The sequence below is a fragment of the Pelobates fuscus genome, chromosome 10 (genome assembly GCF_036172605.1).
Source record: "Pelobates fuscus isolate aPelFus1 chromosome 10, aPelFus1.pri, whole genome shotgun sequence".
Classification (NCBI taxonomy): Eukaryota; Metazoa; Chordata; class Amphibia; order Anura; family Pelobatidae; genus Pelobates; species Pelobates fuscus.
Window position 1 is genome coordinate 141,776,976 of NC_086326.1, and position 72,089 is coordinate 141,849,064.

Genomic DNA, 72,089 nt, shown 5'->3' on the forward strand with positions numbered 1-72,089 from the left:
TAAGTCATCCCCCCATTATTATTTAGCAATGCCATCCACCACCAATGGGTGGGATCAAAAGGGACCCTGTGTCCCCATTATTATTTCTCATTGCCCCCTCCATGACCAGGCCTGGGGGCAGGAGGTGAACAATAGGTGCCTCCCGTTTAGTTTAATAGTTCCAATTCGCAGAGCAGAGGGGAACACTATTTCCCCCCAGCTAATTATTTAAATAGATGCCTCACTATTGGTTCCATTGGGATACCTCAACATAGCTGTTCAGTCGCTAGTCTTTTCTTATGACAGTGAGCAGCCACTGGCTCATTGTTTAGTAAATATGCTCTGAGTGGCACAGCGGTAGGGGCAGAAGGGAAGATTTAACCTCCCTTATACTAATATGGTGTCATAAAGACCCCCATAGGGTGAGGGGTGCATAAGGGGGGGTCAGTAAGTGGCGGAGAACACAGCTTATTTTGTCTAACCAGCAAATCAGCCTTTGCTTCATTCCTTGTAATTTCTATTTCTTCATTTGTCTTTCGAACGAATGGAGGAATAGCTGAAATTCGGACAAAAATGTTTGTCCAAAAATGAATGCCCAAGTCTAATAATTACTTGCCCTTAACACCATAGTACAGATAGTTCACCACAATGACTGAAGCATGGTTTGTAGCTATCTCCTGCTTTTTACTTCATGCTGCCTTTTCCCACTCCTCAGTATTTCTTCTAGATTGCAAGCTCATGTGCGATCAGTTTTATATCTAGCTTACCATTTGGTATAAAACTGCTCTCCTTTCTTTTTGTTTCTGTTTGTCTATATAATATACTGTCTTCTCTCTCTTCATACAGTGCTGTACTAAGTATCGACATTTTGTAAAATAAAGATAACAATAATAACATATCCCAATTAATATTTTTATTACAAAATAAATTGCCTACTAGAAAAAAAACACCAGAAAGGAAGGAACATCTAAGTTAAAAGATATAATTTTATTATGCTGTGTTTGCCCATGGACTGCAGATTCAGAATATAGAATTGTGAATACAGCTCAGTAATATTTAGTATTGTCATTACCTGGTAATCTGACGTGCCTTCAGATAAGCACAGTAATGTCCAAATGTGATTTTGTTTGGTGTTAAGATCCAGATATAAGAAATTTCAGTTTGATTTAAAATTAGTTATATGAAATCCCTGATTTTTAAAGCGAAGAGCACGTGCATAAATAAAGACTTTTCTTGAGTTCTTTTCTGTTGTGTAGAATTCCCCTCAAGTATTTATTCTCTTATTATTACAACTTTATTATTTCCATTTTCTTTAACAAAAAAATATTTACATTAAAAAGAAATAGACTTTAGTTTGAAGGATGATGATTCCTTTGATGAGAAAAAAGATTTGAGCTTTGAGAGAAACATTTTCCACAAGTAGCACATGAAAATGGTTTTTCTCCTGTGTGAGTTCTTAGATGGAGAGTAAGACTTGACTTGCTAGTAAAACGTTTCCCACATACAGAGCATGAGAATGGTCTCTCTCCTGTATGAATCCGCTGATGTTTAACAAGGCTTGATTTGGCAGTGAAACCTTTCCCACATTCTGAACATGAGAATTTTTTTTCTCCTGTGTGAGTTCTCTGATGCGCAACAAGATTTGACTTACGGCTAAAATATTTCCCACATGCAGAACACTGGAACGGCTTCTCCCCTTGGTGGATTTTCTGATGTGAAAGAAGATGTGACTTAAGGGTAAAATATCTTCCACAGTCATAACATGGGAATGGTTTTTCTCCTGTGTGAGTCCTCTGATGGTCAACAAGTTGTGGTTTGGTATAAAAACACTTCCCACATTCAGAACATGAGAATGGCTTCTCTCCTGTGTGAATCATATGATGTTTCAGAAGTTTTTCTTTAGCAGAAAAACATTTCCCACATTCTGAACAAGGATATGGTTTCTCTCCTGTGTGACATATCTCATGTCTAATAAGTATTGATTTAGCAGTAAAGCATTTTCCACACTCAAGACAAGGGAATGGTTTATCTCCTGTGTGACTCCTATAATGTACGATGAGGCTGTGCTTAGAAGAGAAGAATTTCCCACATTCTGAACAACTAAACTTATTCCCTGTGTGAATTGTCTGATGTTTAACAAGGTCCGAGTTACTATTGAAACAACTCTGACACTCAGTGCAGTTATACATCAAATGTTCGGAGTGTTTTTCACGTTGAGATATACATGTTCTAGTATCATTTGTGCCCCATTCAAAACTACTGATTATTGGTAGGTTCTTATCTATCGCTGGCTCAAAGCTATTCCTTTTCTTGTGTTTCCTAAAATTGGATGTGTATCCTGTCTGTGAATGTTCTGTGGGTATATAAATGTCAGTGTCTGTGAGATTTTCTTCTTCGCATGAATCTGATTCCTCTTTAATATAAGTAGATGGGTATTTTGTGAGTGTGTGTTCTGTTGGTGTATTAATGTCAGTGCCTGAGAGATCTCCTTCTCCACAGGAGACTGGTTCCTCCTTTATATACACAGATGTATTTTCTATAGGTGAACATTCGATGGGTGTATAAAATTCGGAGTCTGTGAGATTTCCTTCTTCACAAGTGCCTGATTCCTCCTTAACATGAGTAGATGGATAGTCTGTCTGTGTATGTTCTGTGGGTGTATCAATGTCCGTGTCTGAGAGATTTCCACCTTCCTGTGTGGCCAGTTGTCCCTTTGTCTGCTTTCTCTGCTTCTTTCTTGACTCATTTATTCTCAAGAATTGTGCTCCTTTATCAGTTTTGTTGTCTCTTTTATCTTCTTTTACATAACCTTAGTAAGAAATAGGGATATTATATACTTAAGTTAAACAGGCAATTAATTAATTTATAAGAAATAAACAAGAAAATAAAAGTTGATTGTTTAATTGTCCTAGAAAGAGGCAAATGTTGCACTACAATATACAGAAGTTAAATTATCCCAAATTACCAATGAATCGATTTTACAGCTGGTGGCAAAACACAAACGTTCCAAAGGATACTGTAGGAGCTACATGTACGTAAATGCAAACTGTATAAAATCTTCTAAGACAGCACTGGGATAGATCAGCCTTCGAGCTTCCTCTGATCTGCATTCCAATGACTGCAATTAACAGTTATCCCCCAGTTTCCTAATTGGCCCTTGGTGCTTTGCCGTCACCCTGCATCTTCAAGCGAGCCATTCGTTATGGGTTTCTATTAGCACAATACATGCCCATGACATCTGAATGAGAACCCACAGCATAGCTGGACTTTCAAACACTTCTAACTTGCAATAGTAGAAAGATGATATCTTGCTTAAAAGGACACTTCACTGCCTTCACCGTGCTAATGCAAAGTGTGCATGGAATTAAACTAAGTGTGATTCAAGGAAGCACCTCTAGTGGCTGCCTTTGCAGTTTCTCTGAAACTACAATGTTTACAGGGAGACTAATACCCGGTACCAGACCACTTCAATTAGATGAAATGGTCTGGGTGTCTAGAGTGTCTCTTAAAATTCTTATTAGTGTGCACTTAGTAAAGAGCTCCCATATGTAACACTGTGTTGATTGGGGTTTTTTTTATTCAAAGGCATGGCAGCGATTAAACTGCCTCTTACCCAGTGGTCTGAGTGGCAGATAATTCTTCTTCATCACATCCTTGTAGAGATCCTGGTGTTCTTCTAGATACTCCCACTCCTCCATGGAGAAATAGACAGTGACATCCTCACACCTTATAGGAACCTGACACACACAATGATACAGTCACCATCCAGACACATCCCTTGGTTTTACTGTATAATGTCCCATTCCCAGCATCCTCACCTCTCCGGTTAGCAGTTGGATGATCTGACTGGTCAGTTCCAGGATCTTCTTGTCATTGTTTCTCGCATTAATCAGAGAATGAGGTGGAGGCACAGTGCTGGGGCTTTGAGCCCTGGAAAGGCTTTCTGATACATGAGAACTCCTGCTACATGTGATACGTTCTCCAGACTCCTTCATAACAAAATAACCCTACATATTGAAACATTAAAATAAGAAATAAGCATCCATTGACAACCAAATCCCATTATATTGTATATCTGTATATTTAGCAGAATAATGTGTCCACTTCTATCCACCATTGATCTAGTTCTAATGTAATATGTACATTAAAACTTCCTTGATTTTGAGAAGGAATGTGAATACAGCCATGTCCTAAATACTTAGGAAAGCACTGTAGGAGACCATGTCATGTAGACCCAATAATAAAAAATCTGAACAGCTTGGCTTTAGTAAAACTGAGCTTTAGAAGGCAGAAGTAAATTCATAAGACTTGCTTACAAGCATACTAATCCTGCAACCTGAATTAACATATACCCAAACATACCCACTTTTACATGTGTTTCTCATATAACTCAATTGATTATCGCTATATTTAATTCCATCTCCGCGTCTCATAATTTTGAGTGTTTTGTTACTATCCAGGCCTAATAATTGCTATTAATTGGCCTAATAATTGCTCGCCACTCAGCATTTCATTTTTAATTCTATGTGTTTTCACAGCATGTCCTTGTTTCAGAATGAGGTGGATATGTATGTAGTGTCTGTATATGTGTGCAGGGGTATATTTGTGTAGAGTATTTCTATGCTTGAATGAAGGGATGTATTTGAATAGCATAACTATTTTTGACTACGAGTGTGTATTTGCGTGGAAGGTCAGTTTGTGAATGAAGGGATGTATTTTTACATGATTCTCCTCCACATATCACAAGCCCATCCACTCTTCTAAGTCAGCAGACCATTTTCTCCTATCTCATCCACATTGCCAGCAGTAGTCCATTTTCTCCTATCTCATCCACATTGCCAACAGTAGTCCATTTTCTCCTATCTCATCCACATTGCCAACAGTAGTCCATTTTCTCCTATCTCATCCACATTGCCAACAGTAGTCCATTTTCTCCTATCTCATCCACATTGCCAACAGTAGTCCATTTTCTCCTATCTCATCCACATTGCCAACAGTAGTCCATTTTCTCCTATCTCATCCACATTGCCAGCAGTAGTCCATTAAAGGATCAATTTTTCTCAGTAGAACTTGGTGATGTCATTGTTACATTCCCAGAACCACTCACCTCTCCAGTCAGCAGGTAGATGATCTCCACGGTGAGATCCAAAATCTTCTCAGTTATCGGACTCTTGTGGATCATTATTAAGGAGTCTGCCAAATGCTCCAAAACAAGCTCTGGTCCTCCTGGAAGGATTATCCTTGGACTGGCCTCAGCGGGTAAAGTGACATAATGTATTATTAACTCACAGTAAAATAAAACTAATGTAGAGGAAAATGTTTTAACACTGGTCTTCCTATATTTTTAACTACTGATATGTATTAATTAATAGTAAATTAAAATTCTGTTTGCTCATATATTCACAAGATTATTTAAAAAAGGAAAGTACAAAGGACACAAATGTATATACGGAAGTTATTCACTACAAATCAAAATAGGGAAAACCCATATCCTAGTGGAAAACAAGCAAGTCAGAATAGCTTGATTTGCAGGTGAAGGAGCAAAATGAAATAGAAAAAGATTTGCAATAAGGGAAGAATTAATGGCGAGATAAAATTAGTATTTACATCAAAACCTAAATCAAGTCAGGCATATTCAGTGTACGGAACAACTTTTCATTGACACTCACTCATTACTATTAGCTCTTTAACATTAATCGGATCTTCACCCCAACATGGCTTCTTATTATTTAATTGGTTACCATCCCCATCTTAAATATCGTGGTATATAGCTACCAAAATCTGTAAAATGACTGTACCAGATTAATTTACTGTCTAAGCTCCATACCATTTACGATGGCCTTATGAGATGGGCCATCTTAACTCTGGTTACCCAAACTGATAAAGAAACACCATAATAAACACTTTAGATGCTTTCTTCGGGTAAGAGTAGACCTGCCAAATTAAGTGTAGGATTCAGCAAACTTCACTTTCTATTTACCCTGTTTCTGTGTCACCCACAATGTCATACAGGCAAATTAGCCTCTTGCTTAAGTCACTGGCATGAGAAGGGGCTAAAGAATATTTCTCAACTAAAACTAATCATACTCATACTGATTGAAGGCTAAATTCTCTATATGTGACATACTAGTTCTTTTTGCAAATTACTAAATTCAGATATTTGTACAAACACTTATCAAGTTGTTTCAGGAGGCGGATTGTGTAAATCCAGAAGACATCCTCAGATGCTCCACTTCTCATTTCCTTCACTTCATCTTACGAATAAACTCCAAAAGACTTATAGCCTCAGAACTCTCCTCCTTGGAAATCTCCCAACAGACTAAATCTTTACATTACCACTATTCTACAACCACACAAACTATGTGTGAACGATTGCACCGTGCCTCCTACCAGGAAACGTCCTTTAAAGGATACTCTAAGAAGCAAAAACAAGTCTTTCTTCATAAAGCAGTTATGGTGTATAGATCATGTCCCTGCAGTTGCACTGCTAAATTCACTGTGATTTAGGAGTCAAATTGTTACTCCAACCACCAAGACCACGTAATTGATTTTAAGTGGATATGATAGTATGTGTATGTGCAGCATTTCTGCTTGCAACACTGCACATAGTAAATTAGATAGTAAATTTTGTGCCAGGGGCTAGATACACCCCTGGCACACGTTACTTTGGCAGACTTCCAAATGTCAGGTCTGTGCAGATTCGTCAGCGTGCTCAGTGCACTATTGCAGGCCTAGTGCCTACAAAGGAAGCGAGCTCTCACCTCACTGCCTCTGTAAGCTCCCTCCACAACTGACACTTTGTTTTTCTTTTAAACCTCCCTCCTGTCTCTGGTTCAGTATGCTGCGTGTACTCTGAACAAAGCAGTCCAATCGAAGGCTTCTCTATGGGTAGCCTGTGAATTGGCCATGCCAAGGCAGGAATCATGTGAGACAGAGGCGTGGAAATTAGTTCCGGGATATCAGGTCGGTTTTAACTTTTTCAGGTATTACTGGGGGAAGAAGTAAAAACAATCAATGTCTTAGCAAGGGTTACAGTAACCCTTTAAATCACTTTGGTTTCTGTTCACACAGTCCTATCCACACCAACCTCCCAACATGGAAATATTGCTTCATTTTCAATCAGCTGTGACAACACAGTGTGTTTACTTTAGATGTTTTTAAGCCCTGCTCTGTTAATCGGACTTTAATCAGACACAGGAGACTCCTGCGGGCTATTAACAGAGTAGGAGATAAGAACTTCTAGATTAAACAGACTGTGCAATAGAGGAAGTCTAAACATTAGATCTCCCTTTTCAGGAAATGTGTAGAGATACTGTGTAGGTCCCACGTAGGGGAGGGGAAGTGTGACTAAGGCTGCAACAAAGTGATTTAACTCCTAAAGGGCAGAGCAGTGGAATGTTTTATATTCTAAGTATATTATACACTGTATTATAACCATTGCTGCCCTGAGTAAGAGTTTTATTTATTATTTTATTATATTTATATGAGCAGAATAGAGATTATATAGATATATAGACAGAGAATGCACAGAGATAGGAGATATATATATATATATATGTGAACAGGCAGTGTTGGCTTCATATTAGCTGCTGGCAGGAGGATTATTATTAATATTATTACTTATATTTAATGAAATAATAGAATAATACCGGCACTGACCTGCAGCACGGTCTCTCTCCATTTACTATAACAAAGCTCAGAGTAACCGGAAATGCCAGCGGTTCACACTGCTCCCGGAGTGTGCGTTTCAAGCCTCGTCTTCACCTCCCAGTAAGCGGCTATAAGCACTAGAGCGAGAGACACTGTGCCCGATAAAGAGTCTCCAACACCGAGTACAAATACAGGGCGGCGGCCATGTTTCCGGAGGATCAGATGGCTGCTATTATGGAGACACCGCTAGGAAGCTGCATTGTGTCTCTTGTGTGTATGTATCGGTTAGAATGAATGCAGCTTGCTATTGGCCCCCCACTCAGTATTTAGCCCAGCCTTCCCTTCTCATTGATGGAAAGCATGGGCTATCTGCAATGTGTATCACACAGTCATTGGGGGCTTTAACTTTTATTAAAACAAATACATTTAAAAAGTCATATTGAGATGATTATTAACCCATTGTGCAGGCAAAGCCATCCAAGTATCTTCATTAAAGGAATAGCCATTTCAAAATGTAAATAAATTAGCACACGCGCACTCTCTCTCGTGTTTAATGTTTTTTGATGGCTATAAATCTCTCCTATAATTTGGTGCCATTTAAACCTCCTTGAAGCCATGTTTGTGGACTTCCATCTAGTCCACTGCTTCCCATAGAGGGGCATTGATGGCATGGGATGCACAGAGCGGTTGCCATGCGCCACCAGTCTGATGATTGTAATGGCGATGCACTGAATCCAGTCTGTCTCTATGAAATTGATTAGACATGTTCAGTGACATCATAATGGCTATTATGTCCTATAGACTGTGAGCCCGTTTGAGCAGGGTCCTCTTCAACATATAATTCCTGTAAGTTTTCTTGTAATTTTCCTATTTATAATTAAATCCCCCCCACTAATAATATTGTAAAGCGCTACGGAATCTGTTGGCGCTATATAAATGGCAATAATAATAATAATTATGACTTTGAATATGACGAGCGTCATCTGACAGCCACCAGAAATGTGTTCTCTGGCAAATGTGTGGAACTCTGTGTCAGATCAGTTTAACTGCGGCCGAGCTAAAACTTTACATGATGATTACTTGGGTTGGGTATCTCTGATCTAAGCACTTTTTGCACATTTTACTTTTAGAGCTTAGCACTGCCCGGCAATTTATAGCATCTCGCTATTGTGTTTGAGGAAACCGATGATTTGGGGTCGTTGCACAGCGCCTTGTTGTCTGAAAGTTAATCAAATCATCTCTAGTTAATCGAGTTATTCCCCACACACAGAAGTGCTGGATTTAAATAGGTTTAAAAGGGCTGCATTCCATTAGTTAATCTGTGAGTCTAGGTCCATTAAAAGGACCACTATAGGCACCCAGACCTCTTCAGCTTAATGAAGTGGTCTGGGTGCCAGGTCCATCTAGGGTTAACCCTGCGTGCTGTAAACAAAGCAGTTTCAGAGAAACTGCTATGTTTACATATGGGTTAATCAGGCCTCAGGAGCTTCCGCGCTTCTCACTGTGATTTTCACTGTGAGAAGACGCCAGCGTCCATAGGAAAGCATTGATAATGCTTTCCTGTGGACTGGCTGAATGCGCGCGCAGCTCGTGCCGCGCATGCACATTCAGCCGATGATGTCGGAAGGAGGAGCAGAGTCCCCAGCGCCGGTTTCCCGGCGCTGGAAAAAAGTAAGTGTTTAAGCCCTTCCTCCCCCTAGAGCCCGGCGGGATGGGGGTCCTGAGGGTGAGGGGGACCCAAGGACCCTATAGAGCCAGGAAAACTAGTGTTTTCCTGGCACTATAGTGATCCTTTAACTGTATTCCCAGCTAACAGAAGAGAATCCCAGGTACCGATTCATACTTAGGTTACCTTGGTGAGATGCAAAAAAAACAGGGAATATGAAATTGGGAAGAAGCTATGAGAAACCTCCATTGAATAGAAACAGAAGTATGAAATTAGGGCAAAATGGTTTTATTTTAACTTGCACTGTTCTTGTTATGCTGCATAGAATACGCTTGTGCTATTCACATTTAATGTCAAACCATTAAAGACATGTTTTAACAATAACTGGGACTCTTCTCGGCACCCAGAGGCTGCCCTCTCAGCCACCTTAATAATGTGGAAAAAAAACACTTTGCATTATTAGTGCCAATTCCCAGGTGGCTGCTACTGATCAAGTGTGCTACGGATGGGTTAGCGAGTTACTTCCTAAATAGTTTGACATTAAACCGAGGGACAGTCTGCTAAGCTTTGATGTGAAATAAATGGTTGTGATGAAAAACCTTAACTTATTTCATAGGTTGAATTCAAAATCAAATAAAAATCTCCTTAAGAATTGAAATCAGGAATCTTTATTTAAAACTAGTTTACACAAGACATAAATCTACAGTCCAAGAAAAAAATGCACAACATAGGAAAAAAAACACAATATTCATACATTTAAATTGCATAACAGATATAGTGTTTGTTTTGACAGTCATAGAAGAGGAATACCAGTAGCCGGTCAAGGTACAAGAACCTGCGTGGACTGGAACGTTAATAACTATATAACCAATGTGTGATCTTTAGGGGTTCTGCACTACTGTAGAGATACAGTGTGGGCTCAAGGGTTAACCACAGAAAATGAAAGATTTTCTCTGTATTAAACACTATTTTGCTCCAGGATGCTAGCAATATGGACTACTGCAACAAACCCAGATGGTCTGCTCAATCTGGTTGGGTCATTAAACATGCCAATAGATTCATCTTGTTCTGTAATATATTTATGGTTTCCAGGATGCAATAAGTGAACAAAGTCAAATTAATAAATAAATAAGTGAATGTGGCATAGTTGGAAGAACACGTTCTACATGTTTCGTACCATCCAGGTACTTAGTCATGAGTGACCATAAGTTTCAGTTTTTTGCTCCAATTCCTAATGTCCAAATTACAGAAGTCAAGGGTTGCAAAAACCTTCCCTCAATTTGCAATTAAATATATTGGAGAGCGACTATAAGCTGAACAATCTCATTGTAATAGTTATGGCGTTATGAGTCTATACCCAGATTTTTATTGCTAACTATTTTGGAACAGTTTGACAATATAAAACGCCCTCCCAGGCAGCCACAGCTCACCCCATCTGCCACCATACTGATCGTGATTAAATTGCACTGTGACATTATTAAATTAAAATATATCCAGTCTCTTTTTTTATATAGAAGGGTGCATATCTTTTTTTAGGTTGCTTTTTTCTTGCTCCCTATAGATATTATTCTTGCACATTTTAAATCACTTAAGACCAGTTAAACTATGTTTTAGTGGATGTTTAAATAGTGGATACTTCAGTAGACTAAAGTGATAATTAGTTAAGGATGTAAAAACTGTAATGTGTATATTTCAGATTTGTCCCTTTATTCTCTTGGAAAAAAAAAAACAATCTTCTTCTTAAAGGGATACTATAGGTACCAAAAACAGCTTTAGTTTAATGAAGTCATTTAGGTGTATAGATGAAGCCCCTGCAGTCTCACTGCTTAATTTTCTGCAATTTAGGAGTTAAATCACTTTTGTTTCTGGTTATGCAGTCCTAGCCACACCTCCCCTGTCTGTGACTGACACAGCCTGCATGAAAACAATGGTTTCGGTCAGATCTTAACCCCTTAAGGACTGAGCCAAATGTACAAGTTGTGAACGAAACAAAATGTAAACAAAACCTGGCATTTGCGCTATATGTCTGTCCAACCGTAATTCACCTATTTCATATTAAATGCAACCCCCCTTATTATATATCATTTTATTCAGGGGAAACAGGGCTTTCATTTCATATCAAATAATTAGCTATGAAACATAATTTAATATGAACAAAATGGGAGAAAATAAGATTTGTTTTATTTTTTTAGTTCTACATGACATTTTAACTGTCAATGTCCTAATACTGTTTGCTTTTACTGCAATAAAATACACATATTTGTATTCAGCAAAGTCTCACGTGTAAAACAGTATCCCCTATGTACAGGTTTTATGGTGTTTTGGGAAGTTACAGTGTCAAATATAGCGTGTTACATTTGAAATTGAAATTCGCCAGATTGGTTACGTTGCCTTTGAGACTGTATAGTAGCCCAGGAAATAAATTTACACCCATAATGGCATACCATTTGCAATAGTAGACGACCCAAGGTATTGCAAATGGGGTATGTCCAGACTTTTTAGTAGCCATTTGGTCACAAACACTGGCCAAAGTTAGCGTTAGTATTTGTGTGTGAAAAATGCAAAAAACGCCAATTTTGGCCAGTGTTTGTGACTAAGTGGCTAGTAAAAAAGACTGGACATACCCCATTTGCAATACCTTGGGTTGTCTACTATTGCAAATAGTATGCCATCATAGGGGTAATTTTCATTCTTGGGCTACCATAGGCAGGGCCGGCCTTAGGCATTTGGGCGCCCTGTGCAAAAAATCTTCACAGCGCCCCCCCTTCCCGTCCCCCCCTCCCCCACTCCTTACCCCTTCCCACACACCCTGTCACACACACACGCAGACAGTCACACACACACACGCGCAGACAGTCACACACACACACGCGCAGACAGTCACACACACACACGCGCAGACAGTCACACACACACACGCGCAGACAGTCACACACACACGCGCAGACAGTCTCACACACACACACACACACAGCCAGACAGCCACACACACACTCACTAACAGACACAGACACACACTAACAGACACAGACACACACTAACATACACACTAACAGACACACACTAACATACACACACTAACATACACACACACACTAACATACACACACACACTAACATACACACACACACTAACATACACACACACACACACACTAACAGACACACACTAACATACACTAACAGACACACACTAACATACACTAACAGACACACACACTCACCCACATTAACACATTTTTTAACATTTATTTAGACCCCCCCCCAGCCTCCTTACCTTTGGGAATGCTGGGGGGGGGGGGTTCTTCCTCCCTGGTGGTCCAGTGGCTGCTGGGCGGTCGGGCGGCGCTGGCGGCTGGCGAGGGAGCACTTCCTCTGAGCTGTATGCTCAGCTCCCTCGCGCGCCGCAGAGTGAGGCTGGGAGCCGGAATATGACGTCATATTCCGGCTCCCAGCCTCACTCTGCGGCGCGCGAGGGAGCTGAGCATACAGCTCAGAGGAAGTGCTCCCTCGCCAGCCGCCCGCCAGCGCCGCCCGACCGCCCAGCAGCCAGGCATGTCTGTTAGCCGCAAGGCTAACAAGACATTTGCCTTGGGCATTTGGGGGCGGCTTTTTTTGCCGCCCCCTGGAAAATGCCGCCCAAGGCAAATGTCTTGTTAGCATTGCGGCTAACAGACATGCCGTGTGAGCTATGTGGCCGCAGGGCGCCCCCTGCACCATGGCGCCCTGTGCGGCCGCACAGCTCGCACACCCCTAAGGCCGGCCCTGACCATAGGGTCTCAAAGGCAACGTAACCAATCTGGCGAATTTTAATGTGAAAAAAATGAAACACAAGTCTGATATTTGACTCTGTAATTTTTGAAAACACCATAAAACCTGTACATGAGGGGTACTGTTGTACTCGGGAGACTTCGCTGAACACAAATATTAGTGTTTCAAAACAGTAAAAAGTATTGCAGCAATAATATCGTCCGTGTAAGTGCTGTTTGTGCGTGAAAAATGCAAAGAACTTCACTTTTACTGGCGATATCATCGTTGTAATACATTTTACTGTTTTGAAACACTAATATTTGTGTTCAGCGAAGTCTCCCGAGTAAAACAGTACCCCCCATGTACAGGTTTTATGGTGTCTTGGAAAGTTATAGGGTTAAATATAGTGCTAGCAAATTAAATTCCTTATACTTTAAATGGAAACTCCAGGCACCAATACAACATCAATGAATTGTATAGGTTTTGGCATCATTAATATGCGGTCTCTTCGCATGCACAAATCTTTATCATTTTTGCACAAAAGAAATAAATAAAGGTTTTGCAGAATTCTGTTCCATAAATCCGCCTCCTTAGCCACGCCCCTTTCACACTAGAAAAATGTTTCCTTATTTATGTATGCACACTGACTGCCAATGAAAGCACAGAGTGATCGGATATACAAAGTAAACTGCATTAAAAGTAGCGGATACCCAGGGAAATATGCAGTACGGATTTCACTACCCATGTGTCTGTAGTCTCTCTGACTGTTTGTAGCCAGATGTGAATTATAAGCGGCTTACTCAGTGCTGTTAAGGGCTGAGCTGGTTACAGGCAAGAGGGGGGCATGGCCAAGGAGAAGGGCTTCTGGTACGGCGTTCAAAAAACAATTCTTAAAAAATATATAAAGATTTGAACATGCAAATAAATTCAGTATATTCATGAGGTGAAAACTGATCAACTACATTAACATTGTATTGGTGCTCAGAATGCCCCTTTAAGTAACTATTTGCAACCCATACCTAGAGATGTATCAATCTAATCAATTAGAAGTCAATGAAAACACAGAGTAAAACATTGGGATACATAATGTAATAAACAATTTTACGTGGAGAACATATTTGTTAAACTAAAGGGACACTATAGTCACCAAAACAACTTTAGATTAATGAAGCGGTTTTGGTGTAGAGATCATGCCCCTGTAGCCTCACTGCTCAATTACCGTATATACTCGAGTATAAGCCGACCCGAATATAAGCCGAGGCCCCTAATTTTACCCCAAAAAACTGGGAAAACTTATTGACTCGAGTATAAGACTAGGGTGGGAAATGCAGCAGCTACTGGTAAATTTCTAAATAAAATTAGATCCTAAAAAAATTATATTAATTGAATATTTATTTACAGTGTGTGTGTATGAGTGCAGCGTGTGTGTATGAGTGCAGCGTGTGTATGTGTATGAATGCAGTGTGTGTGTGTGTGTATGTGTGCAGTGTGTGTGTGTGTGTGTGTGTTTGTGTGTGTTGCAGAGCCTTGGTGGGGGGTGGGCAATTTTATTATAATTATTTTAATATATTTATTTTTTATTATTTTATTTTATTTAATTATTATAATTTTTTTTATTATTTTAATATTTTTTTTATTGTTATTTTTTATTATTTTATTTGTAATATTATTATTTTTGTACTTATTAATATTTTATTATTTAGATTTTTTTTTTTCGTCCCCCCTCCCTGCTTGATACATGGCAGGGAGGGGGGCTCTCCTTCCCTGGTGGTCCAGTGGCATTGGCAGTTCAGTGGGGGGGGCTGTGGGGGCTGCAGAGAGTTTACTTACCTTTCCTGCAGCTCCTGTCAGCTCTCTTCTCCTCCGCGCCGTCCATTCAGCTCTTCTGTCAGCTCACACTGTAAGTCTCGCGAGAGTCGCGGCTCTCGCGAGACTTACACTGGGAGCTGACCGAGGTGCTGAACGAACGGCGCGGAGGAGAAGAGAGCTGACAGGAGCTGCAGGAGAGGTAAGTAAACTCTCTGCAGCACCCACAGCCCCAGTCTGTATTATGGCAATGCAAATTGCCATAATACAGACACTGACTCGAGTATAAGCCGAGTTGGGGTTTTTCAGCACAAAAAATGTGCTGAAAAACTCGGCTTATACTCGAGTATATACGGTACCTGCCATTAAGAAGTTAATTCACTTTGTTTACACGGCCCTAGTCACATCTCCCTGCATGCTTTCCAAACACTTCCTGTGAAGAGTCATCTAATGTTTATACTTCCTTTATTGCAAATTTTGTTTAATTTACAGTTTCTTATCTCTTGCTCATTTGGTAGCTTGCTAGACCCTGCAAGAGCCTCCTGTATGCAATTAAAGTTTAATTTGCAGAGCAGGAGATAAAAACTTTTAATGTACCGTATATACTCTAGTATAAGCCGACCCGAATATAAGCCGAGGCCCCTAATCTTACCCCAAAAAACTGGGAAAACTTATTGACTCGAGTGGGAAATGCAGCAGCTACTGGTAAATTTCTAAATAAAATTAGATCCTAAAAAAATTATATTAATTGAATATTTATTCAGTGTCTGTATATAATGAATGCAGTGTGTGTGTGTATGAATGCAGTGTGTGTGTATGAATGCAGTGTGTGTGTGTAGCGTGTGTGTGTGTTGCAGAGCCTTGGTGGGGGTGGGCAATTTTATTATTACATTTTTTAAAATTATTTTAATAATTTTTTTTATTATTATTTTATTTAAATTATTATTTTTTATTTTATTTAATTTTTTTTGTCCCCCCTTCCTGCTTGTTACATGGCAGGGAGGGGGGCTCTCACTCCCTGGTGGTCCAGTGGATTGGCACTGTGTAGGAGGGGGGCTGGCAGGAAGCACTTACCTCCCCTGCAGCTCCTGTCAGCTCCCTCCTCCTCCGCGCCGGTCCGGTCAGCTCCCTCTGCAAGTCCCACTGTAAGTCTCGCGGCCGCACTATGACCCCACGGCTCTCGCGAGACTTACACTGGGAGCTGACAGAGGTGCTGACCGGACTGGCGCGGAGGAGGAGGGAGCTGACAGGAGCTGCAGGAGAAGTAAGTAAACGCTCTGCAGCCCCCACAGCCCCTTGTCTGTATTATGGCAATGTAAATTGCCATAATACAGACAATTGACTCAAGTATAAGCCGAGTTGGGGTTTTTCAGCACAAAAAAAATGTGCTGAAAAACTCGGCTTATACTCGAGTATATACGGTAAGTAAGTTACATCTGATTGAAAATTAAACCATTTTATTTTAATGCAGGCTGTGTCAGTCACAGCCAGGGGAGGTGTGGCTAGGGCTGCATAGACAGAAACAATAGTAATTTAACTCCTAACTGGCAGAGAATTGAGCAGTGAAACTGCAAAGGCATGATATATACAGAAAAGGTAATTTGGTGACTATAGTGTCCCTCTAAGCCAAGAGACGTAGTGGCCAGGCATCCAAACTTTACTCTATTTCAAGATCTAAAACTGTTGGTTTTAAACCAGCTAATTAAAACAAATATTATGAAAGATGGGCATTCATTCACAAATAGTTGAATAATCCAAGTTTGGCAGAGAAGGAAAACTGTTTACGGTTAACATCTGTCATCCACCTGGGAGCAGGCAGACATTTATCAGAAAAGATATTTCAAAACATGGAGTAAAGCAACTGGTTTATCTTTACAAATACACAGATAATGAACATGACTCTATTCTATAATGGCTTCATGTCTTTGTGAATCCTCTGATGTCTGACAAGATATGCATTTGAACTAAACCGTTTCCCGCATTCAGAGCATGGAAATGGTTTATAACCAGTGTGAATCATGTAATGTTTAACAAGACTTGACTTAACAGTAAAATATTTCCCACATTTTGTACACGAGAATGGCTTCTCTCCTGTGTGAACCCTACGATGAGTAAATAAGCTTGATTGATCGGTAAAACACTTGCCACATTCAGAACATGCAAATGGTTTCTCTCCTGTGTGAATTCTTTGATGTATAACAAGAACAGATTTATGGGTAAACCTTTTCTCACATTCAGAACACGCAAATGGTTTTTCTCCGGTGTGAATCCTTTGATGGATAGCGAGATATGAGCTACTGCTAAAGCGCTTTCCACATTCAGAACATGAAAACGGTTTCTGTCCTGTGTGAATGGTTTGATGTGCAACAAGCCTTTGTTTATCTGGAAAACATTTTCCACATTCAGCACATGAGACCTTTGTCTCCCCTGTATGAATCATCTGATGCCTAACAAGATTTGCCTTTTTGCTAAAACACTTCCCACATTCAGAACATGTGAAGGGTTTTTCTCCACTGTGTATCCTGAGGTGAGCTGAAAAATATGAGCGATTGGTAAAGCACCTTCCACACTGTGGACAAGAGAAGATCGTCACCGCTTTGGAAATCTTTCGATGGGTGGCATGGTTGTACCTGCTGGTATACTTCTTTTTACAATCAGAACACGAGACTATATCTTTTCCCAAATGAGTCCTGTAATGTCTAAAAAGGTTGGATTTACGAGAGAAATGTTTCTGACATACAGAACAAGTCATCTTGTTTTCACTGTTAAAGGCCTGTTGTTCAACATCATCTGAATAAATAGCAAAATACTTGTGACAGTTAAGACAGTTGTGCATCCTCTCGATCGTGTGTTTTTGTTGGTGAGACATATAAGCATATTTGTTATCAAACTTTTTACCACACTCACTGCACTTAAACACTTTCTTGACTTCACTCTCTGTACTGGTTATTCCTAAACTGTGTTCCCCATAAATACGTGGATCTATTCTTTTTGCATGTTCAGTGGTTGTAGATAAATCAGTGCCTGTAACATGTATTTCTTCCCAAGCGTCTGATTCCAGCTTAACATGAGTTGGTGTATATTCCGTCTGCCTGTAAATGTCAACATCTTTGAAATGGTCTTCCCACGAGACAGATTCCATCTTTATATAAGCAGACGCAAATTGCGTCTGTGTATGATTTGTTGGTGCATAAATGTCAGTGACACAGGCTTCTTCCCATAAGGGCGATTCCTCCTTAATATGAGTAGGTATATAGTCTGTCTGCGTGTGTTCTGCGGGTGTATAGATCTCAGTACCCGTGATATTCTGTTCCCATAAGGCTGAATCCTCCTTAATACAAGTAGATGTATATCCTGTCTGTGTAAGTTCTTGTGGTGTTTGAGCGTCTGTGTCTGTGAGATTTCCTTCGCATGACACCAGTTCTTCCTTAACATGAATAGATGTATATTCTGTCTGTAAATGATTTGTGGGTGTGTGAATGTCACTGCCACTGAATTTCTCTTCTTCATGTGAGATTGGTTCCTTTTTAATGGAAGTAGATGCGCCTTCTGTTTGTGTAGGTTCTGTGGCTGTATAACAGTCGGTGTCTGCGAGATTTTCCTCTTCACATAAAGCAGATTCCTCCTTAGGATGAGTAAAGCTATATTCTGTCTGTGTATGTTCTGTAGGTGTTGAAATGTTGATTACTGTGATATTTTCCTCTTCACACGACGTTGATTTTTGTCCCACTTTTCTCACTGATCGGCGCTGTCTCTTCCATGGCTTATTCATTCTCAAGCATTTTTCTCCCCTATCATCTCTGTTCCTTATTCCCTTTGCTCCAAGTTCTTCTGAAGGAATCGGAGTATGAAAACCTTCAGGTGTATGACTTGGCCTGGCTCCACCTAGTGTTAAGAAATACAATTCAGTTACAAAGGATTTTTTTAAATATTTTATTTGTGCGTAATTAAAATGATATCCCAAGCACCATATTCACTGCATTCCACTGTAGTGGTTAAAGTGGCACTGTCACCGTCTGGAGACTGTGTCGAATTTGCAAAAACCCCAGACAGTGACATCGCAGATTGGTGTCTGGGACTGACACTTAAATTCTGCCCTGAGTCTAAGAAAGTCTTGCGGAGACTGGGTTAGAATTTTAGTGAAATTACAACACAGCCAAAAGGAGCGAGAATCTTTCTGAAATACTACATTTGGAGACGTGGGGGGGGGGGGGGGGGGGGGCGTTGATGCTCCTCTGTTTTAAGTTAAGCTATTTTATTTTTGTGTTGAATTGTACTGTGACCCGTTTTGACTAATTAAAGCTTTGGTGTATTATTTGCATAGACTGATTTAATAGCGATATTGACTTATTCCTTATTTAGTATAGTTCTCCGTGGTTTTAATTATTTAAAGGGACATTATAGTCACAAAAACAACTTTAGCTTAATTAAGCAGTTTGGGTGTATAGATCATGCCTCTGAAATTTCACTGTTCAATGCTCTGCCATTTAAGAGTTAACTCACTTATCCCTCCACCCCAATGCATTTTCACCTGTGTGTCTCTTAATCCCCTTTTGAATTCCCTCCCCCTTTTGTGGGGGCTGAGAAAAAAAGACCCAAAACACTGGATGGTGAGTGCATGGTGATCTGCATACCTTATTCAGACAGAGTGTGATAATAATAGAGTACACTTATATCTCATTTAACTCATCTATCTCCAATGTGCTCTCAAAAGAAGTCTACTGTTGAAATGTTTATGATGACAACTTCAAAATACATTTAACATAACGTTCTAAGATCTTCTCTTACCCAGTGTGCCGAGGGTCTGGTGATTCTCCATCATCATGTCTTTGTAAACATCCTTGTGTCCTTCTAGATACTCCCACTCCTCCATGGAGAAACAGATGGCGACATCCTCAGATCTTACAGGAACCTGACACACACAATGATACAGTCACCATCCAGACACATCCCTTGGTTTTACTCTATGATGTCCCATTCCCAGCAGCCTCACCTCTCCAGTCAGCAGCTGGATGATCTGATTGGTCAGATCCAGGATCTTCTTGTCATTCTTTCTCTCATGGATCACAGGTTGAGGTGGAGGTAACGTGCTGGGGATGCAGGAACTTTCTGACACAGAAGAGCTGCTGCGTTTGTCATTCTCTCCAAGCTTTTTCACAAGTATGTAATCCTATATATTCCGGGTGAATCAATACTCATTACTGTGTGTTACTGGGAGTTCCAACATTTTAATGTTGAGGTCAGTTTACCATTAAAAGTACCCGATGATCAGGTTGTAACTACATCAATAATGTAATATCTTATATGTTTTTAATGAGATGAGGAGCCATATAACAAGAAAGAAACAACACGATAACTTTGACAGCTGCATCAAGATCACAACTATCATTGACGTGATGTAGAGCAATACAACAATCTGTGGGTTATTTCAATAAGCAATAAAATAAAGGCAGCAACCCTCTACAAAAAGCGGCTAATTGATCAAAATAATAAAATATATATATAAACAGGGGATGTCAGAAAAAATATAAAAATATATCAAAGTAAATTTATATTCTTTATTAAAAGCTATTAAAAAAAAAAAAAAGATGGTTTACGTGATACAGGCAATTATCATTTACATCAAAATAAAAGCATGTCAGTGGTGCAAATCAAGTACAGGAGGAACATAGGAAAAGCCTGGCACAGGGAACACAATGGATTTACAGAAATCATAGATCACCCAAAAGCACACGGATGCTGGCGATATTACCAACGGGGTTCATATAATTCAATTAATATTCCCAGTTAACACCACTAAGAACTTCTCTTGGCAGCAGGACTGCACCTACTATCGCAGGGCCCCTAGATCAGGTACAATTGTGCTTGTGTTGTGCCCTATTGGACTGTGGACTTTCAGCCCCTTTGGTCATATCTCCAGCATCATTGCACGTTTGGGTGCTCTGTGGTTCATGTAGATACACTGTGTTGCATAGGCCATATTTTTTCTATGTTCCTTCTATATTTGATTTGCATTATTGAGGTGTTTTTATCCTTGTACTTTGTAAATTATAAGTACCCCTATCATGTAAACCATCCTTTTTTTTTTTAAATAGATTTTTATTAAAGATTATAAAATGTAAGTTTATATATTTTTTTTTTTCTGGCGCCCCCGTTTAGATATTTTTTTTTTCTCTTGATGGTCAGTACATGTTTCTTCCTTTTGGACAAAGTACATGCATGCACTTCCCTTCAATAAAAGTACATGTTTTGCCATTACAGTCTTAAAGTGATACCATATTCACCAAAACAACTTTAACTTAATGAAGACGTTTTAGCTTATAGATCATGCCCCTGCAGTCAGTCTCACTGCTTAAAGGGACACTATAGTCACCTGAACAACTTTAGCTTAATGAAGCAGTTTTGGTGTATAGAACATGCCCCTGCAGCCTCACTGCTCAATCCTCTGCCATTTAGGCGTTAAATCCCTTTGTTTATGAACCCTAGTCACACCTCCCTGCATGTGACTTGCACAGCCTTCCATAAACACTTCCTGTAAAGAGAGCCCTATTTAGGCTTTCTTTATTGCAAGTTCTGTTTAATTAAGATTGTCTTATCCCCTGCTATGTTAATAGCTTGCTAGACCCTGCAAGAGCCTCCTGTATGTGATTAAAGTTCAATTTAGAGATTGAGATACAATTATTTAAGGTAAATTACATCTGTTTGAAAGTGAAACCAGTTATTTGTTCATGCAGGCTCTGTCAATCATAGCCGGGGAGGTGTGGCTAGGGCTGCATAAACAGAAACAAAGTGATTTAACTCCTAAATGACAGTGAATTGAGCAGTGAAATTGCAGGGGAATGATCTATACACTAAAACGGCTTTATTTAGCTAAAGTAATTTAGGTGACTATAGTGTTCCTTTAATTCTTAGCCATTTAGGAGTTAAACCAGTTTGTTTCTGTTTATGCAACCTTAGCCACACATCCCCTGACTATGACTGACACATCCAGCATGATAAAATGTTTTCATTTTAAATCAAATATTAACTTACTTTAGAAGTTTCCTACTCTGTAAATTGAATTAAAATCACACACAGGAGGCTTCTACATGGTATAGAAGACTATTAACAGAGTAGGAGAGAAGACATTAGACAGAATGTGCAATAAAGAAAGTTTAAACATTAGAGCTCTCTATGCAGGAAGTGTTTCGGAAAGTTATGCAAGTCACATGCAGAGGTGTGTGACTAGGTTTGTAAAAATTAAGTAATGGCAGAGAATTGAGCAGTGACACTGCAGTGGCATGATCTATACATCAAAACTGCTTCATTAAGCTAAAGATGTTCTGGTGCCTATAATGTCCCTGAAAAGGGGCACCATCCATTTCTACATCATTATAAACAGGCTTACAAATACTGTGCATGATTCTTAGTCTTTTATTTAATTATTTTTTACAAATAAATGATAAGTTTAAAGAGAAGTGGGTATGCATTTTCTTTTTTTTCTTTTCTTTTTTTTACTAAAAACATGATACACGAAGAAGAGATACAAAATATTAAAGGGACACTATAGTCTCCTGAACAACTTTAGCTTAATGAAGCAGTTTTGGTGTATAGAACATGCCCCTGCAGCCTCACTGCTCAATCCTCTGCCATTTAGGAGTTAAATCCCTTTGTTTATGAACCCTAGTCACACCTCCCTGCATGTGACTTGCACAGCCTTCCATAAACTCTTCCTGTAAATAGAGCCCTATTTAGGCTTTCTTTATTGCAAGTTCTGTTTAATTAAGATTTTCTTATCCCCTGCTATGTTAATAGCTTGCTAGACCCTGCAAGAGCCTCCTGTATGTGATTAACGTTCAATTTAGAGATTGAGATACAATTATTTAAGGTAAATTACATCTGTTTGAAAGTGAAACCAGTTTTTTTTTTCATGCAGGCTCTGTCAATCATAGCCAGGGGAGGTGTGGCTAGGGCTGCATAAACAGAAACAAAGTTATTTAACTCCTAAATGACAGTGAATTGAGCAGTGAAATTGCAGGGGAATGATCTGTACACTAAAACTGCTTTATTTAGCTAAAGTAATTTAGGTGACTATGGTGTTCCTTTAAGATTCTATTTTGCATGATGATCCAATCTTCTTCACATTTACACAATTTCACATTCATTCTTGCCATCTAACTGATCTGTTAATGCAATAATAGTGATGTAATTACGAAATTCCCAGAATCCCTCACCTCTCCAGTCAGCAGGTAGATGATCTCCAGGGTAAGATTCAATACCTTCTCTGTTATCTGATTTCTGTCCTTGTTCATGGTCAACAAAATTGGTCAGAACCCTTGTAAATTAGCAGTTGTTGCCAAATATGTGATTAATCTTGGAATTTGTCTTATGCAATAACCTAGAATAATTAGAAGAGAACGTTAAAGTCAGAATGAGCTATGTATTAGTTACTAGAGCAGCGATGGCAAACTCATGGCATGCATGCCGCAAAAGTCATGCAAGCCAAATATTCGCTGCATTGCAGGTACATTGAGGTTTACCAGGGATTATTAACCCCACTGACCCACCAGCTATTTAAAGAGGCATTTCACTGCCCAAATTTAAAAAAAATCAAAAAAAAAAAAATCACTGTTTGCTAGACAACTCTCCTAATGAAAACATGCATGCATTTAATTATGTTTTTTTTTTTATTGGGAGTATATCTAAATACAGCTTGCAACACTTGCAGATCTTGTCTATGCAGCCGTTGCAAGCTACCCCTCGCCGTCTAACCCCGCCCAGACTTTCTGTGGCTGTCCAATCACAGACTTCCCAATGCAGCTCAATGAGAAGTCTGTGCAAAGCAGGTGCTCTCAGCAATTGCTGCCTCTAGAGTTTAAATTCACTGAGCTAACAAAAAACAGGAAGTAACAGGACTGGTTTTCTGATTGACAGCAGGGGGTTGAAAGAAGGTTAATTTATAAAAATGTCTATTGAAAGCTGCACTTTTTGCTAAAATAAACACCCACCACACATATCACACACACAGCCTGATCTTTGGGTTTTCAGGTTCAATTGCAATGTTGGCACTTTCACATAATTAAGTTGGTTTTGAGTTGCAGTTTTGGCACTCGGTCTCAAAAAGGTTTGCCATCACCGTACTAAAGTGTATGCAGTGGTTATACATACTGTATCCATTATCCACGTGATCATATTCCAAAAAGCAAAGTCAAACCTATTTATCCTTAGCCCCAATGTTCACTATATTTAAAATACTATATAATCTTCGTATCCTGTTAATGGACTAACTCATTTTTAATGGACTAACAGAATTCTGGAACAACACTCTCTCGGGAGATTGTTTGTTTATCGTGCCCAAGACTGACAGATGAGCTGTATGTAAGCACTGCATACGGCCTTTACAATAGATTTCATTTTGATTCAGAACTTGAGAGAGAGATTCCATTGTCAACATACATAACATAAGCGATACAGTACACTCATAGATCCTTTTGACAAGCTTTTATTCACTAAGCTGTGTCCACATCAAAAAAAAATCTGTTTCCCTATTCAGTGCAGACATCACAATACAGAACATCCAACCACAGGCAAGGTGCTAGTGGAGAGATTATGTCATGGTGACATCAGACTGACCTCCCAAGGACCATGGATCATAGCAGGAGCTCAGTGGCTACAAGCACATACCCTTTATGGTGTCACACAGGATGTGATCTGTCTGTGTGAGGGTATTCAGCTGACTGAGGTTCTGTGTATTGAGGGCAATGGGTGTTTTTACCATAGACCTGCCTGCAGTGGTAGCACCGTCTGTGTGCAAAGCCCTGTGGAAACAACAAAGAGTGGAACACAGCAAGATTAACAGCACAGGTAGGGAAACAAGCGCCGAAATGTGAACAATGTATGATGTGGCATGCATGTATGTGAGATCTTCACCTGCCATTTTATTAATGAGCAGAATTCTAGCCTAAACAAAGCCAACTACAACATAAATCGCTGCTAAATCTGGTGGCCATTACTCTGTCCTAATCCTCCTTGATCTTTCTGCTGCCTTTGACACTGTTGATCATCAAACAGCTTCTTCTCATTCTCTGTGATCTCGGTCTACAAGATATTGCTCTCTCCTGGTGCTCCTCCTACCTCTCCCAGCGCTCTTTCAGTGTTTCTTTCTCTGGCTCTGCCTCTTCTCCCCAACCCCTCTCTGTTGGCGTCCCCCAAGGTTCTGTCCTTGGTCCCGTATTGTTCTCAGTCTACACTGCCTCGCTTGGTAAACTCACCAGCTCCTTTGGCTTCCATTATCATCACCCCCCTACCTCTATGATATCACCCAGTGTATAATAACATTATAATCCCTCTATATCACCCAGTGTATAATAACATCATGATCCCTCTATCTCTATGATATCACCCAGTGTATAATAACATCATGATCCCTCTATCTCTATGATATTACCCAGTGTATAATAACATTATAATCCCTCTCTCTCTCTCTCTATGATTTCACCCAGTGCATAATAACATTATAATCCCTCTCTCTCTCTCTATGATATCACCCAGTGTATAATAACATCATGATCCCTCTATCTCTATGATATTACCCAGTGTATAATAACATTATAATCCCTCTCTCTCTCTCTCTATGATTTCACCCAGTGCATAATAACATTATAATCCCTCTCTCTCTCTCTATGATATCACCCAGTGTATAATAACATCATCATCCCACTATCTCTATGATATTACCCAGTGTATAATAACATTATAATCCCTCTATATCACCCAGTGTATAATAGCATTATAATCCCCCTATCTCTATGACATCACCCAGTGTATAATAACATCATCATCCCACTATCTCTATGATATTACCCAGTGTATAATAACATTATAATCCCTCTATGATATCACCCAGTGTATAATAACATTATAATCCCCCTATCTCTATGATATCACCCAGTGTATAATAACATTATAATCCCCCTATCTATCTCTATGATATCACCCAGTGTATAATAACATTATAATCCCTCTATGATATCACCCAGTGTATAATAGCATTATAATCCCCCTATCTCTATGATATCACCCAGTGTATAATAACATTATAATCCCCCTATCTATCTCTATGATATCACCCAGTGTATAATAACATTATAATCCCCCTATCTCTATGATATCACCCAGTGTATAATAACATTTTAATCCCCCTATCTCTATGATATTACCCAGTGTATAATAACATTATAATCCCTCTCTCTGTCTCTATGATATTACCCAGTGTGTAATAACATTATAATCCCCCTATCTCTATGATATTACCCAGTGTATAATAACATTATAATCCCTCTCTCTGTCTCTATGATATTACCCAGTGTGTAATAACATTATAATCCCCCTATCTCTATGATATTACCCAGTGTATAATAACATTATAATCCCTCTCTCTATCTCTATGATATCACCCAGTGCATAATAACATTATAATCCCTCTCTCTCTCTCTCTATGATATTACCCAGTGTATAATAACATTATAATCCCTCTCTCTCTCTCTCTATGATATTACCCAGTGTATAATAACATTATAATACCTCTATCTATCGCTATGATATCACCCAGTGTATAATAACATTATAATCCCTCTCTCTCTCTCTCTCTCTCCATGATATCACCCAGTGTATAATAACATTATAATCCCTCTCTCTGTCTCTATGATATTACCCAGTGTATAATAACATTATAATCCCTCTCTCTCTCTCTATGATATTACCCAGTGTATAATAACATTATAATCCCTCTCTCTCTCTCTATGATATCACCCAGTGCATAATAACATTATAATCCCTCTCTCTCTCTATGATATTACCCAGTGTATAATAACATTATAATCCCTCTCTCTATGATATTACCCAGTGTATAATAACATTATAATCCCTCTATGATATCACCCAGTGTATAATAACATTATAATCCCCCTATCTCTATGATATCACCCAGTGTATAATAACATTATAATCCCCCTATCTCTATGATATCACCCAGTGTATAATAACATTATAATCCCCCTATCTCTATGATATCACCCAGTGTATAATAACATTATAATCCCTCTATGATATCACCCAGTGTATAATAGCATTATAATCCCCCTATCTCTATGACATCACCCAGTGTATAATAACATTATAATCCCCCTATCTCTATGACATCACTCAGTGTATAATAACATTATAATCCCCCTATCTCTATGATATCACCCAGTGTATAATAACATTATAATCCCCCTATCTATCTCTATGATATCACCCAGTGTATAATAACATTATAATCCCCCTATCTCTATGATATCACCCAGTGTATAATAACATTTTAATCCCCCTATCTCTATGATATTACCCAGTGTATAATAACATTATAATCCCTCTCTCTGTCTCTATGATATTACCCAGTGTGTAATAACATTATAACCCCCCTATCTCTATGATATCACCCAGTGTATAATAACATTATAATCCCCCTATCTCTATGATATCACCCAGTGTATAATAACATTATAATCCCTCTCTCTCTCTCTATGATATTACCCAGTGTATAATAACATTATAATCCCTCTCTCTCTCTCTATGATATCACCCAGTGCATAATAACATTATAATCCCTCTCTCTCTCTATGATATTACCCAGTGTATAATAACATTATAATCCCTCTCTCTATGATATTACCCAGTGTATAATAACATTATAATCCCTCTATGATATCACCCAGTGTATAATAACATTATAATCCCCCTATCTCTATGATATCACCCAGTGTATAATAACATTATAATCCCCCTATCTCTATGATATCACCCAGTGTATAATAACATTATAATCCCCCTATCTCTATGATATCACCCAGTGTATAATAACATTATAATCCCTCTATGATATCACCCAGTGTATAATAGCATTATAATCCCCCTATCTCTATGACATCACCCAGTGTATAATAACATTATAATCCCCCTATCTCTATGACATCACTCAGTGTATAATAACATTATAATCCCCCTATCTCTATGATATCACCCAGTGTATAATAACATTATAATCCCCCTATCTATCTCTATGATATCACCCAGTGTATAATAACATTATAATCCCCCTATCTCTATGATATCACCCAGTGTATAATAACATTTTAATCCCCCTATCTCTATGATATTACCCAGTGTATAATAACATTATAATCCCTCTCTCTGTCTCTATGATATTACCCAGTGTATAATAACATTATAATCCCTCTCTCTCTCTATGATATTACCCAGTGTATAATAACATTATAATACCTCTATCTATCGCTATGATATCACCCAGTGTATAATAACATTATAATCCCTCTCTCTCTCTCTCCATGATATCACCCAGTGTATAATAACATTATAATCCCTCTCTCTCTATGATGTCACCCAGTGTATAATAACATTATAATCCCTCTATCTATCTCTATGATATCACCCAGTGTATAATAACATTATAATCCCTCTATCTATCTCTATGATATCACCCAGTGCATAATAACATTATAATCCCCCTATCTCCATGATATCACCCAGTGTATAATAACATTATAATCCCCTCTCTCTCTCTGTGATATCATCCAGTGTATAATAACATTATAACCCCCCCTCTCTCTATGATATCCCCCAGTGTATAATAACATTATAGTCCCTCTCTCTCTCTATGATATCCCCCAGTGTATAATAACATTATAATCCCTCTCTCTCTCTGATATCCCCCAGTGTATAATAACATTATAATCCCTCTCTCTCTCTATGATATCACCCAGTGTATAATAACATTATAATCATTATAATAACCTTACTGCTGATAACTTTGCATGTTACTTCACTGACAAGATTGAACAGCTAAGGAAAGAATTCTCCCCTCCTTGCCCTTCTGTTTCTCAATCACACATAGATCATGCATTTCCTACCCTTCAGACATTCTCCCCAGCTACTGACCAAGAGGTGGCTGCTCTTCTTTGCTCCTCTCGCCCCACCACTTGCCCGCTCGATCCTGTCCCATCTCACCTTATCAGATCTCTCTCCACTTGTCTCGTGCCTTCTCTAACACACATCTTCAACTGCTCGCTCTCTTCTGGCATCGTCCCTGCTGACCTTAAACATGCCACTGTAGTACCTATACTAAAAAAACCATCCCTCGACTCATCCACCCTCTCTAACTACCGTCCCATATCCCTGCTCCCTTTTTCCTCAAAGCTTCTGGAAAGGCTCGTCTTTACCCGTGTTTCTCATTTCCTCAATTCCAACTCTCTCCTTGACCCCCTTCAATCTGGCTTCCGCCCTCTCCACTCTACAGAGACTGCCCTTATCAAAGTCACTAACGACCTAATCGCAGCTAAATCCAAAGGCCACTACTCCATACTAATTCTTCTTGACCTCTCAGCGGCCTTTGACACCGTTGATCATGCTCTCCTTCTTCAAACTCTTCAATCGCTTGGTCTCTGTGACTCTGTCCTCTCGTGGTTTTCCTCTTATCTCTCCCAACGCTCATTCAGTGTCTCCTTTTCTAATGATACCTCCTCCCCTCGCCCTGTCTCGGTTGGAGTTCCCCAAGGCTCCGTCCTTGGTCCCCTTCTATTTTCTCTTTATACTGCCTCTCTTGGCAAACTTATTACCTCTTTTGGATTCCACTACCACCTGTACGCTGATGACACCCAGCTATATCTCTCCTCCCCGGACCTCTCCCCTGCCGTCCTGCAACGTGTCACTGCTTGCCTTTCTTCCATCTCTGACTGGATGTCCTCCCGCTTTCTGAAACTCAATCTCTCAAAAACTGAGCTCCTTGTCTTTCCTCCTCCTAATACTAATCCTCTTCTTTCACTCTCCCTTCAAGTTTGTGGTACCAACATCAGTCCATCCTTGCAAGCGCACTGTCTTGGCGTCATACTTGACTCTGGTCTCACCTTTGAGCCTCACATCCAGCATGTTGCCAAATCCTGTAGATTCCATCTTAAAAACATAGCCCGCATCCGCCCCTTTCTTGCACCAGATACTACCAAGGAGCTTGTCCATGCTCTGGTAATCTCCCGCATGGATTACTGTAACCCTCTCCTAATTGGTCTTCCCAAAAGCCGTACTGCACCCCTACAGTCCGTAATGAACGCTGCTGCTAGACTGATTTTCCTCTCTAGTCGTTTCTCTCACACCTCACCCCTCTGCCAGTCCTTACATTGGCTTCCTGTATGCTATAGGAGTCAATTCAAGGTACTAACTCACACCTATAAAGCACTGAACAACTCTAGCCCCTCTTATATCTCCTCACAGATCCATAGGTATGTCCCTTCTCAGTCTCTCCGCTCTGCCCGTGACCACCTCCTGTCCGTTGTCCGCACTCGTACGGCCAACTCGCGCTTGCAGGACTTCTCGCGGGCGGCTCCCTTCCTATGGAATAGCCTGCCTACCGCCATCAGACTCTCCCCTAGTCTTGCATCTTTTAAGAAGTGCCTTAAAACCCATCTCTTTAGGAAAGCATATGGCCTCCAAGACTAACCCTTACCTCACATACCTGTCTCTTGCCCTCTCCTAAAGGGCAGTCCACCTTATTTGATTGCAAATTCCTGTCCTAATGTGTTTTACACCCACCTCCTATAGAATGTAAGCTCGATCGAGCAGGGTCCTCTTCAACCTATTCTTCCTGTAAGTTTATTTGTAATTGTCCTATCTATAGTTAAATCCCCTCTCATAATATTGTAAAGCGCTACGGAATCTGTTGGCGCTATATAAATTGCTATAATAATAATAATCCCTCTCTCTCTATGATATCACCCAGTGTATAATAACATTATAATCCCTCTCTCTCTATGATATCACCCAGTGTATAATAACATTATAATCCCTCTCTCTATGATATCACCCAGTGTATAATAACATTATAATCCCTCTCTCTATGATATCACCCAGTGTATAATAACATTATAATCCCTCTCTCTATCTCTATATCACCCAGTGTATAATAACATTATAATCCCTCTCTCTGTCTATGATATCACCCAGTGTATAATAACATTATAATCCCTCTCTCTCTATATCACCCAGTGTATAATAACATTATAATCGCTCTCTCTCTCTATGATATCAGGCAGTGTATAATAACATTATAATCCCTCTCTCTGTCTATGATATCACCCAGTGTATAATAACATTATAATCCCTCTCTCTATATATCACCCAGTGTATAATAACATTATAATCCCTCTCTCTCTATGATATCACCCAGTGTATAATAACATTATAATCCCTCTCTCTGTCTATGATATCACCCAGTGTATAATAACATTATAATCCCTCTCTCTCTCTATGATATCCCCCAGTGTATAATAACATTATAATCCCTCTCTATGATATCACCCAGTGTATAATAACATTATAATCCCTCTCTCTCTCTATACCACCCAGTGTATAATAACATTATAATCCCTCTCTCTCTATATCACCCAGTGTATAATAACATTATAATCCCTCTCTCTCTCTCTCTCTATACCACCCAGTGTATAATAACATTATAATCCCTCTCTCTCTATATCACCCAGTGTATAATAACATTATAATCCCTCTCTCTCTCTATATATATATATATATCACCCAGTGTATAATAACATTATAATCCCTCTCACTCTATGATATCACCCAGTGTATAATAATATATATATAATAAAGCTGGCTCTGACCTGCTGATGATGGGGTCACAGAATGTAACTAGTTAATCATTAGCCCTCCATCCCCTGGCGGCGGCTCTCAGGGCTCATTCAGTCCAGTTCCTGGGGTAAACAGTCTGCCCCAATCCATAATCACCACCGCAGGCAGAGAGGACATTTCCGCTGACAGCCGGATGTCCACGCGCTGAGCATCACGGGAGTTGTAGTCGGGACTAGCGATTCGACTTGGGACAAAGGCGCCGTGCCTTCCGCGCATGCGCACATGTCGACCATTATTTACCATAGAGATGTGGGTGTGGCTGCACAGTCCCGTGAATGTGCTGCGGCCATGTTGGATTGGGGCAATACCCACAACATGCACCGATAATCGCCTTAGATATTGATATTGTGTGACTATTGGGCGGGATTTAATGATGCACTAAATTCAGCTCAAGCTGTGTCCCCCCCTGTTCCTCCATTTAGGGTGATATAGAGTGAGTGCTGTTTATTACACAGCTCCTGTTAGACAGTGGTACCTGGGTGACTTTGGTTACCTGGCTTTCCATCACTGGTCTACATCCCATAATATGCTGGGAATCAGGGGATATCAGCCAAATTCATCATCTGGGAGGCCTCATTACATGAAATAAAACAATGTGTTCTCCACTGCCCTGTGTGTATGTATATGCAGTATGTGCGCACACACGGCCTGTGTGTATGTATATACAGTATGTGCGCACACACGGCCTGTGTGTATGTATATACAGTATGTGCGCACACACGGCCTGTGTGTATGTATATACAGTATGTGCGCACACACGGCCTGTGTGTATGTATATACAGTATGTGCGCACACGGCCTGTGTGTATGTATATACAGTATGTGCGCACACACGGCCTGTGTGTATGTATATACAGTATGTGCGCACACACGGCCTGTGTGTATGTATATACAGTATGTGCGCACACGGCCTGTGTGTATGTATATACAGTATGTGCGCGCACACGGCATGTGTGTATGTATATACAGTATGTGCGCGCACACGGCATGTGTGTATGTATATACAGTATTGAGGTGGAATCTCGGTAAAAATACATTTATTAGGCCAAGATTGCCACGTGATATGTGCACTTGCATATGCTGATGTATCGGTCGGTTGCACGTGGCAACGATACAATCAGTAGTGTAAGGAGCATGTGTAGGAATACAGGATATACGAGTATTCCCCTCCTCCATTGTGCTGAGCAAGCCAAGTGGTCAAACAGGAAGTTAGTCTTTATTCTGTTGATTGGGTAAGAGTACGTGTAGGTGGAACTGATTATAGGAGGAGCTATATGTCTATATAAGGGACCTACACTGTACGATCAGGGCTCAGATTTTAGCTGTTTTTGGTGACATTAGTCCCTCTGAGTCCCGGTCGGTGAATCGAATAAAGATCTCTTCCTTCCTGAAGAAACCTGTGTCCATCTCTCTGTGCTTGGCTTCCGTCAGTTTCTCCGGTATCAGTATGTGCGCGCACACGGCCTGTGTGTATGTATATACAGTATGTGCGCGCACGCGGCCTGTGTGTATGTATATACAGTATGTGCGCAAACACGGCCTGTGTGTATGTATATACAGTATGTGCGCACGCGGCCTGTGTGTATGTATATACAGTATGTGCGCACACATGGCCTGTGTGTATGTATACACAGTATGTGCGCGCACACGGCCTGTGTGTATGTATATACAGTATGTGCGCACACACGGCCTGTGTGTATGTATATATAGTATGTGCACGCACACGGCCTGTGTGTATGTATATACAGTGTGTGCGCGCACCCGGCCTGTGTGTATGTATATACAGTATGTGCGTGCACACGGAATGTGTGTATGTATATACAGTATGTGCGCACACACGGCCTGTGTGTATGTATATATAGTATGTGCACGCACACGGCCTGTGTGTATGTATATACAGTGTGTGCGCGCACCCGGCCTGTGTGTATGTATATACAGTATGTGCGCGCACACGGTCTGTGTGTATGTATATACAGTATGTGCGCGCACGCGACCTGTGTGTATGTATATACAGTATGTGCATACACACGGCCTGTGTGTATGTATATACAGTATACGGCCTGTGTGTGTATATATATATATATACAGTATGTGCGCACACGGCCTGTGTGTATATATATATATATATATATACAGTATGTGCGCACACGGCATTTGTGTATGTATATACAGTATACGGCCTGTGTGTATATATACAGTATGTGCGCACATACGGCCTGTGTGTATGTATATACAGTATGTGAGCGCACACGGCCTGTGTGTATGTATATACAGTATGTGCATACACACGGCCTGTGTGTATGTATATACAGTATACGGCCTGTGTGTGTATATATATATACAGTATGTGCGCACACGGCCTGTGTGTATATATATATATATATATATACACACAGTATGTGCGCACACGGCATGTGTTTATGTATATACAGTATGTGCGCACACGGCATTTGTGTATGTGTATACAGTATACGGCCTGTGTGTATATATACAGTATGTGCGCACATACGGCCTGTGTGTATGTATATACAGTATGTGAGCGCACACGGCCTGTGTGTATGTATATACAGTATGTGAATACACACGGCCTGTGTGTATATATATATATATATATACAGTATGTGCGCACGCGGCATGTGTGTATGTATATACAGTATGTGCACACACGGCATTTGTGTATGTATATACAGTATGTGCGCACACACGGCATGTGTGTATGTATATACAGTATGTGCGCACACGGCCTGTGTTTATGTATATACAGTATGTGCACACACGGCCTGTGTGTATGTATATACAGTATGTGCGCACACACGGCATGTGTGTATGTATATACAGTATGTGCGCACACGGCCTGTGTTTATGTATATACAGTATGTGCACACACGGCCTGTGTGTATGTATATACAGTATACGGCCTGTGTGTATATATATATACAGTATGTGCGCACATGGCCTGTGTGTATGTATATACAGTATGTGCGCACACACGGCATGTGTGTATGTATATACAGTATGTGCGCACACGGCCTGTGTTTATGTATATACAGTATGTGCACACACGGCCTGTGTGTATGTATATACAGTATGTGTGCACACGGCCTGTGTGTATGTATGTACAGTATGTGCGCGCACATGGCCTGTGTTTTTTGTATATACAGTATGTGCGCGCACACGGCCTGTGTGTATGTATATACAGTATGTGCGCACACACGGCCTGTGTGTGTATGTATATACAGTATGTGCGCGCACGTGGCCTGTGTGTATGTATATACAGTATGTGCATACACACGGCCTGTGTGTATGTATATACAGTATACGGCCTGTGTGTGTATATATATATATATATATATACAGTATGTGCGCACACGGCCTGTGTGTATATATATATATATATATATATATATATACTGTATGTGCGCACACGGCATGTGTTTATGTATATACAGTATGTGCGCACACGGCATTTGTGTATGTATATACAGTATACGGCCTGTGTGTATATATACAGTATGTGCGCACATACGGCCTGTGTGTATGTATATACAGTATGTGAGCGCACACGGCCTGTGTGTATGTATATACAGTATGTGAATACACACGGCCTGTATATATATATATACAGTATGTGCGCACACGGCCTGTGTGTATGTATATGCAGTATGTGCGCACACGCGGCCTGTGTGTATGTATATACAGTATGTGCGCGCACACGACCTGTGTGTATGTATATACAGTATGTGCGCACACACGACCTGTGTGTATGTATATATGTGCGCGCACACGACCTGTGTGTATGTATATGCAGTATGTGCGCACACACGGCCTGTGTGTATGTATATATGTGCACACACATGGCCTGTGCTAGACTATTTTGTGCCCTTGGCAAGACCAGCTACCCGTGTCCGATGCTTTTCAATGATTCCCTTCTCCGTTCAGTATGGGAGCCGAGCAGAGAAGTGACAAGACAGTGCAGTCAGGCTCCGGTAAGAAACCTTAGGTGTTAAACTGATCAAAATAGGTTTAAAACTTTAAATTGAGCGTGTAATGGAAAAATGCTAACCTTAGATCACTTACATATACATTGAATACACCCTATATCATAAAGATACATGGTGTACTCAATGTAAAATATAAAGATTTTACTTACTTTGCTTCTGTTCCAGGGCCGCTTCGTGGGTTGTTACTTTTCCTGTAACACCCACCTCCTAGCTGTCCTCCGCTCCGTCTTGTGGGGATATTTATGGGGTGATAAATATTAAAATAATATTTTCTTAAAAATTATCAAAAATTAATTTAATAATTTTTGTTATATAAAAAATTGATATAATGGCACTGTCCCCGAATTTAATAATATAATAAAGCTAATAATTTCCCACTATTTAATTCTGTTAGATCCTAAAGAAAGCCATCAGAGGATTTAACTCCACACGGTAAAGCCACAATTTCTTTCTAAAAAATAAAATTTATTGTGACAATAATATTAAAAATAATAATAATATGTAACATGCGTGATAATAATCAGTGAATATTTAGGTATAACATTGGTATACAAAGTATGGCAATGGTTTAAACACAATACAGTGGCTAAAAGCAATCCAGTTGTCAAGAATTTACAAGATTTATGACAGGACACTTCACTTAAAAAACAACTTCATGCAGAACACAGAATTCCACAGAATACAACAGCCCAGCGAGAAGCAATAAACTTCGGCTGACCATTAGATCCTGATTAACTATTCCACTCCTGGTTACAATCCTCCTAGGTATATAATATCCTATTCTATTGCAATTTTAATTAAAGCAATGTTCATACAGATCATTAACCATTCCTGGAACCATCCAATAAGAATAATCTACCAGATTTTACATTAGCCAAATTTTTATTTCCCTACATAAGATATCTTATTTCAGAGCAAGTCAATATTTCTGGATAACGTGTCATGCTAACCTGTTGGTAAATGTAACCGTTAATATATGATTAATTTAATTCCACCTGCAGGAATGGCATTTTTATAACCATATATTCTTTAGTTAATTAAGATTTCTAAAATATTGAAATCTGACCGTGATTTATCTAGATATATTCCTGCTATGTAAAATTTTAATTATTTAAATAAATTAAATAAAACCAGCATAATTACCAGTTATGTTGTAGAAGTTCTTATGAGATGAATAGATAGTCCCAGGAAATTGTTTCATAAGTATGGTTATGATTGTATGGAGGTGTGCATGTAATAGAGAAAGTGGTGATGGTTTGAAAAGTTGAGTCAAAGAGAGTTTGAATGTGGTCAAAGATTATGAGTCTTTGAATGTCAGATTTGAGTGTCAGTCCCAGAGAATTGAAGGTCTGAATTTGTATATCTGAATCCTACCCCTAAATCTCTGTCCTGGGTCTCTATCCTGATCCCCTTTCTTCCCTTTGTTCTTACGTTTTAAAGGGCTGAACTCTCTGCACGTCATTAGTTGATCGGGCGAATAGGAAGATGTAGGTGTGTCTAGTTTTATCTAGTATTATCTAGTTTTGGTCAGTAGATGGCGCAATTACATCACCAAAATTTCTTGTCCTGGAAAGAGTTAACTAAAAATGATGATGATTTTGACGTAATTTTGGCTTATCTATATGGCCTGCATAAATCGTAAGATGTGTCACATCAAAGCATTTTCCTAGGTTTTTCCAGTCTTATTCCAGACAGTGCGTCGGCCATATACCTTCTGACATGTCTAAACCTTAATTTCACCCCTTGCTTACAATGGGACTTTGTAAGATTTAGAAAGTAAAATTAATTACTAAGTGTTCTCTATCACTGGTGTCTGTGTTTAAAATTATTTCTATTCCATTAACATTTAAAAAGAGCATTCCATCCCCCTTCTTGCTGTGAGACTGCATTGCCTTGTTTACATACAGCATTCCTTAGCTCAGGCTTGAATGATTAGAGTTCCAGATAGGAAAGAAATTTTGTGTCTGTCTTGTCTGAAATCCAAAATGGAGTCCGCTCTGTTTTTAGTGACTCTGGCAATATACACTATTAATTTCTATCTTAGCACCAAATGTCTGCCGATATAAATATACTGACAGTCTCTGTTGTTCTTTGGTTTGCCCTGCTTGAGATGCATCCCCAGCCACGGTAAATGTTGTCAGGGACGCCGGCACACTGGCTTCCTTGACGTCTTGTCACTCTGTTCCTATACTCCCTAGCCGGTACTTCTAGTTTCCTTAGGAACTACAGCACTTGCACTTGCAAGGGAATAGAGCAGAGGGGCCTCCTGCTCTCCCTTGTCAGTCAATGCCTCCGCATGCCAAGAGATTGTCTGACAGCTGAGAAAAAAAAAGTTTTAAATAGGTTATTTTTTCCTAATCGAAACATTTGCAAGCAAAACAGCTAGCACAATGTATGGATCAAATCTTATGCTTATTCTAATGATCACACGTTGGGGCATGACAGGTGCCCTTTAAAGGTTACTCCAACCACCACGACTCTTCAGTGATTAGAGGTGGCCATGTGGTAGGAGTCTGTATGTGCAGTGTTGCTACTTGGGAAGCTGCACATCCAGAGATGTAATCACTGTAGTGGCAGGTGTCATGGGTAGCCTTGGCTGCCTAATATCAATTCTGTGTATAAATCTCGCGCGTTGTCAGCACACGCAGTGCACTGTGCATGATCTTCTCCATTTACATGCAGCACGCCCTCAAAGGGAAGCCTTGCTCTCCTCTCCCTCCCTTTGTCTGCTCCCCCCATTGCTGAACATTAAAAAAAAAAAAGAAGAAAATCCCCTCAATTTTTCCGTCTCAAGTGTGCGTATGCGCTCTGAGCCAGTGACATGGTCCAATCAAATGATTGTCCATGAAAAGCCTTTTATTGGTCTGACTCAAGGGCATTGGTGATATTAGATGGAGGCATGGAGGGCAGGGGCAGCACTGGGAACTTTTGGCTAGTGCTGAATTTCAGGTATGTTTACAGCCTTTTTCTCTTCAGATTTAAAGGCAGGCGGAGGAGTAGAACTACCAATGACAAGTAGAGCATTGTAAATTAAAATAAAATGTATGTTACAAAGGATTAAAGTAACCCTTTAAGGCCAGACTTCATCCAGGGACACCAGCCGTCAAAACAAGTTAATTGAGATGAATTTAAGTAGGAAAAGATCAGTCAAGATAGTCAACATGAATTCATAAACCTACAAGAAATTATGCCACTGTGTCGGGGCCAGAATGATAGCTAGTAGCTCTCCGCTGATTTTACTCTGAAACGATACAGGATACATTAGCAACAGAAACAGATAATCATATAATCAGGTCAGTCAATCTTGGCTTTGCCAGGTTTAGAACGCTGGTTGGCATTTGTTCAAGACACATACCTATCAGGCACTGAAAATTCCGCAACTTACAAGTTGTTAGAAAAGGTTAATAAATGTTTCTCAGTTTAAATCGCCAGTAGCACTTTTATTTTTTTGGAAGGGTTATATGCACATACATTTTAAAATTGCAGTACATTATGGGATAAGAGCTGGTGCATTGTGGGTGTGGAGCTCATTGGGTAGAGCAGCTGTATGCCGGAGTAAATTAACATATGACTCACCTTAGAGGTTAGCCTTGATGCCTTCCATAAGAATTGGTGGTGTTTGGTGAAGTGTGCAGGTAACGGACTGTATAATTTTGGGTTTTGTCTGTAATCTTACGATGAACACATAACATCTGTTTCTATATAAATAGGTTAGCAATGCGACTTACACCAAAGTGGGGATGGATTCACATTTTTCATTGACAGGTACTCAATTTTTTAAAATGTATTTTCCAATGTATATAGGGAGCCGCAACCCGTTCCCTCGGGTTCCGCACCACACACTTCACTAACCCTAGTAGATGTATCTACAGAAATTTTCGAGCAGAGTCTCCTGCAGCAGTTTACACATATGTGTTGCAGCTAACAACTTTATCTTCCAAGTTAAAATAAGTGGAGAACCCAGCGGTCGGCTTATACACTGTATGGTCACATAGTGTGATTAAATCCGCTTTTTATTTTAAGACAAGATTTAATTATTTTTCTTTAACATCTTTATGTGTAAGCAAACTGCTCTTTAAACATTTAGAACTCACCTACAGAAAGAGGGGACAGACCTCTCAATTTCACGTGTGTTCTTTTACCCATCCTCCCGGACCATCGGGGGTATGTAATTCTCCATATAGCTATACAACATCTTGGGCTCGTTTCGTCTGGGATCGCAGTTTACATACTGGCGTGGGCAATGACAGTTCTAGTTGTAAAAGATGGATGCCAAAATAGAACAGGAAAAGAAGTAGGAAAGCATTCTGGGGATAATTATTGTCACAGCAAGTAACTGGACCCAGTACCCCCACCTGCAGCTACATTTTGTAATATTTGTCACCAGACTTCAACTGAGAGAATGGGAGCAATATCTGGACCAAATAAGACGGCATCCCTTCCTTCACTTCTCCCCTGGCTGTGAGCAGTATGCGAGTTTACCCTCTGGTAAACCACAGGTGATGGCCTAAATGCCATTGTTTAGTCATACACACGTTACTCCTCAACATAATAAACTTGGAGTCAAGCCTGGCTTTGTTATCTGGGATCCCGGCATCTGAAAATGCCATACAAGGTGTTGCTCGCACATAAAGCTGGGGTCGGATTGGCACCTACACTCAACCATTTTTATTGCCATTTTCTTAGGCAGTCAGGTCTTTTTCACAGCTATATCGCAAAACAAATATTAAAGTATTATTAAAAGTTGCAAACGTGCTGTCTTTTAACCCCTTAAGGACACACGACATGTGTGACGTCATGATTCCCTTTTATTCCAGAAGTTTGGTCCTTAAGGGGTTAAAGACAGTCTTTGAGCTGAAGTGGTCTGGGAGACTATAGTGTCCCTTAAAATCCCATTTGTCTCTGTCCATGCAGCCCTAATCACACCTCCCCTGGCTGTGACTCGCACACCATGCATGAAAAAAAATGGTTTCACTTTCAATTAGATGTAACTTACTTTAAAAGTTCGTATTGCCTGCTCTCTAAAGTGAACTTGAATCATACACAGGAGGCTTCTGTGGGGATCAAGCTATCAACAGTGCAGGGGATAATACATTTTAAATGAAATATAATTTGCAATGAAGGAAGTATAAACATTAGCTGACTCTTTACAGGAAGTGTTTAGGAAGGCTGTGCAAGTCACATGCAGGGAGGTGTGACTGGGGTGCATTAATAAAGTGTTTTAACTCCTAAACGGCAGACAATTGAGCAGTGACACTGCAGGGAAATGATATATACACCAAAACTGCTTCAAAAAAAACAAAGTTGTTTTGGTGACTTTCGTGTCCTTTTAACTTTAACCCCTTAAGGACTGAACCAATTGTACACATTCTGATAAACAAAATGTAAAAATAATCTGGAATTTGACTACAGGTCTGTTTAACCATAATTCACCCCTTTCATATCAAATGCACCCACACTTATTATATATAATTTTATTCAGGAGAAACAGGGCTTTCATTTCACATCAAATATTTAGCAATGAAACAAAATTTTATGTAAATAAAATATTTAAAAAAAATGCGAAATGAAGACAAAATTGTTTTTTTTTTTAGTACTGCATTGCATTTTAACTGTGAATTTCATAATACTGTTTGAGTTTACTGCATTAAAATACACATATTTGTATTCAGTGATGTCTCACAAGTAAAACAGTACCCCCCATGTGCAGGTTTTATAGGGTTTTGGAAAGTTAAAGGGTCAAATATAGCACGTCACATTTTTTAGTTTATACAAATTGAAATTTGCCAGATTGGTAGCCCAGGAATTAGGATTACCCCCATGATGGCATACCTTTTGCAAAAGTAGACAACCCAAGGTATTACAAATGGGGAACGTCCAGTCTTTTTTAGTAGCCACTTCGTCACAAACACTGGCCAACAGTGTGCATTTTGTTGCAGTAAAAGCTAACAGTATTATGACATTTACAGCTAAAAAGTCCGGCGGAACTACAAATTGTTTTTAAAAATCTTAATTGCTCACAGTTTTTTTATTTTATTCATAATAAATTATGTTTCATATATGAATAGTTCATGAGAAATGAAAGCCCTGTTTTTCCTGAATAAAATGACATATAATAAGTGTGGGTGCACTTAATATTAAAGAAGTGAATTACGGTTGAACAAACATATAGCGCAAATTCCAGTTTTTGTTTACATTTTGTTTTGATCAGAACGTGTACAAGTGACTCCGTCCAGAAGGGGTTAATATTAAAATACACTACGTATGACGTTACATACATATATACATATATGTATATATATATATATATATAAATAAAATACACCATTTATTTTAAACATGTTTAATTATTATTTTTTACACTACCCACCAGCAGGGGGAATGTTTGACAGCCAAGACAGTCCCCCCTGCTGGCAGATCCACAGCCAGCTATATGGGGCCATGTGATCACTCTTTGAGAGCGATTACATTGCCCCTAGGGGCATGATTTGCCATGGGAGGGCTGCCTGGCAGCCCTCCCTAAGAGGATCGCGGCGGAGGCAAGTACCACTGGACTTCCAGGGGTAGAAAGCCGTTACGGTGTTTTCTGCCGCCGCAACCGCTTTAAAGCCCATTATAATGGGGACGGCATAGAACGGCGTTAAGGGGTTAAGTATCATACGGTCGGTTAGCAAATAGTGTGAATCTGATTGTATAATTATTCACTATCATGCACATGTGCCACTCTTTCTGTATGTTTTCTTGAGGTCTTACTCCTAAATCTGGTCATATCTGTATATTGCATACTGCTGATAGGTCACTGTTGCTGCAAATGTTATTGTCTGTAAAAATAAAGATTTACAATTTTGTTTTAAATAAATAAGCAACAAATCTGTATAAACCAATATATTTATTAAAACATGAATTTTCTCGAGGACAGTCAATATCAAATAAGGATTTCTATGATTATAAATTGCATATGGAAATTCAGAATTCACTAAGATTGAAGAAAAAGATAAAAATAAAATCACAGCTCAGGTTGCGCTGGTGGCTAATCGCAGATATTTCCCACAATGCTCAGCCAGCTTAATGAAGCCATATTGGATGGGGCACAATAGGCAAACCAGAAAAAGTTACTCATCTAGCAATTAATTATAAAGCTTAAATATATGTATAAAACTATGCTGTGTATAAAATAAACATATAATGCATAAAATTCTTCATATAATTTCAGGATGAGCATATGCAGAAAAAAATTTTAAAGCATACAAAAAATAAAAAATAAATCACACTAAATAAAACATCCTGCAAAAATCCGATTATGGAATAAAAAAAATTTATATAAACATATTCAGTAAGAAAACACTAGTTAAAAGGTTACTCCAAGCATCATAACCCTGGTATGATTCCAGGTAATAGTGCTCATCTTGTCCCTTTAAATTATTAGAAAGGAAACTCTACTTGACGTATTCCTCAATCAGAACATGCATATAATTTGCTCACAGTGTGAATCCTTCCATATCTTCTTAGAAACAGGGCTGAAAATAAGACATCCTTCCATCAGAGCACAAAAATGGTTTATGTTGTGTGACTTCTCTCATGTACAACAAAACTATACCTAGTGAAAAAGGATTTCCCACAAACCGAACATGAGAATGGCTTTTCTCCAGTGTGTCTTCTCATATGTTCAACCAGACGTAATCTATAGATAAAACTTTTCCCACACTCTGTACATTTGAATGGCCTCTCTCCTGTATGGGATTTCTCATGCATAGCTAAGTTACTACTACAAGTAAAGCGTTTCCCACATTCTGGACATGGAAATGGTTTCTCTCCTGTATGAGTTCTCTCATGTATGAGGAGATTTCGGCGGGAACTAAGGCACTTTCCACATTCAGAACACTTATATGCTTTCAAACCAGCGTGAACTCGTTTGTGGTTCACAAGAAGTTGGTTATTGGGGAAAAGTTTCCCACACTCTGAACATTCAAATGCTTTCTCTCCAGTGTGATAAGTCAAATGTGTGACAAGTGCACTTTTCCTATTGAAGCCCTTTCCACATTCAGAACAAAAGTACAGCTTCTCTCCAGTGTGAGTTCTTTGATGTGCAATATGACTTCCCTTACGTGTAAAACTCTTCCCACATTCAGAACACGAAAACGGCTTTTCAGTAGTATGAATTTTTCTATGTGAGCGAAGACTCGATGTGTAACGAAAATATTTTCCACACTCCAAACACTGATATGGTTTCTCTCCTGTATGAATTCTCTGGTGAATCATAAGAATTTTCTCACTGGTATATGCATTCCCACATTCAGAACAGGAGAATGATTTCACGTTTACATGACTCATCTGATGTCTCCTGAGGTGGGCTTCAGACACAAAATGCTTCTCACATTCAGAACAAGCAAATGGCTTGTCTTTGTGTTGTAACATATGTCGATCTAAATCTTGTTTGCAAAAAAACTTTTTTCCACAGTCAGAACATATATAGGATTTCTCTCCAGTATGTCTCAACTTATGTCTCCATAGAGAAGAATTACATTTAAAACTTTTTTTACATTCAGAACATGCAAACGGCTTCTCACCAGTGTGAACATTAGTATGTGTTTGAAGATGAGATTTCGATCCAAAACGTTTTCCACACGTAGGACAAACAAAGGGTTTCTCACCAGTGTGCCATCTGACATGTTTATCTAAACTTGGTTTCATGGAAAAACATTTTCCACATTCAGGACATACATATGGTTTTTCTCCAGTGTGAACTCGTTCATGTTTTCTTAAGGCTGATGTACTTATAAAAGATTTTTGACATTCAGGACATTTATATGGTCTTTCGCCAGAGTGCACACCCATATGTTGAATCAAACCCCTATTAGTGGTCAAACCTTTTCCACACTGAGAGCATTCATACAGTTTGGCGTGTGCTCTCTTATGTCCAGCCAGGTGTGAACTGCTGGTGAAACATTTCCCACATTCAGAACACGAAAATGGTTTTTCTCCTGTGTGGCTTCTTTGATGTATTGTAAGATCAGTGTTAAGAGCAAACGATTTTCCACATTCCGAGCACGAGAATGGTTTCTCTTTTGTATGAGTTCTCTGATGCTTAATAAGCTGTGATTGATTGTAACAATTAATGCCACATTCAGGACACGGACATACTTTCTCCTCTGTGTGACGGAGCTGATGTGAAGCAAGTAGCCTATTTTCAACAAAGCTTTTCCCACATTCCAAACATACAAATGGCTTCTCTCCTGTGTGTCTCCTTTGGTGGAGTAGGAGGTGACACTGATATGCAAAATGTCTCCCACATTCAGCACAAGTAAAAGGATTCTTTTTCTTATGAATTTTTAGATGTTTAGATAGAGAACTACTGGTTTTAAAAACAAGCTTACATTTGGAACAGGATAACTGTTTAGCTTTGGTACATGTTTGTTGGTGAGATGTAAGAGTAGATTTATCACTAAAGTTTCCATTACATTTTGTGCAGCTGTAACTTAAAATGCCCGTGTTTTTCTGCTTATGGTGTTGTTTGGGGTTTCGTTTCTTAAGATCTTGCTCTTTGTTGGAGAGTGACTCTTCAGCATCTGCTGGTGCAGTTACTTTCTGACTCCTTGTTTGAGTTTTTTTGCTTATTTGGTAGTTTTGGGTAACATTGGAATATTTTGTCAAAGTACGAGAAATTGCTTTTTTCTTCTTGTGGGGCTTGAGGGTAAGATGTCTGACTTTACTGCTTCTTGTATCAGCTTGCTCTTGTTGTAGATCACCTCTGGGTCTAGTTTTATGTGATTCTGTGAGATCTTTTTTGTTCTGAAAAGCAGTTTCCTTGGCACTTTTCTTCTGACATTTGCTTTGGGTTTTCCTTCTCAATTGATACATTTGGATAACACTGCCATTGTCTGTCGCACAAATGGGTAAACTAACCAAAGCAGATGATGTTCTGCTCAAGGACCTGGTTACTGGAAAAGAAGAAAAAAGAAGAAACATTTATATGAAGATAAGAGATCGTTGTCCTTTTAGTCTATTTAGTGTAGAATGCATTAAAAGACAACTGTCAACAAATTTTCACTTCTTATTTTCTTTTTAGTTATTACAACTGTTTAATGAATCTTAAAGTATCACTATAGGATCAGGAACACAAACATGTACTCCTGACCCTATAGTGTTAAAAACACCATCTAGCCCCCCTGGTCTCCTCATGCCTCCATAAATATAGTAAAATTTTTACTGTATTCAAGCCTGAAGCTGTAACTCTGCATGCTGCTTGCCTAAAAAAAAAAAAACTATCAGTCTGCTGACCTCATCAGAAGTGGTAGCCTGATCCAATCACAATGCTTCCCCATAGGACTGGCTGAGACTGATAAAGAGGCAGATAAGGGGCAGAGCCAGCATGATTCAAACACAGCCCTAGCCAATTAGCATCTGCTCATAGAGATGAATTGAATCAATGAATCTCTATGAGGAAAGTTCAGTGTCTGCATGCAGAGGGAGGAGACACTGAATGTTTGGATGCATTTTAGGCAGCCATGACCCAGGAAGGATCTCCAACAGCCATCTGAGGAGTGGCCAGTGAAGTTATCACTAGGCTGTAATGTAAACCAGGCCCAGACTGGCCATCGGGCACACCGGGCAAATGCCCGGTGGGCCGCGATGGCCGTGGGGCCGAGGCCGGAAGGGGAGATCACAGGATCTCCCCTGCCAGCCCCAGCAGGGCCAGCGCTATCCGAGCGCCGGCCCTGCTGTGTGTCTCCATGGGCCGGTGGGGAGATCAGAGATCTCCCTCACCGGCCCACAGGCACTGTAACATGCGGCCGCCGGCTGTGGGGTGTGAGGGAGGGAGGAGAGGACCGGCGGAGCTCTATCCAGCAGCTCCGCCGGGTCCTCTCGCGAGGGCGTTGCCGTGGGCAACGCTCAGATCTCGCGAGAGTGAACTCTAGCCGGCAGGTTAGAGTTCACTCTCACCACTGGACCACCAGGGAAGGAAGCATGATCCCCCTCCCAGGCAGAATGGCTCCTCGCAGGCAGAATGCCCCCCCTCCCCCCCCAGGCTAAAGGTAAGAAGGGAGGGAGGGATATAACTTTTTTTTTTTTTTTTTTTAATTATTAATAAAAAAATATTTAAATAAAAAAAAAATCACACTAACAGCCCCCTCACACACACACACAGCACACATCACCCCCAGACACACACAGCGCCTTCAGACACACAGCACACATCACCTTCAGACACACAGCACCCTCGCTCACACTATATATATATATATATATATATATATATATAAATAATATATAAAATAACCCTCAGTGAGTTAACAGACAAAGAAATTTAGAAACCTAGAATGTGACGGCAGATAAAAACACCCTCACACACAGCACCCCTCTTACATACACACACACTGCGCCCCTCACACATACAATACGTCCAAATATATATACATATATATATATATATATATATATATATATATATACACACACACACACACACACACACACTACAGCACCCCTCACACTGCACCACTACACACATTACGCTCCAGATACATGCTAGATCCCTTACCCTATATGCACTCTTAATCCTCTATACACACACACACACACACACACACACACACACACAATCTCCTATACACACTCTGGGTCCTTTACACACTAGATCTCCTACACACCCTCTCTACAACCCCTACACACACTACGTCACCTATACACACACACACTACAGCCCGTATGCACACACTCGCTAAATCCCCTATAACATTATGCCCCCTATACACACACTCTCTACAGACCCTAGCCACACATTACACCACAAACACAAATTAAATTGACCTATTTACACAATACCACACCACACTCTACACACACGCAATCCCACAAGCAGGCTCCAAACACATGCACCATACACTTTCCTGGCCCTTTTGTCCTCTGGTATCCCACTTGTGGAGACACCAGAGACAATTTAAAAGCAAACACAGCGCAAGCATGTTATTAAATTTGCTTGCGCTGCACAGAACAAATTCAGGGCCTTTTTCTAATGCCAGAGCTCTTCAGTGGGGCTCTGCACATTGAACCAACATGCTCACTTTGAGAGGGGGCGTGCTTGTCAATAGTGATGACAAAACACACCCTCTCTGGCCCCGCCCCCTTCTTAGGGGGCCGCTCTGGTTGAAAAATGCCCGGGCCTAATTTTTTTCCCAGTCCGGCCCTGATGTAAACACTGCATTTTCTCTGAATAGACAGTGCTTACAGCAAAAAGCCTGAAGGGAATGATTCTACTCACCAGAACAAATTCAATAAGCTGTAGTTGTTCTGGTGACTATAGTCTCCCTTTAATTATATATATATTTTTTTTTATTCTTTATTTTTGGTATGCAGGTAGTTACAACAGTGCCTGTGTCGCCACAACAGCGTTGACAGGCTCGTTTCTTAGTCATATGATAGCAGTATTGTGGCAGGTTGGGTATGCATACATTTTTTAAATGAAAGAGGTTGAGCAGTAGTTTTACATTAAGTCATGGCAGAGTAGTCATCACGTTTAAATTTTTAGACTTAACAGGTTTGGTACATGTTGATAAAACTTTGTAGCTGAGCTATGCATTTTTAATTGAGTAGGTATAAAACGATTATTAAGTTACAGGCTTATGTGAATTTGTCAGTTGCGAATTTCTCCACACTACTGAAAATTGACCACCAGGGGGCAGCGAGTCACTGAGCTGGCCAAATTTAGCTTTAGATGATATCTATGCAGGTAAGCAATAATACCACTGGTTGTATTGTAATAAAGGATAATAATAATAACAAGAGGGGTATGTTAGATTAGATAATATACAGTGCTCTGCAATAATGTTAGGTACACACATATGTAAAAACATTTACAGCCACTTAGTTACTGGTTCGGCTGGCATCCTGGCCACCATCAAGTCCCCCTTTGTTTTGTTTTTCCGTTTGGTTGTTGGAATGCTTCGGCACTTGCTAGCCGGGTGTGTGTTCATTTTTGTGCTTCTAACTAGGGTTCTGTAGCTTGAGGTCAGAGACAAATAGATGGGATTACCCTTGTGATCACACTGTTGATTGGCAATTAGTGGTTGCCCGCCAAGGGGACCCCTCTATATACATATATATATATATATATATTAAAGCTTTTTTTTTTAAAAAGGGGATATAAGGACTGCTGTAGTAGTTATAGTCCCGATGTGTGACATGGTAGTATGGTGTTTGTCCCTGTATGGGCGATCCAGGCGAGTGCCGGTCTTAGGCGGGAGAAGAGTCCCTGTTGCCGTGCCGGTCATCGTGCACAGTATGGTGGCTGTAGTTGGGCAATCCTCGTTTGCCAGCCCGCATGCGGTATGGTAGGTAAGGCTAGGGTGTTGTGGTGGTGTCCCACTCTGTAGTTAGGCTGGTGGGGTATGAGGACGTACTCGCCTGTTCCCGCTCGGCTCACTTCGGCAGTCCGCCCGTGAGAAGTCAGGAGGGAGGGTGCACCAGTCAATCCTCGAGCATGGCTGGCTGGGCATGCAGTCTCCGCCATTTTAGAGGTAGACTCTGCGCTCTGGGTTCGACCTGCAGATGTTCCAAGTGCCGGTGTTAGTGCACTCAGCTGGGCCACGAGGTGGGGACCGGGATTACCCCCGCCGGTCCAGAGGGGGGGGGGAAACAGGGCCAGACTCGCCTAGCCTCCTGCTTCTGCCTTGCCGCTGGTGGGCAGGATAGCTGGGCAGCGGCCGTCCACCCCACTCACCGCCCGAGCGGTCTCCATCATAGTTGACGGGGATCCCCCCACCGAGGGACTAAAACTCTTCAGCAAGCCTCTCCTCGGTACCAGGGTGGCTTCTTGCGTCGGGTCACAGCTACCAGTCGTTTGGCAGGTATGGAGTCGGTTTTTAAAAGGTAAAAACTGTGGAGTATTGTAGGAGCTACTCCATTTTGCGACCATCCGGCATGGCGGTCCGGCCCCGCCCCCCCCCTTTAATTATATTTTTAAGTGATTTATATTTAAAAAAATTATCAAAATATTTTATCTGGCTGAGCAGACATGTTGGGTCAGACTCCACTGTTATCTGACCAACTGCTGCTCAACCTAACTTTCCCTTCCTGAGCTTGCTTTGTGTGAAACTGAAGCTCAGTTTGGTTAAAAAGCAGTAGTTGGTCAGATAACAGTAGAGTCTGACCACATAAAGCTGTGCATCTAAAGTAAAATGTTATCAAACAAAATCCAGTACACATAGTTTAAAAAAATATATATATCTATGTTTCATCAATTGTAATAATCGGTTTAAAACATTTTTTTTTAAAAGAGAAGTTAAAATTCGATGACAGTTATCCTTTAAGAAAACAAAAATGTCTGCTCCTTATTAAACAAACACCATATTTACCTTCTATGAGAGGGACTGCTGTTTTGTCAGTGTTCCCTGCCAGGAGAGGGCAATATATGTAGAACGGAGGTTTTCTTCAATGATTAAAATTAGGTGTAACTGAAAGGACAACTGTAAGCTTGTTTGGGCAGGTCTCTCTTCACCTACTGTTCCAATATATCGATCACGCTTTCTCAGAATTAAGAGTTTGTCTTTTTTCCCGTTTCTAAATGTGATTTTATATCTAACATACAAAATACACAATCCAGCGCACTCGCTCATTCACTACACAGCGATTTAAAGTCTCACAGAATGCAATAGTTTGATTTAAGAACACCTCACCTAGACAGAACAATATTGAGGGTTTAGTTATAGTATATGATCATACATGGCATAAACCTGCCACAACGTCAACGTCCTACTCTATAGAAATTAGATCGCCGTTTCAGTCCATACCAGGAGTTTCAGCAGGGTCATCCTGATGGAAGTCCTGGTATGGACTGAAATGGCGATTGAGTGGATAAAGACGCTACATTTTGATTTTGAAGACCAGTGTGTGTCTTTCTTCGTGGAAATTTATGCCAATTGGCTGACAAACCAATACTGTGAGTTTTGAAGTTGCGGTTTAGTGAATGAGTGAGTGCGCTGCATTATGTATAGTTTAGCCTAAGTAGCAGGTAAGCATGTTCAGGTGACTGCAGCCCTCTTGGTTTCATATGTAAATATATATATATGGGGGTCCAGGCCAACTACTGCATCTTTGCACCTATGCCTGCCACATGTGAATCATTCCAGGGCCATATTTTACCTTGCCCTGCAGAGAGCCACGTAAGGAAAGAATTCCCAAGTAAGTGTGTTTAAGGGTTAGTCCAACCATCATATTACTTAAGTAATTTGAAGTGGTCATGGTGGTACAAGTATGTATGTACAGTGTTTTACATACAGAGTAATTAATACTTGTGTGCCTAAGGCTAGCTAAACCCCCGGCACTCTATTCCAGGCAACCCAATGTAAATTCTGTACATATTCCAGCGACAGACACGTTCTTCACTCTCCCTCCATCCTCCCTCTTTTGGCCATTCTGCTCCCTCACTGGCTCTGAGCGTGCGTATGCGCTCTGAGCTGGAAAAACTGTCCAATCACAGGCTTCTTCATGAAAAGTCTGTAGATGGACCTTGCGCCCAGCTGCCCACACGTCACAAAGAGGCGTAGAAACCTGTGCCGGAAGCGTTGCCCGCTGTACTGGATTTCAGGTAAGTAAAACATTTCTTTTTTTGGGGGGGGAGGGACCTAAACTAAACTATATATGACCATACAGTGCATATTTCTACCACAACTAGGCACATTGGCATTGTGGCAGGCTTATGCAATGTATGATCATATACTCTAACTAAATCTGCATTATTTTTGCTCAATGGGGTGTTTTAAAAAAAAAAAAAAAAAAAAAACTAACCCAAACAAATACTATAAAATTCTGTGAGCTTTTAAGTTGCTGTTTAGTAAATGAGTGAGTGTATTGGATCCGGTATGTTATTTATGTATATAGATTTGAGAATATTATTTATATATTAGATATACACTTTGATTGCAGCCAGTGCAATAGCTCGGTCGGTTAAATACACCAAGTCCAAAACCTGTTCAAATATCAAGCCTGGATTCTATTCAGTGCAGGGTAAACTTGGTCCTTCATTTGACCGAGCCAACAAAATGAATATTGAGTTCGGTAATATAATTTTTACTTTTATATCATGATGAGCGGATTGTGATAAAAATCTTTTTAACTCACATCTTGTATGTAATGCATCCTCCATATTCGCAGCTTGCTTGTGACCCTCTGCTCCTTCCAGAGTTACGGATATGCTTGTCGGCGTGGTATTAATTATCCTACAAATGAACGGTTAGAGTCAGTGTTTAGAAGTTGGATTTTCAAAAGCTTTGAGGTTTTAGAGAGGGGTCCATGGCACACTTGCCTGGATTGAATGTTCACTTTCTAACAGCTAGTTGAAATTGTGATCTGGACAATAAAATAATACATGGGAAAACATTTAATTTGTCTTGCTGCAAAATATCAACAAAATTAAAACCACAAGGACTAAACTATAAAGGAATGATCAGTAGCCATCACTAGTGTGAGCTAGAATGGAGCATTCATTCCCTTACTAAAGGGACACAAAAGGCATCAAAACAACTTTAACGTAATGGAGTGGTTATGGTGTATAGATCATGCCTTTGCAGTCTGCTCAATTCTCCGCCTTCTAGGACTGAAACTTCTATTATGCCATCATATCCACACCTCCCTGCATGTGATTCACACAGCCTTCCTAAACACATCCTGTAAAGAGAGATAGAATGTTTAAACTGCCTTATTGCACAGTCTGTTTCATTTATAATTTCTTACCTCTTGATCTGTTAATAGCCTGTGAGAGCCTCTTGTGTGATTAACGTTCAGATAACAGAGCAGGAGAGGTGTGGGTAGATTTGCATAAACAAAAACAAAAAAGTGTTTTTACTCCTAAATGGCAGAGAATTGAGCAGTGAGACTGCATGGGGCATGATCTATGCAGTAAAAGGAATTAATTAAGCCAAGTCCTTCATTTCTGGTATTGAAATGTGTGATCATTTTCATCTCAAATGTCTTTCGTTCACTAGAGTCTTTGAAATTCCGGTGGTTTTGGATGGAGTGACCGGTCTGGGTGAAGTGATGACCAACGGGGGTACAATATCCGTTTTCCTTGTGGTTCTTGATTGAGCGTCTGTGTAGATTCATTCTGAGATGCGGCTAAAGGCCAGTTTCTCCAATGTAGCAAGCTTTGTCACACACCGTAACACCAGAAATGAAGGACTTAATGTAGATTCTGGCTTTCTCACACACTACCAAAACTTTACATAAACACACATCTTAATGTCTTATATGGTTCTTTTTCAATATTCTCGTTTCCCCTTTATTTGATCTATTTATGTACATACATATATGCAGCTGTATGTTTGCATGCCCTGCTCTGCTGTTTTTTCATTATCCAGCTTATTGACTCTGTTCATTTACTTTTTCTGGCTATTCTCAGCCAACCTGCACCTTTCTGTTTCAGGCACATCTTATGCTATTTATGACACCCCACTCACCCCCTCCCCTTCTCTAACATCAGTTGTTTTACGTGGTAAACTCTATCAGATTGATCAGTATTGCTGCAGACCTGAGGAAGAGAGAAAAACTCTCAAAAGCTTGTCTTTGAAATATTATGTTAGTCCAATAAAAAAAGGTATCATTGTCCTATGTATAGTGTTGCTCTCTCTATTTAACCTGACTTACACAGACCTCGTTTATATTTACCAAAGCTAACTCGTGACTAAACTAGTACAAATGCAGACTAACCATAAAAAAGTGCAAGTACTAACATACCCCTGATTGTTGAAAATGTTACGCAAAAGCATGTGGATTGCCTTTGGGGTACCCCATGCGTGTGTTATATCCTTTGCACGACAAAAATAAAGAATTAAAAAAAAAAAAAAAAAAAAAAAAAAAGGTATCATTGCATACTGCAATACTCTGGGATTTTGTAAACAGGATTAAAGGACCACTATAGGCACCCAGACCACTTCAGTTCAATGAAGTGGTCTGGGTGCCAGGTCCATCTAGGGTTAACCCTTTCTGCTGTAAACATAGCAGTTTCAGATTTTCACAGTGAGAAGACGCCAGCGTCCATAGGAAAGCATTGAGAATGCTTTCCTATGGACTGGCTGAATGCGCGCGCAGCTCTTGCCGTGCATGCGCATTCAGCCGATGACATCAGAAGAGGGAGGAGAGTCAGAGCGCCGAGGGAGCCCGGCGCTGGAAAAAAGGTAAGGGGTTAACCCCTTCCTCCCCCTTCAGCGCCACGGGAATGGGCCCTAAGGGTGGGGGCACCCTCAGGGCACTATAGTGCCAGGAAAACGAGTATGTTTTCATGGCACTATAGTGGTCCTTTAATAAGGCTGATCCAATCTACTATATATATATATATACACATATATATATATACATACATACATACATATACCGTATATACTCGAGTAAAAGTCGAACCCGAATATAAAAGTCGAGACCCCTAATTTTACCTCATAAAACTGGGAAAACTTATTGACTCGAGTATAAGACTAGGGTGGAAAATGCAGCAGCTACTGGTAAATTTCTAAATAAAATTAGATCCCCCCAAAATTATATTAATTGAATATTTATTCACACTGTGTGTATATAATGAATGCAGTGTATGTGTGTGTATGAGTGCAGTGTGTGTTTGTGTATGTGATGCAGAGAGTGTAACCTTGGTGGGGGGTGGGCATTTTTATTATTCATTTTTTTATTATTTTAATATTATTATTGTTTTTTTAACCCCTTAAGGACCGCTGACGGTTCAGGACTGTCAGCGGTAAAACGTGCGTTTGGACCGCTGACGGTCCTGAACCGTCATAACGGTTTTGGGCAACTTACCTGATCGCCATCGGTCCCACGGCGGCGATCAGCTCTCCTCCCGGTCCAGGGGGACTGCCTGTCTGCCCGGGCAGTCCCCCCTCGGCAGATCAGGACCCCACGGCCATGTGATCACTCGATCACATGACCGCAATAGGGGTCTGTGTATCTGCCTGCAGGGGGACTGTCTGTGCTGACAGGCAGTCTCCCTGCATATGTAAAATCATAAAATAAAGTGTAAAACAAAAAAATCAGTGTAAAAAAAATAATATGTGTATATATATATATATATATATATATATATATATATATATATATATGATATATATATATACACATGTATTATATACCTATATATAATATATGTATATATATCATATATATATATAATGTCACACTAAGTGTATTTTTATATTTATATATACGTATATTAATATAAAAATACACTTATATTTAAATTACACACGAATATATACAATATATATATATAATAACTATATATATGGTATATATATTATTATAAAATACAAATATGTTAATAAAAATAAATAACAAAAAATAATAATTTTTAATAATTAAAAAAAAATTATATATATATATTAAATTTTATTCTAACAGTATTTTGATATTGATATACCGTATATACTCTAGTATAAGCCGACCCGAATATAAGCCGAGGCCCCTAATTTTATCCAAAAAAACTGGGAAAACTTATTGACTCGAGTATAAGACTAGGGTGGGAAATGCAGCAGCTACTGGTAAATTTCTAAATAAAATTAGATCCTAAAAAAAATATATTAATTGAATATTTATTTACAGTGTGTGTATAATGAATGCAGTGTGTGCGTATGTGTGTGTGTATGAGTGCAGCGTGTGTGTATGAGTGCAGCGTGTGTGTATGAGTGCAGCGTGTGTGTATGAGTGCAGCGTGTGTGTATGAGTGCAGCGTGTGTGTATGAGTGCAGCGTGTGTGTATGAGTGCAGCGTGTGTGTATGAGTGCAGCGTGTGTGTGCATGAATGCAGTGTGTGTGTGTGTATGAATGCAGTGTGTGAATGCAGTGTGTGCAGGGCCGGTGCAAGGATATTTGCCGCCGTAGGCAAAAAAAATTTTGCCGCCCCCTCCCCCCCCCATATGTCCTGACTTCCCCTCCTCCTCCCTCAGTGGTCCTTACCTCCCCACCCCCGTGTTCCTTCACCCCCCCCCCCGTGGTCCTGACTCACCCCTCCCCTAGTGGTCCTTACCCTCCCCTCCCCTAGTGGTCCTTACCCTCCCCTCCCCTAGTGGTCCTTACTTCCCCCTCCCCTCCCATAGTGGTCCTTATCCCACCCCCTCCCTCTCATAGTGGCCCTCATCCCCCTTCTCCCTCCCATAATGTTCCTTATCCCCCCCCATTCCTCCCATAGTGGTCCATATACCCCCCCCCCCTCCCTCCCATAGTGGTCCTTATACCCCCCTCCCTCCCATAGTGGTCCTTATACCCCCCTCCCTCCCATAGTGGTCCTTATACCCCCCTCCCTCCCATAGTGGTCCTTATACCCCCCTCCCTCCCATAGTGGTCCTTATCCCACCCCCTCCCATAGTGGCCCTTATACCCCCCCTCCCTCCCATAGTGGTCCTTATACCCCCCTCCCTCTAATAGTGGTCCTTATCCCCCCCCCTCCCTCCCATAGTGGTCCTTATCCCCCCCCCTCCCTCCCATAGTGGTCCTTATCCCCCCCCCTCCCTCCCATAGTGGTCCTTATCCCCCCCCCTCCCTCCCATAGTGGTCCTTATACCCCCCCTCCCTCCCATAGTGGTCCTTATCCCCCTTTTTTTTGTTATTAATTTTTTTTTTATTATTATTTTTTTTAATTTGATTTATATATTTATTTTTTTTCGTCCCCCCTCCCTGCTTGATATATGGCAGGGAGGGGGGCTCCTTCCCTGGTGGTCCAGTGGCAGTTCAGTGGGGGGGAGAGGGGGGCTGGCAGAGCTGTAACTTACCTGTTCTGCAGCTCCTGTCAGCTCTCTCCTCCTCTGCGCCGTCCGTGTAGCTCCTTCTATCAGCTCACACTGTAAGTCTCGCGAGAGCCGCGGCTCTCGCGAGACTTACACTGGGAGCTGACCGAGGTGCTGAACGGACGGCGCAGAGGAGGAGAGAGCTGACAGGAGCTGCAGAACAGGTAAGTTACAGCTCTGCCAGCCCCCCTCTCCCCCGGTCTGTATTATGGCAATGCAAATTGCCATAATACAGACAGTGACTCGAGTATAAGCCGAGTTGGGGTTTTTCAGCCCAAAAAATGGGCTGAAAAACTCGGCTTATACTCGAGTATATACGGTATATATATTTATATCAAAATACACTTAGAATGTAATGATATATATATCTATGTATAAATAAATAAATAAAAATAATACGAAATATACATATGTCCACATACATAATTACATAAATAATTTCATAAATATACACGTAGACGTCAAATATATAAATATGTATATATATTAAAATTCTACGTGCATATTTATGTAATATTTTTACCTAATTAAGTAATTTTAATGATTGCAATTTGAGGGACCTGCCTGCCAACCCAGGCCAAAAGTCCAGATAATTTAATTTGCTAGCACTGTGTTTAACCCTGTAACTTTCTATGACACCCTAAATCCTGTACATGGGGGTACTGTTTTACTCGGGAGACTTCGCTGAACACAAATATTAGTGTTTCAAAACAGTAAAACATATCACAGCGATGATATTGTCAGTGAAAGTGAAGTTTTTTGCATTTTTCACACACAAACAGCTCTTTCACTGAGGATATTATTGCTGTGATATATTTTACTGTTCTGATACACTAATATTTGTGTTCAGCGAAGTCTCCTGAGTATAACAGTACCCCACATGTAGAGGTTTTATAGTGTTTGTGAAAGTTACAGGGTCAAATATAAGGCTTGATTTTACTTTTTTTTTTATTGAAATTTGTCAGATTGGTTAGGTTGCCTTTGAGAGCGTATGGTAGCCAAGGAATGAGAATTAGCCCCATGATGGCATACCATTTGCAAAAGAAGACAACCCAAGGTATTGCAAATGGGGTATGTTCAGCCTTTTTTAGTAGCCACTTAGTCACAAACACCGGCCAAAGTTAGCGTTTTTTGCATTTTTAACACACAAACAAATATAAATGCTAACTTTGGCCAGTATTTGTGACTAGGTGGCTACTAAAAAAAGACTGGACATACCCCATTTTGAATACCCTGGGTTGTCTACTTTAAAAAATATGTACATGTTAGGTGTGTTTCGGGGATTTATGACAGATAACGGTGTAACAATGTCACTATTGATACATTTAAAATATATATATATTGAAACAGCAATTTCCTACTTGTATTTATAGGCCTATAACTTGCAAAAAAAAGCAATAAAGCATGTAAACACTGGGTGTTTTTAAACTCGGGACAAAATTTTGAATCTATTTAGCAGTTTTTTTCATTAGCTTTTGTAGATAAGTAAAAGATTTTTCAAGTAAAAGTCCAAAAACATGTTTTTTTTTTTATTTTTCACCATATTTTTTTTTTTTTTTTTAAATTCAATATATGACATAATATAAATACTGGTATGTAAAGAAAGCCCTTCTTGTCGTGAAAAAAACAATATATAACTTGTATGGGAACCGTAAATGAGAGAGCAGAAAATTACAGCTAAACACAAACACCACAAAAGTGTTAAAACTGCTCTGGTCCTTAACGTACAAACATCGCAAAAACAGGCCGGTCCTTAAGGGGTTAACCGGTAATATTTTTTTAAAATATTTTTTATTTTATTATATTATTAATAACATTTGTATTTTATTGTTTTTTGTCCCCCCTCCCTGCTTCTTAGCTGGCCAGGGAGGGGGGCTAAATTATTCCCTGGTGGTCCAGTGGATGGGCTGTGTAGGAGAGGGGCTGGCAGTGAGCTGTAACTTACCTTTCCTGCAGCTCCCCTCACCTCCGTTCCGGTCAGCTCCCTTCTCCTCCATTGTAAGTCTTTGGCAACGCTCTGACCCCGCGGCTCTCGCAAAACTTACAGTGGAGCTGACCGGAAAACAGGAGAAGGGAGCTGACAGGAGCTGCTGTAAAGGTAAGTAACCGCTCTCTGCCAGCCCTCAACAGGACCGCCGGGCTTCTAATGAGCCCGGCGGTCCTGGTCTGTATTATGGCAATGTAAGTTGCCATAATACAGACATTGACTCGAGTATAAGAGTATAAGACGAGTGGGGGGTTTTCAGCACAAAAAATGTGCTGAAAAACTCTACTTATACTCTACTTATACTCGAGTATATACGGTATATATATATATATATATATATATATATATATATATATATATATATATATATATCAAAATTGTAAGTGCAAGATATATATATTGTAATTGTTTCATGGAGACAGCCACTAGAGGCTGGATTAACCCTGAAGTGTAAACATAGCAGTTTCATCTACTTTTCTACGCTATCCTTACCAATTGTGTCACTATACCCCACTCCCTCTAACATGTAAGCTCACTGAGCAGGGCCCTCAATCCCTCTGTTACTGTGTCACTATACCCACCTCCCTCTAACATGTAAGCTCACTGAGCAGGCCCTCAATCCCTCTGTTACTGTGTCACTATACCCCACTCCCTCTAACATGTAAACTCACTGAGCAGGGCCCTCAATCCCTCTGTTACTGTGTCACTATACCCCACTCCCTCTAACATGTAAGCTCACTGAGCAGAGCCCTCAATCCCACTGTTACTGTGTCACTATACCCCACTCCCTCTAACATGTAAACTCACTGAGCAGGGCCCTCAATCCCTCTGTTACTGTGTCACTATACCCCACTCCCTCTAACATGTAAACTCACTGAGCAGGGCCCTCAATCCCTCTGTTACTGTGTCACTATACCCCACTCCCTCTAACATGTAAGCTCACTGAGCAGAGCCCTCAATCCCACTGTTACTGTGTCACTATACCCCACTCCCTCTAACATGTAAACTCACTAAGCAGGGCCCTCAATCCCTCTGTTACTGTGTCACTATACCCCACTCCCTCTAACATGTAAACTCACTGAGCAGGGCCCTCAATCCCTCTGTTACTGTGTCACTTTACCACACTCCCTCTAGCATGTAAGCTCACTGAGCAGGGCCCTCAATCCCTCTGTTACTGTGTATCCAACTTGTCTGGTTACAAATACGTGTCTGTTAGTCCACCCATTGTACAGCGCTACGGAACTTTTTGACGCTATATAAATGATCACTTTTAGGGAAAATAAAAAATACAGGGTGTGTAAGGTTTCCAAATACACCAGCATGTTGTTCGGGAACACAGCATATATACATACATATTAAGGGAAAGCACATGGCAGGCACTGTCCTGTAGTATATATAAAAATATGCAGCAGGCAGGAAATTAAGATATCCAACAGGATTCCTGCAGCATATACATTCCACATACTTCAGAGGCAGCACTTTATATGTGCTGCCCCTCGAAACTTATAAAGCATATCCCCACCAACATGTGTTTTCAGGAATACCTGGATAAAATATTTACTAAAGATGAAAAAGGATAGGGCAATAATGTAACAGAGTGTTAGGAATACCTGGAAATACCCCATTATTTAGAGCACTTTATTTAATCTCTGGGTAACTCACATTAATTAGAGTTACAGAGCACTTTATTTAATCTCTGGGTAACTCACATTAATTAGAGTTACAGAGCACTTTATTTAATCTCTGGGTAACTCACATTAATTAGAGTTACAGAGCACTTTATTTAATCTCTGGGTAACTCACATTAATTAGAGTTACAGAGCACTTTATTTAATCTCTGGGTAACTCACATTAATTAGAGTTACAGAGCACTTTATTTAATCTCTGGGTAACTCACATTAATTAGAGTTACAGAGCACTTTATTTAATCTCTGGGTAACTCACATTAATTAGAGTTACAGAGCACTTTATTTAATCTCTGGGTAACTCACATTAATTAGAGTTACAGAGCACTTTATTTAATCTCTGGGTAACTCACATTAATTAGAGTTACAGAGCACTTTATTTAATCTCTGGGTAACTCACATTAATTAGAGTTACAGAGCACTTTATTTAATCTCTGGGTAAGGTACATACCTGGCTCCACGTTGCTCGGATCCCTATAGAGTCTGCGAGTGCCCAAGGCATGTTCCTGTTACTGCGCATGCGCGGAGAGACCAGCCGCTATCACATTTCCCTACCCTGTAAAAAAAAGAATCCCCCTCGTCACTTCCGGAGATTCGGCCGTACCGGAAGTGACTATGGTCAGCTGTGGGACGGAGTTGCGTTTTGCCGCGCTTGCGTTCGAGCACCAGCAAGGGTAGGGAACTGATACAGGACGCACTGCGCACGCGCAGCAGAGGACTCCCGAGTTAGAAAGTCTACCGGTAAAATGCGCATGCGCGTTATCGATAAAGCAACTGATGCTTCAGCAGTGCGGCCATGTTTGAGAATGGCAACACTGACTGTTCACGGGTTGTAGTGAGGGCAAAGGCAAAGTGTGGGAAGTGTTCAATGGCAAACATACAGCAATTATTCATTGCCCTCCTCCTTTATACACCCAGCTTTATATGTCATAATAATAATATAATAATTATATTTCATAATAATAATATGTCTAGCAGGCAGGTGTCTTGTCCTACGTTCTAGTAATCATCGATGAGCAAAGAGATTGAACTCCATCTTATTTTACTATAAGTTGTTTGTTTTTATTAAGTAAAAACATATAGGCTCCATTCTTGATGACTACTTGCCTTAGCTGAGATAAAGCCGGCCTGGTAAGGCGTTCGAGGTTGATCTGGCACACAGTAGGATCAGTGCTTTTTTAGCAGACCTCCAATGAGCCCCAGGTTTACCATACTCTGGTTTTAGGTCATGGAGAGCTACATTTTATAAATTGCCATACTCTGTGCTCTTGTTAAGTGTTAAAATAATTTCTAGCAACAAGATACATGCGCTGTAAAATTGGGCTGTTTTAGATGAACTATGTCAACATTACGCCCCTGTCCTTAGTTGTACATCAGGTTATCTCGACCTCCTGGTAAGCCTCTCATGTTCGTTTTTGGACGAAATAACACCTTCCATTCCAACATAATGTGGTATGGACGTTATACAGATGATGTACTTTTTGTGTGGGAGGGTAACTCAGAGACTTGTGAGTGTTAATCCCTCTAAAGACGTGGCACAGTTCCCACATTGTCATTTAGATGTTGACATATGATGTTGCTCAGCCGTCTAGCGAGAGTGTTAATAGTGTGTACCTGTATTATAGTGCACGGTACCATAACCCTGTATATTTACTGACACTGTATATAAGTACTAATCACTGTCGTCCATTGCATGTTTAACACCATAACCACTAATAATTGTATTGTGACCTTAAATTGTGCTTTGACCTATGCTAACCGTACTGTAACCGCTATTTGTAAAAGACGATGTTACTGGGGTGTGTTATAGACGGGTAATTCATATATAGAGAATTATAGCGTGGGTGACTGTATAGTTTCGCCAAAGGGCATAATATTGATTATCTAGTGACTGGTGTAACAGCTGTGTGTGTACGGGAATTCCCTGAGTGTTTATTGTGTTATTGTGTACGTTTCACTTGGTAACCGTACCACGTGGTGCTGTTGCCAGAGGAAACGGGTGTGACTGTTGAAAAGTACGTGTGCATAGTATTCGTTGTCAACGACGTTCCATTGATAAGTATGGGCGCGTTGGAGTCAACGATTCCGGATCCCTTAGGTTGTATGGTAAAGAATTTTAAAAAGGGATTCAAAACATGTAATTTTGGGGTTAAAATGTCTCCTGTACGTTTGGTCACTTTGTGTACTAGGGAGTGGCCTACTTTGGTTGCGGCATGGCCGCCACGTGGCAGTTTGGATCCAACTCTGGTACAGCGCGTACACGTGGCTGTATCGGGTAGGCCTGAACTTTACGGGCAGTTTCCTTATATTGATTGTTGGAGACAGGCCGTAAATGACTCGCCAAAATGGATTCAGACATGCCACGAGGAGCAATGTCGCCTCATGGTGGCTAGGACTTGTTTGTCCACTAGGACTGGTGTTAGGCCCATTTTGGACACGCCCCCTGAGTCCGAGATCCCTTTGCCGCCCCCTTACTTTCCTTTAAGAGGAAGTGACGCGAATGCAGGAAGTCCTGCACCCCTTCCCCCATTGCCCCCATCCACTTCCGCTTCCTCCTCCAGTACAGAATCCACCCCCTCTCGTACTAAATCTCCCCTTCCGGAACCAGAACCAACCCCCATTAGATCTGAATATCCTGATTTGGCGCCACTTCAGACTTCCGGTCAAGCTTCTTCTAGCTCGGCTCGAAGTGTTCTATTTACTAACTTTTCCCAAAACCAAGCTCCCACATCCTCATGCTTTATTACCCCCCGACCGGAACCTCTAACTGACGCCCCTCCACGTAGCCCCATACTAACCCGACAACTGACCGGTACCCAACAATTAACATTATCAGATGCCTCTTCGTCTGAATCCCGGGTCAGCCTATATCGATGCCGCAGGTCAAATGGCACATGCTGACCCAGTCTTCGTATATGTCCCGTTCACGACTACCGATCTCTTGAATTGGAAGACCCACAATTCCTCGTACACTGAGAAACCACAAGCTATGACCGATCTGTTCACCTCGATAGTTCAGACACATAACCCGACATGGGCTGATTGCCAGCAGTTATTAATGACTTTGTTCAATAATGAGGAAAGCACAAGGATTAATCAAGCGGCCATTAAAGCGCTAGAGGATAGAGCCCGTGCTTTGAATCAAGCCAATCCAGCAGCATGGGCCGCAACACATTATCCTAACACCGATCCCGACTGGAATGTAAATGGTGCAGATATGGTTCAACTCAGAGCCTATAGAGACGCTATAATTGCTGGCATGAAAGCCGGAGGGAAGAAAGCCATTAATATGTCAAAGACAGTTGAGGTGATTCAGAAAAGTGATGAAGCGCCCAGTGTCTTTTATGACCGATTATTGGAGGCATACCGCTTGTATACCCCCTTTAATCCGGAAGACGCAGATAATTCCCGAATGGTGAACTCCGCCTTTGTCAGCCAAGCTTACGGAGATATTAAGCGCAAGCTACAGAAGTTAGAAGGGTTTGCAGGAATGTCTATCACCCAACTAATGGAGGTAGCAAATAAAGTATACATGAATAGGGAAACAGAGACAAAGAAAGAGGAAGAGCACAAGATGCGTAGAAAGGCTGATATGCTAGCGGTAGCGATCGCAGGCGTAGATAGACGGGGCCCAGATAGAGGCGATAGTAAGTGTAATGAGGAACCTCTGAGTAGAAATCAGTGCGCATACTGTAGGGAAGAAGGGCATTGGAGAAATGAGTGTCCGCGAAGAGAACAGTATGAGAGAGACCGACCTAGGACAGGTTATGGAAACTTTAGAGGCAGAGCGAGAGGTAGAGGAGGCCCCGGAGGGAGTAATGGTAATAGAGGGAGTAATGGGAACAGAGGAAGTGTTAGGGAAGATAGGTATTTTCCAGCCGCGCAATGGTCCCGCGATAGAGAAGGTAGGGACTTTGTAGGATTGTCTGACACGGTCATGGAGGACTATTGATACCGACCGGGCTCCATCCCCCTTGGTCGAGCGGAGCCTATGGTCGATGTATCAATAGGGGGAAAAAGGAGTGCGTTCATGATCGACACTGGTGCTGAACATTCGGTGGTGACTAATCTAGTTGCTCCTCCATCTGGAAGAACTATTACTGTAATAGGAGCAACTGGAAGAAGTGCTGAAAAACCGGTTCTTAAAAGTCGACTCTGTACATTGGGAGGCCACGTAGTAAAACATCAATTCCTCTATATGCCTGAATGTCCAGTCCAATTGCTGGGACGTGATATGCTATCTAAATTATAAGCGCAGATTACGTTCCTACCAAATGGAACAACATCCTTAAAGTTTAATGGACCTTCAGGTATTATGACATTATCCGTACCAAAGGAAGAAGAGTGGCGACTTTATACAACGTTGACTATCCAAAACCCTAGGAGTGATGAATCCTTATTCAACATACCAGGAGTTTGGGCAGAGAACAACCCACCAGGACTGGCCCGCAATATTCCACCTATTAAAATCGAACTAAAACTTGGGGTTTATCCAGTGAGCCTAAGACAATATCACATCCCGCAGAAGGCTAAGAAGAACATCCAATCTTATCTGGATAAGTTCATACGGTATGGTATCCTAAAATTCTGTACTTCCCCCTGGAACACCCCATTGCTGCCTGTTCAAAAGCCCGGTAAAGATGAGTATCAACCTGTGCAGGACTTGAGAGCAGTCAATGATGCGGTTGTTAGTATACATCCAGTTGTACCCAATCCATATAACCTGCTTGCTTTAATTCCGGGCGGGGCTACCTATTTTACAGTCTTAGACCTCAAAGATGCCTTCTTTTGCCTCCAAATTGCTGCAGAAAGTCAATGTATCTTCGCTTTCCAATGGGAAAACGCTGTAACGGGCTCAAAACGCCAAATGACCTGGACAAGACTGCCCCAAGGGTTTAAAAATTCACCTACCCTATTTGGTTCAGCTCTAAGTCAAGATCTACTGGATTTCGAGTCCATCCCAGGAGAGTGTGTATTGTTACAGTATGTAGATGACTTGTTGATAGCAGCAGTTACAAAGGAAATATGTCAGCAAGCAACGCACGATCTACTACACATTCTCTGGAAGGCAGGATACAAGGTGTCTAGAAAGAAGGATCAGTTGTGTTTGCCAACTGTCAAATATCTGGGATTCCATATCTCTGAAGGTCAAAGAATTATGGGGCCAGAGAGAAAAGAAGCTGTGTGCCAAATACCGATACCCAAGAATAGAAGACAAGTGCGAGAATTCTTGGGGGCAGCAGGCTTCTGTAGGATATGGATTCCCAGCTACGCGATACTGGCAAAACCTCTGTATGCAGCTATCAAAGGTACAGAGCACGACCCCTTCTTATGGACTCAAGAACAGCAAACGGCATTTGAAGATGTGAAGAAGGCTTTGATGAGTGCCCCAGCATTAGGTCTACCTGATCACACACGACCATTCTACCTGTATGTACATGAGCAAAGAAGAATGGCTGTGGGAGTATTGACACAGTACTTGGGATCATGGCAAAGACCTGTCGCCTACATGTCTAAGCAACTGGATGCAGTGGCCAGCGGACTTCCACCTTGTCTAAGAGCCGTAGCTGCAGCCGCCCTGCTAGTAGCTGAAGCCGATAAACTCACTCTGGGTCAAGAACTTTATGTACGAGTCCCACATGCAGTACAGACGTTGTTGGATTACAAAGTAAATCATTGGTTTAGTAATAGCCGTATGACCAAGTATCAAGCAATGTTGTGTGAAAACCCAAGAGTGCATTTAGAGATTGTAAACACCTTAAATCCAGCTACCCTTTTGCCACAACCTACTAAAAGTCAACATGATTGTTTGGAAGTAATGGATGAAGTATTTTCAAGTAGACCAGATCTTCGTGATTTTCCCATCCAGAACCCCGATGTTCAATATTACACCGACGGCAGTAGTTATGTGAAAGAAGGGATCCGCTATGCAGGATATGCAGTAACAACAATAGACAAGGTGATAGAAGCTCGGCCACTGGCGAAAGGAACATCAGCACAAAAGGCAGAATTGATAGCACTGACACGAGCGTTACAATTGGCTGAAGGTTTAAGAGTGAACATCTACACGGACTCCAAGTATGCGTTTTTAACCACTCATGCCCACGGAGCTTTGTATAAAGAAAGAGGACTATTGAATTCAGAAGGCAAAGAAATCAAGTATGCAGCTGAAATCCTACAACTATTGGAAGCAGTGTGGGAGCCGAAAGAAGTCGGTATCATACATTGTCGAGCGCATCTGAGAGGAGATGGTGATGTAACCAAAGGAAATCGGATGGCAGACAGTACAGCTAAGCGTGCCGCTGAATCGGGAAGACAGGAGTATGTGGGGCATATAGCTGCTCTTATACCAACTCCACTGTCTCAATGGACTCCAGTTTATACAGCTCAAGAAGAGGAGTGGTTAAAGACTGAACCTGGAAAGTATTTGGAGAACAAATGGTATCAGTTAGAAGATGGAAGAATAGTCATTCCAGCATCACTAGCGGTAGAAATTGTCCAAAACTATCACAACGGGAAACATTCTGGGAGAGACAGCACAGAAGAATCTCTCAGAAAACATTTCTACATACCAAGATTGTCCAACTTGACTCAGGCCATTGTACGAAGATGTGTAACGTGTGCTAAAAATAATGCAAGGCAAGGACCAGTAAAGCCACCAGGAGTCCAGTTTATGGGGGGACTCCCCATGTCTGATTTACAAATTGACTATACAGTGATGTCTAAATCGGGTGGACATCGTTACCTGCTGGTAATTGTGTGCACCTATTCAGGCTGGGTAGAAGCATGTCCTACTCGTACAGAGAAAGCAGGAGAAGTTGTGAGATTCCTGCTACGAGAAATAATACCCCGATATGGACTACCCTGCTCTATAGGATCGGACAATGGTCCAGCTTTTGTTCATCAGTGCCTACAACAACTGACTCATATGCTTGGTATAAAGTGGAGGCTTCATACGGCATATAGACCCCAGAGTTCTGGTAAGGTAGAGAGAATGAATAGAACTATTAAGAATCAGTTGGCTAAAATGTGTCAGGAAACCCAACTTAAGTGGAACGTTCTCTTGCCCATAGCTCTATTGCGAATCCGCAGTACACCTACCAGAAGGATGGGCCTCTCTCCTTTTGAAATCATGTATGGGCGACCACCTCCCGTACTTGGTAACTTAAGGGGGGACTTGAGTCAGTTGGGAGAAGGAATTACCCGGCAGCAGGTTGTAGAGTTGGGTAAGACTATGGAGGAGGTACAGAAATGGGTACAAGATAGATTACCTGTGAATATTTATCCCCCAGTTCATAGTTACCACCCAGGAGACCAAGTGTGGATTAAAGAGTGGAATAATGTACCGTTAGGGCCCAAGTGGAGAGGTCCTTATGTTGTTCTTTTGTCTACCCCTACAGCGATAAAAGTAGCCGAAGTGACTCCGTGGATACATCACTCCAGGGTTAAACCAGCAGCAGTCGATTCTTGGCAAGTTACAGCAGATCCAGAGAATCCCTGCAAGATCCGGTTAAAGCGCACGACTCAGTCGGAGTGACGAGAAACTTTGTGGATTACAAAATTTTATTGTTTCAGAGATTTGGTAAGTGAGTGAGAGGGCCATAATAAAGCCTGTCCGCTCACCGACGTATAGTATATAAGCCAGGAAAAGTCTCGAAGGGACTCCTGTGAAGACGAGCAGAACTCCATTCCCTGCAGCCCTTACATCCTGGAAGCTGAGGTGCCTTCGCACGGACGAAGACTGAGGATGACGACGAAAGATGTGTTTATGATAATGTTTATTTACGTGTATTTTTATATTCAGGAAGGTAGAGGTACCGACACTCCTAGCTGTGAGGTATGCATTAAGACTACAAGAACAGGTAACCATATTTCCCAAACCCTAATTTGGCATTCACAATACGAGTGTAAAGGAGATGTATCAAGATGTAGATACCTAAATATAGAATATAGTGTGTGCCATTTAGGAGTAGGAGAACCTAAGTGCTTCAGTCCGGAGTATCAACCTCGTACAATTTGGTTGACTCTCAGGAATGGAGATCCTCAGGGGACCCTAATTAATAAGACGGTATTAGAATCCGTACATTCTTCGGGTGTTCTGCTATTTGATGCGTGTAAGGCGATATCAAGTGGTAGAAAGCCGTGGAATGTATGTGGGGATCTTAGATGGGAGAGGACGTATGGGTCTAACGATAAATATATTTGTCCCAGTAGTAAAAATAAATATGTGAGTCCTAGATGCCCAAATAGAGATTATAACTTTTGCCCATATTGGTCTTGTGTGGGGTGGGCAACTTGGGGACAGACAGTAGACAAGGACATGATTGTGACTAAGTTGCCTACCAGCCCATATTGTAAGTCTATGGAATGCAATCCAGTCCATATACTTATAAATAACCCCGACAAGTTCTTAGATACATATGGTAATTTATTTGGGTTTCAAATATATGGGACGGGTTTAGATCCTGGGACAGTATTGTTTATAGGGATAGAGACCGATACGGTAACCTCCCAAACTCATCAGGTATACCATTCCTTTTATGAAGAGATGAGTATAGATAATAAGATCCCCCATAATGCTAAAAACCTGTTTATTGATTTAGCCGAAAGTATTGCCGGTAGTCTTAATGTTACCAACTGCTATGTGTGTGGAGGTACTAACATGGGAGACCAATGGCCTTGGGAAGCAAAGGAGGTAATGTCCGGTTCTGAGGCAGTTGACCAATTAATATCTACACAAGCCGATTATCATATGAGTGTTAGAGGTAAATCTGAGTGGAGATTAAAGACCTCCATCATAGGTTATGTTTGCATAGCAAGGAAAGGAATGATGTATAATACTTCTGTAGGAGAATTAACTTGTCTAGGGCAAAAAGCTTATGATGATGATACAAAGAATACAACTTGGTGGTCGGCTTCAAATGTCTCAGAACCATCTAACCCGTTTGCTAGATACGCCAATTTAAAGGATGTGTGGTTTGATCTATCCATCACATCTAACTGGAGAGCCCCAGCAAATTTGTACTGGATCTGTGGTAAGAAAGCCTATTCGGAGTTGCCACAGGACTGGGAAGGGGCATGTGTGTTGGGTATGCTCAAGCCATCCTTCTTCTTGTTACCTATTGAAACAGGTGAGACTTTAGGTGTTAAAGTGTATGATGTGAATCATAGGAAGAAAAGGGGACCCATAGAGATAGGCGCCTGGGAAGATAATGAATGGCCTCCCCAGCGTATTATAGATTATTATGGGCCAGCCACGTGGGCAGAAGATGGTACTTTTGGTTATAGAACCCCTATTTATATGCTCAACCGTATTATACGATTACAGGCGGTGGTTGAGATCATTACTAACGAGACATCACAAGCGCTCAATCTTCTAGCGAAGCACAATACCAGGATGAGGACAGCAGTATACCAAAATAGATTAGCCTTGGATTACCTTTTGGCAGTAGAGGGAGGTGTATGTGGGAAGTTTAACCTGAGCAATTGCTGTCTTCAAATAGATGACGAAGGGCAAGCGATAGCTGAGCTTACTAGCCATATGGTTAAACTAGCGCATGTGCCTACTCAGGTATGGAAAGGGTATAATCCAAGCAGTTGGTTTGGTAGCTGGTATGAGTGGTTTGGAGGGCTTAAGGCAGTGGTAGGTGGAGTCCTACTGATTTTAATGTTGTGTCTACTCCTGCCGTGTCTTATACCCTTAGTAGTTAGGTCTGTGCAAAGCCTGATAGAAAATATAGCAGAGAGGAAGGCTGCTGCACAGATAATGGCAATTTATAAATATAAGGCTCTAGATCAGGGAGAACCAATGCAGGAAGATGAGTGTTGAAGATTCACATCATAAGATAAGTCTGGTCTGGTTCAAGGTAACTTGCGGTGTATGCAAACTAAGGTTAAGTGATGCCTCAAGTAATTGTGAAATATCAAGAGGCATCAAAGGGGGGAATGTGGTGGAATCTCGGTAAAAATAAATTTAGTAGGCCGAGATTACCACGTGGCATGTGTACGTGCATATGCTGACGTATCGATCAGTTGGTTGCACGAGGCAAGATACGATCAGTAGTGTACGGAGCATGTGCAAGAATACAGGATGTAGTATTCCCCTCCTCCATTGTGCTGGACAAGCCATGCGGTCAAGCAGGAAGTTAATTCTTATTTGTATTGATTGGTCAAGAGAATGTGCGGGTGGAGCTTAATATGGGAGGAGTTATATGCCTATATAAGGAGCCTGCACTATTGTCCGGGGCTCAGAACTTGCTGTATTTTGGTGACATTAGTCCCTCTGAGTCCCGATCGGTGATCCAATAAAGAATCTCTTCCTTCCTGAAGAAACCTGTGTCCATCTCTCTGTGCTTGGCTTCTGTCAGTTTCTCCGGTATCAGATCTTTAATCCTAATTTTCCCTTTGATTTTACTATCTTGAGATAAAAGATTTTGGAAAACAAAATCCTGTATCACATCCAGACAGGTAGAGAATTGGATTCTTCCTCTTTAAGGACCTTTATTTGACAATCTTAAGTCAATATCTTAAGCGAATAAACATATACAGCCATTAAAATTCTAACTTTTTCAGTTTTGGTGTGAATATATCTATTCATGTAACTTAAAGGACCACTCTAGTGCCAGGAAAGCATACTCGTTTTCCTGGCACTAGAGTGCCCTGAGGGTGCCCCCACCCTCAGGGACCCACTCCCGCCCGGCTCTGGAAAGGGGAAAAGGGTTAAAACTTACCTTTTTCCAGCGCTGGGCGGGGAGCTCTCCTCCTCCTCTCCGCCTCCATTCCTCCACGTAGGCTGAATGCGCACGCGCGGCAAGAGCTGCGCGCGCATTCAGCCGGTCGCATAGGAAAGCATTCATAATGCTTTCCTATGGACGCTTGCGTGCTCTCACTGTGATTTTCACAGTGAGAATCACGCAAGCGCCTCTAGCGGCTGTCAGTGAGACAGCCACTAGAGGAAAAAGGGGAAGGCTTAACTAATTGATAAACATAGCAGTTTCTCTGAAAACTGCTATGTTTATAAAAAAATTAGTTAACCCTAGAAGGACCTGGCACCCAGACCACTTCATTAAGCTGAAGTGGTCTGGGTGCCTAGAGTGGTCCTTTAAGTTACAGATATTAAAGGAGCAGTATAGTCAACATATAAAAGCAAGAAAGACAGGTCCCCTAGCCTTCTTTCTTGCTTTTATATGAACTTCACATTAGAAAAAAAAAAGTCCTTTTTCTAATATAAACTTATCTCCATTCCAGCACCGAGATCCTCAGCAGGCTGTGCCCCCTTTTTTGTCAAAATGCCGAAGTAGCAGGGCTCAATCAGACGCTTCTCATAGAGAAGCGTCATAGCGATCTGGTGCGCATGCGTGTCTTCGCGCTGCACCAATCGGCATTGAATACCACCCTGTGAATGAACACGGAGCGCTCTACCGCGCAAATGCAGTCAGCTCAGCTCGCTGCCTATGCCCTCCCCCTCCTGCAGCAACCCTCCTCAGCCCAAACCTTTCTTTTTATATCTATCTATCTAATCTATCCTTTTCTATTTCTTTCTATTTTTTTTCTATTGCTATCTATCTATTTCTTTCTATCTATTTTTTTCTATTGCTATTTATCTATTTCTATCTATCTCTATCTATCTGTCACGGCTCCCGACATCTCTGCCGGCATGGCTGCACTCAAACATAGCAGCCATGCCGTCAGAGATGTTTTCAACTTACCTGGGGCTCGGTAGGCAGCTACCCGGTCTCCCTCCATTTTGGTCCCCAGCGGGTGCAACGTTCTTAGGAGCGCCGGCCTCTACGGACCGGACTTTTATAAGAAACTTACCTTCGCCCACATCAAGGATGGCGCCAACGTGCGTGTGGCATCACGTCATAGACGCGTATGCACATTTTGGGGTCAGAGACAGCCAATTACAGCCTATGGAGGGTTATTTAAACCCAAATTGCCTTTCTGTCAGTGCCCTGTCGTGGTTTCCACTAGCTGGATATCTGAGAGTGTGTTCCTGATTGCGTTTTCTGGTATTTGACTTTGGCTTCGTTTTTAACTTCCCTGATTTCTGGTATCC

At 40.9% G+C, this 72,089-nt stretch overlaps 2 protein-coding genes across 2 annotated transcripts; both read right to left on the reverse strand.

The window, feature by feature from the left end:
* Window positions 1-877: 877 nt before the first annotated feature.
* On the reverse strand, window positions 878-24,868 carry LOC134574827 (oocyte zinc finger protein XlCOF7.1-like). The gene is made up of 9 exons (XM_063433889.1): window positions 24,515-24,868; window positions 23,065-23,228; window positions 19,845-20,021; window positions 19,640-19,763; window positions 16,768-18,736; window positions 5,087-5,315; window positions 3,798-3,986; window positions 3,593-3,716; window positions 878-2,788 (listed from the first exon to the last, which is right to left on the reverse strand). The coding sequence occupies exons 2-9, from the start codon at window positions 23,140-23,142 to the stop codon at window positions 1,329-1,331; spliced, it is 4,350 nt and encodes a 1,449-aa protein (XP_063289959.1). The 5' UTR covers window positions 23,143-23,228; window positions 24,515-24,868; the 3' UTR covers window positions 878-1,328.
* A 17,972-nt stretch (window positions 24,869-42,840) lies between these two features.
* On the reverse strand, window positions 42,841-60,601 carry LOC134574529 (oocyte zinc finger protein XlCOF6-like). The gene is made up of 3 exons (XM_063433642.1): window positions 60,483-60,601; window positions 51,702-51,799; window positions 42,841-45,523 (listed from the first exon to the last, which is right to left on the reverse strand). The coding sequence occupies exons 2-3, from the start codon at window positions 51,724-51,726 to the stop codon at window positions 43,143-43,145; spliced, it is 2,406 nt and encodes an 801-aa protein (XP_063289712.1). The 5' UTR covers window positions 51,727-51,799; window positions 60,483-60,601; the 3' UTR covers window positions 42,841-43,142.
* Window positions 60,602-72,089: the final 11,488 nt, after the last annotated feature.

Excerpts from the sequence above, each read along its gene's own strand:
- LOC134574529 (XM_063433642.1), bottom strand. The coding sequence starts at position 51,726 with ATGGAGGATGCATTACATACAAGAT. Across the intron at positions 45,524-51,701 it reads GGATGCATTACATACAAGAT|TAACCAGGTCCTTGAGCAGA; the intron begins GTGAGTTAAAAA and ends CTTCTTTTCCAG.
- LOC134574827 (XM_063433889.1), bottom strand. The coding sequence starts at position 23,142 with ATGAACAAGGACAGAAATCAGATAACAGAGAAGGTATTGAATCTTACC. Across the intron at positions 5,316-16,767 it reads AGGATTCACAAAGACATGAA|GAAGACCAGTGTTAAAACAT; the intron begins GCCATTATAGAA and ends TTAAAAATATAG. Across the intron at positions 3,987-5,086 it reads TCTACCTGCTGACTGGAGAG|GGTTATTTTGTTATGAAGGA; the intron begins GTGAGTGGTTCT and ends TTCAATATGTAG.